The sequence below is a fragment of the Benincasa hispida genome, chromosome 4 (assembly GCF_027475165.1).
Source record: "Benincasa hispida cultivar pf3 chromosome 4, pf3_genome.v1.1, whole genome shotgun sequence".
In the NCBI taxonomy this organism is placed as follows: Eukaryota; Viridiplantae; Streptophyta; class Magnoliopsida; order Cucurbitales; family Cucurbitaceae; genus Benincasa; species Benincasa hispida.
In genome coordinates, this window is record NC_143481.1 from 36,546,897 (window position 1) to 36,618,985 (window position 72,089).

Consider the following 72,089-nt stretch of genomic DNA (forward strand, 5'->3'; position numbering starts at 1 on the left):
GCATAAATTGCCACTCTTATTGCCCATTTAGTAGTCTTAGTGTTGCCCGATCCGTAATAATATCAATGGTTAGAAAGGCGTATGCACTCTTCATGTTATAAGCGGTACAATCATGAACAAGATAAGAGGCAAACGGCTCTAATCGTAAAAAAAAAAAGTTGAGAAAATTTTACCGAACTGTAAACATCCAATAATGAACAAATCGGATGAATATATTATTAGAAAGGCATCCAATTATGAACAAGATAAGAGGCAAACTGCTGTAGTGGTACAATATCTCTCTCTCTCTAATGGCGAGAGAAAGACATTATATGTTACAGTGTACATGATGCTGTTCACAGTGTATGATGGATGAATCGAATATGCTTGGCAACCATCAATGATATAGCGTTTGTATTCGACTTACAAGTATATAATACAAAGACTAACATCTTGACGAAGTGTTAGAAAAGGATTATTAACCTTTGCAGATAACGATGAGTAAGTTCTCCACTTGTAATGGCTCCAACAAACAGACTGGGGTCGAATCCGAGGCTCTTCAATTTTTCCATTGTCGTCGATGAGCGTCTTGAAGAATTACTTATAATAACCATCTTAGTACCACATTCTGCCAACTTCTCCACTGCATCACAATGAAAGTTAAGGAATTATGACTTATTAGTGTTATGCTCAAACTCTGATGTAATGAAGCTATAACAATCAATTAGGGTGAATGGAAACGCACACGCTACAACAGCTCCGGGATAAGGCTGTTTTCCATCGTGCAGAACTCCAAATTGGTCCAAAAACCATGCCTGCGGAGTCATCAGCATATTTATCACAACATCACGAGAATGAACTCGAACAGAGCATTAGAAAATTGAAGCATCTAAGAAACACTCGAATGTGTGGCTAGCGTCGTGGCATTTAAAGATAAGTTAACTACACTAGATTTCCAAGCTTTTGCAGAACCAGAAATTGCGTTTCCATAGAAATTTAGCACTTCAGCTGAGTTATAAAGGGAGAAAAACATTCGATTGAGAAAGTTTTAGAAAATATAGACTTCTCCACCTCGACTTCAACGACTATTGATCCGGTAAAGCGTTAAGTCGAGAAACGCCATGAAAAGAGATGCAATTGAAAGGCCTCTGATTCGATTTGGAAATGGAATGAATAAGAAAATTGAGAAGGAAGAACCAAAATCAAAGACCATCAAATCATGAGTAAGAATTAAGCAAATTACCTTGAAGCGACGCGTCTCGGCTAGCTGTTGAAGGCCATTAAAGCTCTGAAACAGGTGGGACTCTGGCGAAATCACAGACCAACCAGGCGCCATTCTTCTCCTGCCTCCAATCCGACGCAGCGAATTTCGACGATCTAAAGATTCCTTTGTTCTTTGTTCATTGTTCTTTTGCTTCTTATTTCGCCTGAATTTTCAGTGGAAAATTGTACAAAATCACCCAAATGCAAAAAAATTTAACTCTTTCCGTGAGAAATATCACTTTTTATCCGGATGCTTTTTAACATTTTGCTTGCTGTATAAGTATGTTGGAAAAAATGTAAAAAATCATATAAAAATGAGTGATCGTTTAATTAAAACGAATTTATATTGACAAAAATGTGACGAAAACAAAAATTTTATTTGTGCAAAAAAAGATGTGGGATCACTAACATCAGCATACACGATAGCTTACATCAATATATGTGATCGCTTACATTGCATATGCAATCACTTACCACTGGTGAAATATCTTTGAGAGACCGTTGTTCAATGCACTATCTCACCCCACCCTCGAATACTATCGTTACTTCGTACGTCTGTATTTTATGGAGTTACCAAATTAGGACGTCTGTATTTTATGGAGTTACCAAATTAGGATTCATTCAGCTGGATTGGCATCTAATCACAGCATTTGTCGATACTCTTGCAACTATGGGCTTACGAATGATTTCCAACCATGACTCCACAACTTCAACATGTGAATAACGCCCTGTTAGCTGGACGAGCCTACGATTCTCGGTATATTATTTTAATTCAATTTAATTTTTACATGAATGATTTGGTTAATTCAAAATCTAAATTATTAATTTAAAAATATAGGTGGAGAGACAAATTTTGTATGACTAAGACAATCACACATGTAGTCAACAAGCATATATACATGTTTGATTTGCTTCAACCTGATCAGGTACACTGAACTAAATTGATTTTTTTATACAATTTTTCATTGTATTTGTCTTGAATGTTTTGCAATGTAATGTTCTATGTTTCAGATTATTTGGGAGCCTTACAAAGTTGTTATGGACACTTTGCTCAATTTTTGTACTAGTGGTTAAAACATATGGCGGACTAGTCATCTCATGACAGGTAATGAGACAATTCGATTTTCAACAGGATGTCCCATCCCCTTGTAGTACTAAACCCCTACTGCATGACATCGACTTAAACTGGAGATTGGTCCAAAGTTGCACATTTGGTAGTGTGATGGAACTGTTGGGTTTATTGCAATGGGGTTCTATTGGGCAGTTTGATAGGGATGTTACTCAAAACTACATCAACTGATATAATAATATTACAAGGCGCTACGTTACTCGTATGGGAGCAACTGTAGGTCATCTGGTACATAAATAAATATTATCTAATTATTTTTAATTTAAATTTATTTCAAATATTGTCTAATTATTTTATAATTCACAGATCAAACAACAGTAAACTCCGTGATATTGCAAATGATCTGAACCAGGTTCATGCTATATGTAGTGACAACGAGAGCTATATGGAGGAGATACATTATATATATATATACCTATTGTTCCTCAACCAATTCCTGGACGTAGAGAATTGTTCAAGAAGAAGAATATGAGTTTGATGAGGTTGCCCATAATATAGAAGATTTGACCCCTATGATGCAGACGCAAAGCCAAACTGATTATGTTAGTTCGATGACGATGATGTCAATATTTGGTTCAGGATATTATGATTCAGATGTTGGTCCATTGTTTTCATATGTGCATGGATATGATCATGGTCGTGGAGAGCATAATGAATATTTATATTATTAAGCGTCTGCAGAAGTATCGGAGCAATGTCAAAAGGAACCATAGCAACCTCAAATTCGAAATCGACGACACCCGCCTTGTGGAGCACATTGATTTTTTTAATTATTTTTAAATAAATGAGATAATAGTTGTATTAAAATGAATATTTTAGTTTACATTTTATTATTTTTAAATTATGGAAGGAAACATGAATGAGATATTATTTTCTATGATATTTTTTAGAGGTTAAGAAAATGGTGGTCGAAATAATAACAAAGTGAGGTCGAATATAATAAATAATAAAATGAAAAAAGGGAGGTTGAATATTAAAATAATAAAATAAAAGAGAGAGAGAGAGAAAATGAAAAAAAAATAATAAAATGGGAAGAAGTTAAAATGGAAAAGGGAGAAAATGAAAAAAAAAAATTAATAAAATGGATTAAAAAAAACTACAGTATTTTTCTAAATTATCTTTGAACAAACATATTTTTCTAAATAATTTTAAAAAGAACAATATTTTTCTAATTTTACCAAATAGGCCTTCATTTTGGTTCACGATACATAGTATTGGAGTTGGTTTTTTTTTTTATTATTATTTTATTTTATTCTATATTTAAATTGAGTGAAAGTTACATGTGCATGGTTGAATCCCTTTGTTATTACAAGTTATGAAAAACAACTTCAAGGTTGTTAGAAATTAGTTATACAAGTTGTCTTTATATACATTTGTAAATTTCTTGTATATGTAAGAGTGAAAGAAAAATTGAGAGATCAAGATAGTTAACTACTTATCTTGTAATTTCTTGTTGTAACTCCCCAATAAAAAAATCAGCTTCTCCGTGGACGTAGACTTCTTTTTTGGCCGAACCACGTAAAATTCTTGGTGTTCTTCTTCCTTTATACCTCAGCACCCTCATCGTTTAGACAAATACTCGGCAGCACCTTCATCGTCTAGACGAACCTCGGCAGTACTTTCATCGTCTAGACGAATCTTACCTGTCTAGACGAATCTCAGCAATACCTCAATCGTCTAGACGAATCTCACCTTCATCGTCTAAACGAATTCCTGTAGCATCTCCCTCTGGTTTTCCCTCTCTTCTCTCACGGTTTTCTTCTGCAAGAAAGAAAAGAACAAGGTTAGTCGTTGAAGTGTCTGCAATTACCAGAGTGCTTGAAGTGAATCTTGTCCATCAAAGTGTAGGGCGAAAATCTATCTTCACATGGATTATGCTTTTAGCGCACGATTTTATTCAAGTTCAAATTCCATCAGTGGTTTTGGTTTTCATTTCGGGTCAGGCTTTCAACTAAGCCCAAATAATATTTGTTTCAAGACAACAGTGATTTGTTTAGCCCATCAAGCTCTTCAAGCCCAATAAGTGGTATCAGAACCTACAAGAAAACTTCGAGATTAGTTCAGATTCTAAAGAAACAAAATATTGGAGCTTTCAGACAGAGAAATGGCATTAGCAAGATATGATATTGAAAAGTTTGATGGGAAATAAGACTTTGGCTTGTGGAAAGCCAAGATCAAAACCATTTTGGGGCATACAAAGGGCTCATAAGGCCCTTGAAGATCCAGCCAAGCTCCTACTACTGCAACAGAAGAAGAAAAGGAGAACATGGAGCTAATTGCTCATGGCACACTTGTTCTTAGTTTGTCAGACAGTGTTCTAAGACAAGTGATCGACCAAGAAACTGCATTCACAATGTGGAGTAAGCTGAATGAGCTTTATGAGACAAAGAATCTTCTGCCCAACAAACTTTTTCTAAGGGAAAGGTTTTTCACCTTCAAAATGAGTTCTTCAAAATCCTTGACAGAAAACTTAGATGACTTCAAAAGGATTACTACCAAATTCAAGACTCAAGGATAAGAGATTGAGGTAGATAATGAAGCCTTTGTGCTTTTTAACTCACTTCCGGATTCCTATAAGGATGTCAAAACTGCCCTAAAATATGGTAGAGACTCTCTAACTACTGATATTATCATTTCAACCCTTAAAATCAGAGAGATCGAGCTCCTAACCAGCAAGGAAGATAAGCCCAGTGTTAAGGGTTTATTTGTTAAGGGAAAGTATAAACAGAATAATAAGGAAAAGGGAAACAAAGCTCAACATAAGAGGGAAAATAAAAAAACCAAGGTTAGATGTAAATACTGCAAAAAGCTGGGACATCTAATCAAGGGTTGCAGAACATTAAAGTGGAAAAATGAGCAGAAGAACAAGCAACCACAACCTCAACAGAAAGTCCAACAAAATCAATCAGGTGAAGCATTAGTTTGTGAGGATTCTTACTTCTATTCAGATGCCCTATCTACATCAAATTTGAAGGCAGATGAAGAATCTAATAAGAATCTAGATTAGGTTATAGACTCAGGGTGTTCTTTTCACATGACACCCCACAAAGACTGGTTCAACACTTATAGAGAGTTTGATGGAGGCTTTGTTTACATGGGTAATAGTAACTCATGTCCATGGTTGGTATTGGTTCTGTAACACTCAAACTTGAAGATGGATCAGTCAAACTATTGAGAAATGTCAGACATGTGCCTAAGTTGAAGAGAAATATGATTTCACTAGGCATGCTTGGTTTGATTGGTTGTGAATACAGAGGAAAAGAAGGCTATTGTGAAGCTTTGAATAACAGCAAGCCTATTCTCGGAGGGGTCAAGATAAATGGTGTCTATGTTGTTCAAGGAGTTCAGAAAATGCATTCAGGTTTGGTTGTAATTCAGAAGCAGCCTACTGAAGGAGATCTTTGGCACAAAGGACTCTCACACATTAGTACTAAAGGTCTACAAGCTCTTGCTAAGCAAGGAATTCTACCTAAGGGAATTCATCAAAGCCTATCCTTCTATGAACACTGTGTGAGAGGCAAGGCTACGAGGCAGAGTTTTGTAAAGGCTCAGCATACAACCAAGGCCATCCTTGACTATGTGCATTTGGACCTATGAGGTCCCTCATTTTTTCAATCCTTGTGGAGCCAGGTACTTCTTAACCTTTGTGGATGACTACTCTAGAAAATGTTGGATATATTTCCTTAAATCTAAGGACTTAGTATTTGATAAGTTCAAATAATGGAAGATTATGGTTGAAAATTTGTCTAATAGTCAAATTAAGTGTCTGAGAACTAACAATGGGCTTGAGTACTGTGCATAAGATTTTAATGTTTTTTGTAGACAACATGGTATTACTAGACACAAGACTGTTAGCTATATACCTCAACAAAATGAGGTGGCAGAGAGATTGAGTAGAACTATTATGGAAAGAGTAAGAAGACTACTGTCAGATGCAATACTCCCTGATAAATTTTAGGCTAAAGAAGCTTCATATATTGTCTATACCCTAAATAGATGCCCTCATGCATCTCTTAATCTTCTAACTCCTGAAGAAAGGTGGACCAAACAACCTCCTAGCCTAAATAATCTAAGGATGTTTGGTTGCACTGGATTTGTTCATTAGAACAAAGGAAAATTAGCTGCCCGAGCCGTGAAATGTATGTTTTTTGGTTTCACATAAGGAGTGAGGGGATTTAGAATGTGGCACCTTACAAAGAAGAGATGTATTAAAAGTAGAGATGTTGTTTTTAGGGAGGATGAGATGTTTATGCAAATATCTACATCTAATGTTACAACACCTCAAATGAAGAATGATAAAATTGAGGTGGAGCAAGTTCTCAACCCTAGCTCTGATCCTTCAAGCTCATAATCACCTTTTGATAAACTACCTCATCTTGAAGAAGAAGTAGAAGATACTATTTTTTATCTAGAGCAAGAAGAACCATATTTGAGGGGGTACAACCTAGCTAGAGATAGGCAAAGAAGAATTATTGTACCACCTTCAATATATGATGACTACTTAGCTCTAAATGCTTCAGATCTATATAATGAAGCAGAACCCTCAACTTTTGAAGAAGTAGTGAGTTATCTTAAAGCTAAGTTGTGGATAGAAGTAATGAATGAAGAAGTTGATTCGCTAGTCATAAATAACACTTGAGAGTTAACACTTTTGCCCAAAGGTTGCAAACCAATTGCATCCAAATGGGTGTACAAATTGAATGAGGGATTCCCTAATGATCAAGGACCTAAATATAAAGCTAGGTTGGTAGCTAAGGGTTTTACTCAAAGACCAGGTGTTGATTTCAATGAGATATTTTCTCCAGTGGTCAAACAAACTTCTATCAGACTATTATTGTCTATTGTGGTTTAGAACGATCTAGAGTTGGAGCAACTTGATGTTAAAACAATTTTTCTACATGGCTTCCTAAAAGAAGTTATCTACATAAGCCAACCTAAGGGGTATGAGGTCAGAGGGAAAGAAGACCATGTTTGCCTACTTAAAAGGTCTATCGATGGCCTTAAACAGTCCCCTAGGTGCTGGAACAGGAGATTCAGCGACTTTATGCAGAAGAATGACTTTAATAAGAGTTCTTATGATAGTTGTGTTTACATAAACACTGATACCTACACTCATCCTATCTATTTGTTACTCTATGTGGATGACATGCTATTATCAGGAGCAACTATGCAAGAATTAAATAAAGTCAAAGATCTACTCAAGTCATAATTTGAAATGAAAGACATGGGCAATGCAATGAGAATACTAGGCATTGATGTAATAAAAAAACAAAAAATCAAATATTATCAGCATTGATCAGTCACAATATTATCAGAAATTGTTAAGAAATATCATATGACAAAGGCTAAATCAGTCTGTATTCTTATTGTTAATCATTTCAAACTCTCAACAGAGAATTCACCTAAAGAATCTGACATTGAACATCATAAGGTAATGTCAACTATCCCCTATTCCTAAGTTGTGGGAAACCTAATGTATCTAATGGTGTCTACAAGGCCAGATATTACTTATGCTACAAGTCTGGTAAGTAGATATATGGCTAATCCGGGTAAGAGGCACTGGGAGGCAACTAAGTGGATAATGAGGTACCTTAAAGGCACTACAAGTGCTAAACTAATGTATCAACAGCTTCCAGACAGATAACCAAAACTAATTGGGTATGTTGACTCTGACTATGCTGGAGACCTAGACAAAAGAAAATCTCTATTAGGCTATATCTTCCTATATGGAAGGTGTGTTCTAAGCTGAAAGGCTACATTGCAATCAGTAGTAGCCCTTTCTACTACTGAAGCAGAGTTTATTGTTCTTTCAGAAGCAGTAAAAGAGGGTTTATGGCCAAAGGGTCTCCTAAGTGATTTCGGGATTAAACAGAGTACAGTAAAAGTATTTTGTGACAATCAGAGTACCATATATTTATCAAAGCATCCACAGTATCACAACAGAACAAAGCATATAGATGTTAAATATTATTTCATTTGAGAACAGATTGAAGGAAAGCAAATAGAAGTGTTGAAAGTTCATACCTCAGAGAATACCTTCGACATGTTGACAAAGACTGTCACTCAGCTCAAACTTCAGAAATGCCTCGATATTATAGGGTTTGAGCTGACAGACAAAGGTTAAAAGAAGAAGAGATTTAATATGGAGAAGCTGAAGAAACACTTGAAGTTTTCTTTTAAGGTGGAGATTGTTATTACAAGTTATGAAAAACAACTTCAAGGTTGTTATGAAAAACAACTTCAAGGTTGTTATAAATTAGTTATACAAGCTGTCTTTATATACATCTGTAAATTTCTTGTACAAGTAGGAGTGAAAGAAAAATTGAGAGATCAAGATAGCTAACTACTTATCTTATAATTTCTTGTTGTAACTCCCTAGTCAAGAAATCATCAGCTTCTCAGTGGACACAGGCTTCTTTTTTTGCCAAACCACGTAAAATTCTTGGTGTTCTTCTTCCTTTATCTTCTTAATATTCTTATCGTTACCTCAGCACCCTCATCGTTTAGACAAATACTCGGCAGCGCCTTTATCGTCTAGACGAATTCCTGCAATATCTCCCTCTGGTTTTCCCTCTCTTATCTCTTGATTTTCTTCTACAAGAAAGAAAAGAATAGGGTTAGTCATTGAAGTGTCTGCAATTATCTGAGTGCTTGAAGTGAATCTTGTCCATCAAAGTGTAGGGTGAAGATCTATCTTCACGTGGATTGTGCTTTTAGCACACGGTTTTATTCAAGTTCAAAATCCATCTGTGGTTTTGGTTTTCATTTCGAGCCAGGCTTTCAACTAAGCCCAAATAATATTTGTTTCAAGACAGCAATGGTTCTTTTAGCCCATCAAGCTCCTCAAGCCCAACACCCTCATTTTCCATTATTATTTATTCTTTTTAAAAAGCAACTGACATTCCCCAATTATTTCACATTAGCTACCAAAGTTGCATTTTTCAAGAAAGATATTTACTCTTCAATTTTGTTTCATATGTTCCTTGGACATAACACTCAAAATATTTAGATTCACCACTTGTTTGACTGGGTGTACTTATACTAGATTGCGAGATTTTTATTTAACAATTTTCACACATTTGGACATAAAATGTTTTAATTCGATCAATCACATGACATTAAGGTATGTACAATAGTAGAACGAAAAGAAAAAAAGAAAGAGAGAAAAATCCAATGTTAGCCTTAAATTTGTAAGGTTGTATTGTAGTAGAGGGAAAAAAATTGACCACTAAACTTATCACATTGTGTCAATTTGGACCATAAAACTTTTAATTTACTAAAATGGAACCTTGACCATTTTTGGTAACTGTTTGATGTTCAGTTTTTGTTTTTAAAAATTACGTCTATTTCACCCACATCTTTTATAGTGATTTACATATTTCCTTAGTACAATGGTTGAATTTTTAGCCAAATTCAAAAAACAAAAATAACTTTTTGAAAGTTTTTTTTTTTAGTTCTCAAAAGTTGACTTAGTTTTTTAAACCATTAGTGAAAAGTAATAATAAATGATGAAATTTGAAGGTTAAAGTAGTGTCCATAGACATAATGTTAAAAAACAAAATGGTTACTGAACGAGACAAATGTTATATTTTCTTTTTCGATTTTTGCTAAATAACTTTACTAAAATTGAATAATTTTAACTAAAAAAAAATATCTCTTGCATCATTTTTCTCTGACATTTTATCACTATTGGCCTGTTTGGGCCCAAGAGTAGAGTGGGATGGAGTGGGCTACAATAGCCCACTCCTTGTTTGGGGCTCCAACTGAGCCCTAATTATATTATCAGATTATAATCTTAGGGGAACTGTTCCCAACCCCACGATTCATTGTTTGCATCTCCTTTGTTCTCCATCGCATTCCTGTCTCATTTATTGTCCGATCGTTCTCCCTCGATTTCTCTCCGATCGAACGTTATGCTTAGGTTTCGCTCTTTCTCGCCACAGCTTTCACTCTCTCCATATCTCTCCATCTCTCTACCTCTCACTCTATCTCTCTCACTCTCTCCCCATCCATATGTCTCGCTCTTTCCCCCCCTCTCTTCATATTTATTGTTCTCTCTCCCTCCCTCTCGTTCTCTCTTCATATCTCTCCGTATCTCTCGCTCTCTCTCCCTCCATATCTCTAGATATCTCCCCCTCTCCCTTCATAACTCTAGCTTTGTCTCCCTTTCTTTCCATATATCTCACTCTTTCTCCCTTTCTTTCTCTTGCTCTTTCTCGTTTTCTTTAGTTTTGTTGAATTTGGTCAGAGAATAAGTCACAAGCATCATTGGCGGAGAAAAAGAACAGTTGACGCCCTGCAGGTTGGATTTTCAATGCCACAAAGAAGAAAGAAAGAGAAAGATTTTCTTTAGACATTGTCTCGCTAGTCTCACTCTCTCTAGTGCCACTCTCGCTTGTGTCGCTCTCGCCGATTTCACTCTCACTTATCTCGCTCACATTCTCTCTTTCTACTTGTCTTCAATCTCATAACACATCGGGAAAAAAAAAACCCCATAGGTTCACAGTATTTCTAAACCCAGAATGACCCACCCTATCCCCATTATCAATCAGTTTAAGACATAATCGACACAAAATGAAATCATTTTTCAATCAAATTCGATTTGTCGGTGGTAGTGGAAGATTTTACAAGCCCAAATGATTAATTTCAAATTATGGATTTTGCAAGCCGTTACCTTTGAAGAGAAGTTTAGTTTTGGTTTTCAGTAAAAAGATAAAAAGACAAAGAGATAAGAGCATTTACGCAATCTAATATGGCAATGGTGTGAGTAGAGGGTCAATTGACAATTTTTTTAAAAAAATGGGCCATTTGACATTTTTGGCCAAAAAATGGGTCATCCGTATAAATTTCCCTTTTTAGGATTGGATATTAAAAAAATGTAATATAAAAAGTGTTGTTTTTTAAGTGCTGGTAACATGAAAACAAAAATAGTGTTAACATGAAAAAAAATTGAGTCTTGTTAACATGCAAAATGGTTTTTATTTTTTTGAATTTGACTAAGTTTACTTAACAAAATAATATATATTTTTAAAGTATTATAAAAATTATTTTTTTAAAGTATTGTTAACATTTAAAAAAAAAACAGTGTTAACATGACTAAGAAGTATTTTTGGAATCTGACTAAGAAATCGGTATTTTAATTATTTTATGATCTAGTTTTTTTTTTTTAGAACCAGTTCCAATTGTTGAGTACATATGGACCCAACAGAACTAGTTACGATGCTAACAACATTTACAGCTTCACAATGTCAGATACTTTTAACACTAGTCTCGGCCATTTGTCCCACTTCCCTCCCCATTTCATCAAGTGGTCGTAGTTATTACTGAATGACCATAGGAGGATAGAAAATACATCACACGACCGTAGACATCATATTAGACAATTAGCATACTTTCGACTCATTCATCAACCCTAACAGTCGTCAAAGTACAAATAGATAGAAGATGTTTTGCCATTTGATGTCATTTACTTAAGACAACTGGCGAATTAGTTAGAACTGACGATGTTCTTACATATTTTAGCCCAGGACGTTAAGAACTGAATAGTTCAAAGAGAAATTGTCTTACATTTTAATCATGGAATCATGAGTTAGTTATTTTGTCTTACATTTTTTTGTACCTAAAAAAAAAAAAAGAGCTTTATATATGAAACACATGAATTGCATCCGACAATAATGTATTTTTTTTCCCCTTTTTTGGCCACAACCAAGATATCTCCCAAAATGACAAAAAAAATGGTGGTTAGCTTTTAATATAAATTACAATCAAATTGATTTTGTATAAATTGCTGGAACATATAGTCTTAATTATATTTTCAAAATATGATATTTCATATGCAGAATTATTAATATTATAAAGTATGGTAGTAGAAAAAGTTACGCATGGTCTAAAATAATCTACATTCAAATTACAGACGTTATAATTCAGACTATGATAACTCGCACTCCAAACATGGACTACTATAAGATAAAATATAATACTCTGCACCCCAGACACATACTATAATAATGTACACTTCAAATACATACTATAAAAACAGACAGTTTATTATCACTCACAGACGGTAATAATCTACTTTGCGTCCCAAACGCCCCATATATATGTTTTATGCGGTTGAGAAGGATAAAAGTAAATTAGCTTTCCATTGAATTTTGGATTCTTCTAAAATCAGGTATGATTTTAAATTAATTTTTAATATTTAATTTTATTATTTGAAATTAAGATATATTTTTTTATGTTTATTTTGTTATAACCCAATCAAATCTATATCTTCTAAGTTTAAAACAATTGCACCATATTTTTTAAATAAAGCTATTTTCTTAATATTTAAAAATTAAAGACAACGCCTAAATGTCAATAATGCCAGAACAATCTGAACCGTTGATCACGTGTCCTTAGGGTTCATACAAATAGCTGATCCTTCGATCGAAGAACCCCTCTGCTTCGGCCGTCTTCGTGTCTCTCATACTCTGAGTCTACTTCAAGTCTCAGCTCCGGAGATGGTGAGTTTTTGCTCAAATCTTAAGGAATATTCTCTATATTTTCTAGCGTTCTTGCAGTTTTAGCATTCAGTGAAGGCAATGGTACAGATTTTTCCGCACTGTATACATTTTTTTGTTCAATTTCACGAGGATCTGGACATTGCATTTGCTTTTACTTCGGCAATATTACTTACATTCAATTGATTTTTGTTGTTGTGTAATTGAGTTGTTCTCTATAGGATTGTTTAGCGTTTTTGAGAATGATTGAAGCAAGTAACTGCCTTGTTTCGCTTAAGTTTGTTAAAAATGTTCTCGTCAGTATTGTTTCCAGTGATCAGAAAAAATTTAATGCTTATTTTTTTTGCAGGCTTTCGCGAAAGCTCAAAAGACGAAGGCATACTTCAAACGGTACCAGGTTAAATACAAGAGAAGAAGAGGTATTTCCCATTTCTTTTTGTTTATCTTCATAAATCATACTTGAAAAAGTTAATTGTCGGATTCTGATAATACTCTCTCCTTCTGGTAATGTACAGAGGGGAAGACTGATTACCGGGCTAGGATTCGCCTCATTAATCAAGACAAGAACAAGTACAATACTCCCAAGTACCGTTTTGTTATTAGATTTGTATCCTGAAACAGTTAGCTGATTAATGCCAATGGTATTTTGTTTTATTTTCTAGTTGTTTCTTAATGAACTTGCAATGAATGGTTTGGATCTTCCTTGCAATTTTCCCACCATTTTATTTTGATGTCCGGGTCTGTATGCTTGTCTCAACAATAGGAATTTCTGTATGAACACATCATTCACTTAGTGTCATGACCATGATATGCATTGTGACCGCTATGTTCTACCGATTGGTCCATTGATTTATGTTGCAAGCTGTAATAGACAGCCTTGTGATATTCTGTGCTGATTCTATCCATCAAATTTATTAATATAGAATCAGTTATTCCTTTTATGGTTCGTTAAACTTCCTGCAAGTCCTCATTTTTATGTAACCATCTTTGAGTACATTTGATGTACCGCTACTATCTATCATTACATTTTCATGAGCATTTTTATGTTGTGAATGGTGAGCTCTATTTATGCTCACTTGAGAAATGGGAACCTTAACGTTCATCTCTAGAGCAATAAATAGTATCTTCTAGCATTGCTGCTGATATGCTAGAACAAATACTATCTATCATTACATTTTTACAAGCATTTTTTTTGTGTTGTGAATGGTGAGCTATGTTTATGTTCGCTTGAGAAATGGGAACCTTAACGTTTGTATCTAGACCAATAAGGATATTACAGCACAAATAGTATCTTCTAGCATTGCTGGTGACATGGTTCTTGCTGCCGCTTATTCTCATGAGCTGCCTCGTTATGGTCTTGAAGTTGGTCTGACAAATTATGCAGCAGGTACTACTTTTGCATTGTAAGTCTTGCGGGGGCCGAGTTTTTTGATTTCTTACTAACTTCTTATCCCTATCTTCATTTTTCTGGAATGGGTGCATGGAAACCTGTTTAGCATACTGTACTGGACTTCTATTGGCCCGGCGTGTCTTGAAGAAGCTTGAGATGGATGATGAGTACGAGGGTAATCTTGAGGTATTCTATCCTCCCCGTCATCACCTTATAAAGAAGAAAAATAGAATGAAGTTCACCTCTTCTTTGATGGATTACCCCTTCCATTAAAACTCTTAATCACTGAAAGTGTTTGTATAATTAGGTTACCGGAGAGGATTTCTCCGTGGAACCCACAGATAGCCGAAGGCCTTTCAGAGCCCTCCTTGATGTAGGTCTAGTCCGAACAACAACGGGAAATCGTGTTTTTGGTGCCCTCAAGGTATATTTAGTTAGTCCATTTAAGATGAGCTGTAGGATCTGTTTTCTTTCTGCTATTTACAGTATTTTTCTATGGTTTGATGAATGTTTACACGAGTGACTTTATTGATTCTTCTTCAAACCATGGTTGGATATGAAATGAGTGAATTATCTTGTTAAACCAATTATATATTTATGTGACATGTAACGGCCTTACTTGAACAGGATTTGTTCCATGGGTTGTACAACTGTGTCCTTGAGTTCTATTTATGTGACATGTATACGTGTGTGTTTGCATGCTCATATTTCTGTATTTTGTTCTTTCTACCCATTGTTCATCCTTTGAGATTTAATGTCCATTATAATTTAGTTGCTTATTATGGTTTAACTATTATGAGTAGTTTTTAAGTTCATTGCAGTATCTGTTCGCTTTGTAATTTGAAAGATTACAAATTTACAATTGGGATAGTTTATCTAATATTTTCCATATTCTTCATAATGCCAGTGCCTAGTGGCTCTTTGTACCTGAAACCGTTGTATTTTTTGAGACTGAAGCTATGATTTTTTTGTCACACAGGGAGCTTTAGATGGTGGATTGGATGTTCCACATGGTGTCAAGAGGTTTGCTGGTTTTTCAAAGGACAGCAAGGAGCTCGATGCTGATGTTCATCGCAAATACATTTTTGGGGGCCACGTTGCTGCCTATATGCGGGTAAACATTCCAGGATTTAATATTAGAGCAGTCATTAGTATATTCAGCCATGAATAGTCATATTCACTTTTGAGTTGTGTTCCTCAGACGTTGATGGAGGATGAACCAGAGAAGTATCAATCTCAATTCAGTGATTACATCAAGAAAGGGATCGAGCCCGACAACATTGAGGAGTTGTTGAAGAAAGTTCATTCTGCAATCCGTGCAGAACCATTGGCAAAGACGACTGAGATACAACCACCAAAGAAGCACAAAAGGTTAATGTCGAAACTCTTTGTTTCTCATGATTGAACTAGCATTTTAATTTCTGGTTTTGCATCCTTATGCGGTTTTTCTCATAGGTATAACTTGAAGAAGCTCACATATGAAGAAAGGAAGTCGAAGTTGGTCGAGCGTTTGAATGCATTGAATTCTGCTGCTGGAGCTGATGACGAAGAAGATGATGAAGAGTGATTCAACTAGCGTTGCCTGCATTCCCAACACAAACTGTATTTCAACCAATTCTATCAGTACAAACCATTTAGATTATGTGAGAATATCCATAGATTATTTTTTTCTCTGCCTCTGGCAATTTTGCAGCATTTTTAGCGTCTTTATTATCTCCAGTGTTTTTTTTTTAAAAAAAAAACTTTTATTTTTAGTATTCTAGTTTAGGTTTGCATAATTCAAAATTGAGGTTCTGGATATGAAGGTGTTAACTTGGTTTATTTATGCCAATTGCATCTTTTGTTTTCGTATATTTTGGCTGTTCGTTGGATAGAGCTTGTGGTGCCTGACAGTGACTTAATTTTTACAAAATATGGAGGAATTAATTTTATTTCTTTTGCTATTTTTAAAATCGTGGATTGATCATTGATGATCTTATAGTTTCGTTATGTTCATTTATATTGGATTTAAAATATATGTTGGTTTCGAATTTTTGTTTTGTCTTTCTTCCGTTTTAAGGGTTTCATTTTAATTCATGTAAAAGAATTCTAGGGTGTATGGAAAGAATCAGGGTATTTGTTTGTGCAAATTTTATTGTTATTGTTTTTAATTCTACTTTCTCAATTCGAAGCCGTATAATTTCTACTTAACACTGAAAGAAAAAAAATAAAGGAAAGGGAAAAAAAAATGGAAATTGTAACATTAAATTGAATCTTGAAATGATATGAGACATGTTGAAACTAATTTAGGTCATTTAATTGGATGATTCTTTTAGCAATTTTTGTGTTACTGGAACCAAATCGATATTTTTCCCATCCATATAGTACTAGGATTAAAATATAATCTAAAAAATAAAGTTTAAAAATTATGAATTGTTTGAGCTTCTACAAATTCTTTGTCTATTTGGTAGAGAACCTTAATGTATTTTATGTTTTTAGATGTGTAATATTAGATTAAGAAATTAAATTATAATCTAAACAATTTAAAATGTATTTGATACTATATTTATAAATCAAATTAATTGTAGTTACCCGCTATATATTATTTGACAATAAATTATTATTAACTTATTTATGAATATGTTTTATGTTAAAATTTTTGGTAAGTTATTATATTATGAAATTATATAATTTATAACACATTATATAATATATATTGAGTTTATAATGTGATATACTATATTTTTAAATTTTTGTCTTTATTTAAATTTTGTACTATAAAATTTAAAATTCAAAATTGAGATGTAATGAAAACTAAAAATGTTGTTTTAATATTTACACTATTTGAATCACAGATTTCGAACATAATTTTCAGAAAATAAAATTCGAATTGTTTACTAAATACATATTTACCGACCAAAAAACCCTTATCTTTTGTTAATTGAGTGAACTAGAATCTTTAGAGAAGGATAAATCACTCATGCATACAAGGACTAAAGTATAAAATAATAATAATTAAATTAAATTAAAAATCTAAACTTCTACACGTTGTAAAAGTGATCATAGGGTTACATACAGCGAAATTGATTCCCCTTTAGTTATAAGGGTAAGATTACATCAAAATCATTGAATAAAAAAGAACCTCCTACTTAATCTTCACGTTGATTTTTTATTTTTATTTTTTTAAAAATTTTATTTAATATCAACCATCACATTAACTCATTATTCGATTCAAAATAAATTATTTATCTTTGATTTTAAGATTTTAATTTTTACTATTTTTCAATTTTCACGTTAAATGAAAAGATGTTGACTATCATATTAACCAATTCAAAATAAATTATTTATCTTTGATTTTAAGATTTTTATTTTTATTTTTTAAATTTTCATTTTAAATGATCTTTGTCATGTTCATATAAGTCCACTCTTTTTCCATCTTTCAATTCTCAAATCCTCCTCTCCGTCATTCTCCTTTCCTTCTAAAATTTTTCTCTCGATCATTTTCAGGGGTAAGCAATAAACATATTCCAGATCTGATGCAATTTTTTTATCTTTTAAATGCTTTTGTAGTTTTTTTCCCTCTCTTTTCATAATTTTTTTTGTAAGAAACAAATATCTTTTCATATTTACAATACATTTACAAAAAAAATAAAATAAATAATTGTCACATATTTATCTCTATGTTTAATTTTCAGATCATCGACAATAATGGATGCTCATCAAACTTTTCAGGTAAGTGGTTGTCCAAACTCATACATTTGAGACCTGAGAGTGTCAAATTTATTGCAATGCATTTAGAATTTGTTTGAATGAGGGATTTTTGTAGATTTGATGCCCTAAAAGTATTTGATAACGTGCACGTGAAAGTTGGTAATTACTTGAAAATTTGGAATACTATGGTTTCTAGTTATGCTTATAATATTGATGTTAGTGGATTTGCTTATTGTGGTGTTATGTGTTTGTGTTTTTTACGTAATCTTCCTTACTTGGGAAAGCAATGTTTGCTATTTTTTCATTCCTTTTTTCCGTTGATTACACAATCTTTCTGGATTCGATCGGCTAATCTAATCTGAATATTGAGATTTTTTATTTGATTTTTTAAGATTAAATTTTGATATTTTATTTAAATCTTGATATTCATAAGTGGTTATGTTACAAAATCTCTAGATCTTTATACCTTTTATTTCTTTTTATTTTTTTAACAATTTTAAAGTTTCTATTTTGTATCTTCATTGCAGATGTATGTTAGTCTTCATGTTTATGTCATCCCAAAATTTTAACCCCAATGTCTCAAAAGGTATATATGATTAAGTAATTATTCAATAGAAACTAACACGTTCAATCAATTGATTAAAATATTGTTTTCGTGTATTAAATTGGTGTGAAGAGATCAAAGATTTAAAAGGTAATTAATTAGTATTTGAGAAGATAAGTGAATAAAGAAATATACATATAATATAATCGAAAAAATTAGGGAGATAATTGATACAAATAAATTTAATCCTCTTATTTTTAATTTCAATCTTAATTTTAAAGGATACTAACTATTTCTCTTCCACATTTTGAATATAATATAACCTCATAGCTTTTTTAGGTATGCTGTGTTATTCTTTGTCCTCTCAAGTCATATAAAACAAAAAATACTTTGAAGGAAGTTTTATGAGAATTTTAAAAGTAGCAAACAAACATTTTTTCTAATAAGATAAGAAAGAATATTCATCATTTAAAAAAATAAAATAGTTTTTTTTTTCTATAACAAATATTTTACATAAATGTCAAAATTAAAATTTCGTAAATGAAAAAAATGGTTTGATGTTTTACTTTACAAAAGATATAGGTTATGAGAATTAAAATGAAACTATATAATATTTATTTGTCACATGACAAAACCTACTATTTTTCTTAACTAACACTATCTAAAATGAGTTATGGAGGGAAACATTCGATTTCTCCGTTTGCTCTTTTTAATGATTCATCATAGGGTTATATAAGGTAAGTTTATATTAAAATCACTGTTTAAAAAAAAAAAAAACTCCTATTTAATCTTCACATTAAATATTTTTTTAAAGAAGATATGGATCATCACATTAACCAATTCAGTTTAATTCAAGATAAATTATTTATCTTTTATTTTAATATTTTTATTTTTGTTATTTTTTCAATTTTCACGTTAAATGAATATATATATCGGCAACAAAGTAAAAAAAATTTTACTCAAAATAAATTATTTATCCTTGTTTTTAAGATTTTTATTTTTATTATTTTATTAACTTTCACATTAACCGATCCCTTTTTATGTCTATATAAGCTCACCCTTTCTCGATATTTCAATTCTCAAATCTTCTTCTAGATGTATCCAAGAGTAAAGTGATCTAATGCAATTTCTTATTTTTTAAATACCCTTGTAGGTTTTTTTTTCCTCTCTTTTCATAATTATTGTAACATGGATTAGACTACTAATTCTCATATATTGAATATGGTGGAGAAAAGACCACTACTGATTCTTACATAATGAAGAGCATGGAGAAAGGACCTCTATTCATTCTCACATATTGAACATGGTGGAGCAGAAGGCCATTACTCAAGCAAATTAGTGGTTTTTATAAGTTTTTTTTTTTTAATTTTTTTTTTTAATTTTTTAATTTTGTTAATGCAAGTGCACACTTCGAATTTAGCTGAGTGATTGTAATTATTATTATTATTATCTTGCTTTTCTCAATTTTGTTGTAAATACACATGTTTGATTCATATATTTAACGAAATAATAATATTTTAGGGTTTTCATCTTCATAAAAAATAATGATTTTTATTGCAATAAAGTTTGAAGTTAAGAAAATACAATTTGCAAATCTACATATGAAAATAAGATTTTAGTTTTTCTCAAATAGAAAAATAATATTTGGTTTAAAATAAAAAATATATATAAAATAAAGGAGAAATTGCAAAAACCATCTTGAAGTATGATGGTAGTTGCAATTATACCCTCAAACTTACAATAATTGTTGAAATTGGACCTACGAATGATAAAAATTGAACCTTAAACTTATACAAATGTTACCAATAATACAATTATGTAAAATTTAAGATCAGATTTGACCAAATTTTAATATTCATATAAGTTTGAACAATTTTTAAAATCGAAAGTTTAAGGGTATAATTATAATTACCACCATACTTTAGGAGTGGTTTTTGCAATTTGCCCTCAAATAAACTAAGAGAGAATTATATAAATAAAAATAAAAAAGAAAAATCACGGAATTTTAAGTAAATAAAAAACATTGTTTTGATTTAAGGTAAAAATTCAAATTAAGAAAAATAATAAAATCAGAAAATCAAAATAATCTTTTTTTCCCTCGATTTTATTTTATTAATTTGACCTATTACAAAATTTTAATTTAGATTTATTTATTATTATTATATTATAGAATATTATTAAGTTCTATTTTATTTATTGTTTATAACTATTTAAAACATATCGATTTTACTTTAAAATTTTCTCCTACCCAAACACAATTAAATTAAAGATTTTTTTTTTTTAAATATCGTATTATCTAAAAACCTATCAAATTTTCATAAAATAAAAAGCCCATCTTATCTCAAATTCACATTAAAGAATATTTAAAAAAAAAAATAGAAAGATTTTTTTTTAAAAAAAAAATCTCATATTATCTAAAAATCATTTAATTCACATTAAATGATAAAGAAGTTTTCAAAAAAAAAAAAAAATCTCACTTTATCATGTATTCTTAAAAAGAGTTTTTAAAAAAATAAAATTACATTTTATCTAGCATTCTTTAATAATCTCATTATGCATAACATTTTTTTAAAAAAAAAATCAAAAATCAAATTAACTTTTGAATATATTTTTTTCTACAAATAACTAAACGTTCTCACAATTTTCTAAAGTATCTCTTTTTCTTATCTTTTTTCTTTTTTCTTTTATTTTTTTTTTCCTTTTTGCAGCTCCATGCCATTTTTATTTTATTTGAGATATATACACTGATACGATTCCATAGATTTTTGGTCTTTTTTATTTATTATTATTATTTTTTTAAAATATGTCGTTAACGACTTAATTTTCTTCTTTTTCTACCTCTATAGTTAGACCTTTTCTCTCTCTCTTTTCTAATATATATATTTATGGTGGATAAGTCCCATATGTATGTCTATTTTTTACATTTTTCTTGTCACCTTGTTAAACTAATTTTTCTCTTATCATTCACTAAACTTTTTACGAGTGGCGGAGCCTGGAATTCTATATAGGGGACGTAGGCGGATCCACGTAGGGGCTAAGGGGCATATGCCCCCCTCAATTTATCTGCTTTTTGTATTTTTAATATAAATTATAAAGTGATACGTATTAATATATATATATATATATATATACAAGTTCAACTTAAATAACAATATTGGTGCAAGCTTGTTTTTGTGGAGTATTGTCGGTTTAGTAAAGTATAAGGGTTCATATCCTACAGTTTACCAACATTTTATTTTGAATTTTAAATGACTTTCTACCGAGATTTTTTCATCTCTAATGGGCTTTTAAAGCCCAACTTATGTAAATCCTAATAAAAGAAAGTTGGTTAATGTAAACCTTGAACCCTAATTTTTCCTACTTGTGTATGTTTACTACTGAGACCATTATGGTGAGTAGGTTATTGTGAGAATTAATGTTTGAGTGTAGGGAAAAAGGTGAAGAGTTAGAAGAAATGTTTAAGTTTGGAAGCTTGACTCTTGGGTGAAGCTAGAAATTGGCTAAGTGTTGTTAGTATGTAGCCCATGCGTTGGCTTTGTGTTAGGCGTTAAAGTTGAGCCATGGGCGTTGGCCTTACTTATTTGTTGAGGTTAGTTGGGCTTTTAAGGAAGCCAAGTGTGGCCGAGTGAGGAGAAGACATATGTTGGTTGTGCACGTCAAGAGGAGTTGTGTTGAGAGTAAGCAATCCTATGCATGGACAAGGCATGCGGCAACCAAGACTTGTGAGGTTAGTAAGTGTGCGATAGGATCAGGTGTACATGGGCGCTGGGCATTAGAGCGTTGCGTGCGGACGATCGCATAGCTGCTTGCGGGGCTGCACGATGCGCTAGACAATGAGCTAGACGATAAGCGTAAGTCCTAGATGATGAACGAGAGCGTGAACACTAGGCGATGAGCGACAACGAGAGATAGACGATGGGCGCAAAGCTAGAAGATTGAGCGTTGCGTGCGTGCGAACCAGTCTAGGCATTGAGTGCAAGGCACTGGCTACTCAGTGTGCGTTAGAGCTATGCGCTGGAGTATGACTGGGTGTGTGTTGGTCAAGCTTAGCATTCGATGAGTAGAGCTTGCGTTGGTCAGGCTTTGCAAAGCTGAAAGGGCTGAAGTTGTGATGATGATTAAAGCCGAGATGAGGTCAAGACACAAAGCACATGCATTGGAATAAGTTTGCGTGAGAACTATGGTGTGCGTTGAACCTAATTGAAGCATGCATTGATAGTAGGTGAAGTAATTGTTGGAGTTTATGCCCTAAAGTCTCATGTCCTCTCGTTTGTAAACAACTTTGTAAGAATGTTTGTGATGTATAATATATATGATATTTACTTCACTTATTGACTTTGCACATTCAGATGTTTTTTATTTTACCATAAACCAATATACTTAATATCCCTAGTTGTCTTTATGCAACTTAAGCATGTATGTAATGACTATAAGTCGATCATGTCTTAAGTGACAACCAAAATGGTCTGTAGTATATGGATACAGGAGGGAGATCTTATCCCGATAATACTACGGATGCGACCCGCTTTGTGGAATTGTTAAAGTGTTGTGACTTATCACAAATTGTTTGATCCTGATCATTCGTGTAGGGGACACGCGAGCGGGGACGTCCTATACAAAGAGATTGTATAAGACCTGACCTCAAAGTGTTAACATCTCGTCATATAACTCTGTTTATGACTGAGATTTCACTTCACTAGGATGACCATAGGTAACATGACCTCAATCCTGAGTGAGTTGAGAACTCCTGCCATTGAGGGCGGTTAGCTGAGTTAATGGGGCAGCTATGCGAGAGAAGTCCTTCACAAACCGTCTGTAGTAGCCTGCTAACCCCAGGAAACTGCGCACATCACTGACCGTGGTTGGACGAGCCCAACCCGTAATTGCCTCCACTTTTGTAGGATCCACAGAGACACCTTCCTTGGATACCACATGCCCTAGAAAGGACACATGCTTCAACCAAAATTCACATTTAGAAAACTTAGCATATAGCTTATTGGCCTTCAACGTCTCCAAAACTTTCCGCAAATACTCCTCATGCTCGGCCTCTGTCTTGGAATAAATCAAAATATCATCAATAAAAACAATCACGAAGGTGTCGAGGAATTCCTTGAACACTCTATTCATCAGATCTATGAACACTGCTGGTACATTCGTTAGACCGAACATCACTATAAACTCATAATGTACATACCTCGAACGGAAAGCTGTCTTAGGTAAGTCACTGTCTTTTATCCTCAGCTGGTGGTACCCTGACCGGAGGTCAATCTTAGAGAATACCATAGCTCCCTGTAACTGGTCAAACAAATCATCGATCCTGAGAAGGGGATATTTGTTCTTGACGGTCATTTTGTTGAACTCTCTGTAATCAATGCACATACGTAACGATCCATCCTTTTTTTTCACAAAAAAAAAAGGTGCACCCCATGGTGACACGCTAGGGCGAACGAAACCTTTGTCCAACAACTCCTTCAATTGGACTTTCAGTTCCTTCAACTTTGTTGGGGCCATCCTGTACGGAGCCCTTGAAATAGGGGTTGTGCCTGGCTCCAATTCAATGGCAAAATCTCTCTCTTGCTGTGGGAGCAGTCCAGGAAGATCTTTTGGAAACCCATATGGAAAATCCCTCACTACTGGCTCCGAAGTCAAGGTAACTTCATTCTCCCTGGTGTCCACCACACTGGCCATAAAACCCCAGGCTCCTTGGTCGAATAGCCTACTGGCCTTCAATGCGGATATCACCTTGGGTAGGACTATGGTCCTAATCCCTTTAAACTTAAAACTGGCTCCTGTAGGAGGGTTAAAGATGACCTCAAATAAAACAAAAGCATGGTGTCTCAAAATGGGAAGTGTACCTGCCACCACAGTGCCTGACTTCTCGGCCTCACGCCGAGTGGTAGAAAATACCTTTCCTTGCTGTTGTTGGCGGTTTGAGCCCCCATGGAACGAGCCTACGGGCTGGCTTCTGTGCTCAGGTGCATTCTTCCTTTGGCATCTATCTGCTATATGCCCCTTCTGGCCACATCGGAAATAAATCCCAGAGCTGGCTAAACAACGTCCCCAGTGTTGCTTACCGCAAGTGGTGCATAACGGTCTATCCTCTCTGCCATTCCCGGCTTAAGTACTCTGTTGTCCCCACTGATGTAGAGCATGCACTGTGTTCTGACCCCTCTGCTGATGTTCAAGAGTCCTGTACTCAGCCTTCCTTTTCTGACCTACGGAGGTTCCAATCCCGAGTGACCTCGTTTTGGCGGTATGGCCGAGCGGTAATGTATTCCTCTCCCCCCTGGGAGTCAGCATCAATCCTCACAGTGGCTCGCAGCGCCGCAACATATATCTTGAGATCCAAAGCATGCACCATCCCTCTCAGCCCGCTCCTCAGGCCCTGGATAAATCTCTCGGTCCTTGCTGCCTCAGTGGCCATTAGCTCAGGAGTAAAATGAGATAGCTTATCGAACTCTTACTCATATTCCTCCACCGACATAATGCCCTACTTCAAGTTCAATAATTCTTCCTGCTTATTGTATCGGGTGTTGGCCGAAAAGTACTTTTCATAAAAGCGTTCCTTGAACTATTCCCAGGTTGCAAGTTCACCTCCAACATCGATCATCTTTTCTGCCAAACGCCACCATATTGCCGCGTTACCAGTTAGCATGAAGACTGCGCATTGCAGTTTGTGCTCTTCCGGGCACCTCATAAAACAGAATATTATCTCGATAGATGAGAACCACAATTCTGCCTTGATGGGGTCCCCTAACGATCCATCAAAGGGGCGAGGGTCATACTTTCGGAAATCCCTCAGATGTTTGGCCTCAAGAGACAGGCCCTACGTGTTCTTGTCCTGCGAACGGGTTTTTCGTAACGGCTTGGGTGGCACCAGTTCCTCCTGAGCTTGAGTCTGGGCAGGCTATCCTGCCATCGTGCTACGGATCAGTTCCTGCAGTTTCCCCATTAAAGCGGTTGCAACAGCTTCACTAATTCGGGCTTCCATTTCCTTTTCATCCACTTGGGTCACAGGCGGAATTGGCGTCGCCGGAGCAGTTTGACTGCTCCCCTCTCTCTCTGCTTGCATTTCTTCTCTAACTGTTTTCCTTGTTCTACGTTTAGGTGCCATGTCTTGTCATAAATTCGTACGTTAACTAACTATTTCTGGGTCTTTCTCAGGCATCATGCATTTAAAACACTACATCACAGTTCTCACATATACATTGAAACTTTCATTAGTAGAACGTACCTGGCGATGACGAGGAATCCGTTACTGGCCACAGGGACTATCTAGACTTACGTAGTAAGTCAGTCTACAGAACCCAAAACATGGGCTCTAATACCAACTGTAACGACCCGACCCCCTAAAACTTAGGTTAGGCCGTTACTAAAATAAATGTATGCATAGAATTTAAAACGACGCTCAGTTATGTTGAAATAAATGCTAATTAAACAAGAGAAGTTCAAAAGACATTTATTAAATGCAATTGTTAAAACAATAATAGGGTACCCAAAATTTGTAAAGATTAATAAAAGTATATAAAAGAAATAATCCTTAGTAATAAATTTCAAATAGTAAAACTAAATATTAAGGGAAAAATAAAGACTCTAAATTTCATGATGCGGAAGTAAAAAAACTAGTCCCAGTGACACGATCACGAATTCCGCTGCGCCATCGCTGCTACATCTTTACCTTTACCTGAAATCGTCAACATGAGAAAGAATGAGTATGAAATACTCAGTAAGTAACCCCACCACTGGGGTTAGGCTGGGCATCTATGTCCTCTAGATACCCCACTTATGGCACATAAATACATGAAACAGGTAAGAGACTGAGTTCTATCCTACTGTAGTTAAGTATACCCATAAAACTGGTGAATCCCGAAGGAAACACGAAACTGGTGAATCCCGAAGGAAACACAAAACTGGTGAATCCCGAAGGAAACACAAAACTGTTGAGCATTTAACTAAATCAGTGAGGATATTCACACAGTCTCATCATTCAAAAACTCAACACCGTACGAATCTATGACATACAGGAAATCCTTGATACCATGGCTCTACCACATACACATAATCCTCAACAACCTATTCTACAACATTCATGTATACCTTAACATCATAATTCCACAGCATACAAGTATGCCTCAATATCAGCAAATCAGATATCAACATATGAAAACACATACCATCACATACTAACGATTAAGTGCCTAGGTGTATCTTTAAATAAAACAGAAACCGTGCCAGAACAACTTGATTCAGGTCATACTATCAGTTAACATGCTAATATTTACCATAACATAAATTTAACACGCTAGCATACAAATAAAACCTGGCCCGTGGGCAGTTCCAGTGGTAAGATTACTTACCTTAATCGAAAATCCACAGATAAACTCAGACAACCAAACGATGACCGCAGTTTGAAGAAACAACCCTAACATACGAATACAACCATTAAGTTTCAGTCCAAAAATAATTGCGACATCTCAGAGTCAAAACCACAATACCCAAAAGCTTACCCAAGGAACTCGATTAACAACTACTCCAAATCTCCATCCAACAGATTTTAACTCCCAATGAATGACAACTTGGAACCTTAGAGATACAAGGGATAAGTCAAACTTAATTCAGTGATCAAAGTGTGCCCACAAACCAACAATAAGGACTATATCTCTTACCAAAACTTTTGTCGAACGATCTCGAACCCGCTGGACAGCCCCTCCAACAGTTTTCTCGATTCAAATCTAAGGCCAAAAATAAATTGAATAAGTTAACCATCATTCCAAACCTAATGGGGGCCCAAACTTCCACCCAAAACTTTACAAAAGGCTTACCTAAAACTGCCAGATCCGGCGAACCCAAAGATGACAGCAGTGGTGGATGGCGAACAGAGGGCTAGGAAACACTACAGTTGGAGACTGGAGCGGCAGTGGGCGGCAGACGCGCAGATCCGGTGGCTGGGTTCGGACCTGGGTGAAATCGACACGGTGGGCGGGTCAAAGTGGGAGCGACGGTAGCGCACAGATCCAGTGGCTCGTGCGGCAAAGAGAGGGAGTGAGGGAGGCATGGCAGTCGGACGGCTGTGCAGACGGCAAGGAAGGCGTGGTTGGAGAGCTGGGTGACTGGCGACGTATCTGACCGACAGGATATGGCCGGCCGGAACCCTCGAACGGCGACGATTGAATGGCTGAGAGGGAGGGGCAGTGAGGCGGCGTTGGAAGCAGAAAACGGAGGGGGGGCTCGCGTGAGGGAGAAGGCGTGGGGTTCTTTTTATTTAAAAAAAATACTAATAATACTAATACTACTACTACTAATAATAATAAAAGGAAAATAGTATAAATCCAATTAAATTCTTTCCTTAATCCACTTTATATCATTTAATTTCTTTCCTTTTCCAAAGAAAATAAATTCTTGCCATAAATTTCTAAATTGAGTTTGAAAATTGAATAATTTGAATAATTTCCATGCCGACACTTAAATCCTCGTGCTTAAATTTTAAATTCAAAATTCCAAACATGCCCTTCAACTAAGGACAATTACTGAAAAAGAAAAATTACATTATTAATAAATAAATAAAAAGGTGCGGGGTGTTACAATCGGTCTTTAATAGAATGTCTGACAGTTAACGGATGGTGGATATCGGGCCTAAAGAGTTTAGTTAGCTATTCACGTACCGTTGGAGCTTCGAGCCATAGGTCCATAAGGTCCCCTTGGTAGCTTGGATATAAGTTGAGAGTCAATTTTTGGGTCAGTTTGAAATGTTCAAATTGACAAGAGGGAGTTCGATTTTATATATAATCGAACTAGTTAATTATATATGATATAATTAAATTTATGTATGAGATGCATTAATTTGGAGGAATTTGGATATAAATATGATTTATATCTAGTGGAAGAAAAATACTATGATTAATATATGATATTAATTCATAATTTATGAATATGATGTGATGATAGTCATTGTCTATTAATTGGATGGTTAAAGGGGTAATAGGACAACGTCTCTTTTGTTTTCATAACGGATGAGTAAGTTGAAAAATCACTTTGAGACGCTTAAATAGCTCACAGTGTGTTAAGCATGGGATGCGCGAACATTGTGTTGAAGAGTGTCTTCGCTTAGAAAAACCTGTGCCTATACGATAGTGCTGGAACGATCACTTACCTATACGATAGTGTTAGGCGATTGCTTAACGATTACACCCACGCGCGCTATTTACTAAACGATTGTATAGACAATCACTTAGTTTTTTATACATGATCATTTAGATGATCGTTTACCTTTTTCCTACACGATCGTATACTTCATCTAGACGATTAAGCATTTTGTCTATACGATAGACGAGCCTATCTCCCACTTGCTTGATCGTTGTATACGATCTCCCTTCCTCTTTCCCTCTACCAATACGAACAAAGCCCACCCTTTGGATTCTCACTCCAAGAACACTGAGGGCTCTGAGTGGTGGTGTCATCCCCGTTTTCTTCTGTTTGTGTGGAGACTATTCGAGGTAAACGATTGGGTTTTACTGAGCGATTGCATACCGTCTCAGCAAAAACTATATTTGTCGTGAAGAATAAGTCTTCAACTGGTATGATCTCTCGATCTCTTATTTATTGTTCTTTTGAGCATGCCAATAATTTAGCATTATGAATGCATATTAGTATGTTTTAATGTATATGTGGAAATTATGTCATAATGAATTGAAAATATCTGCTTCCATTCGTAGATACTCTTGAATAAGAGTTCCTTCAGTAATCATTCTTAAACCACCGATTAGAGGCACCAACTATCCTAATCTCCGGAATTAAGTCCACTTGAGCTGGAAGTGTCATGCTAAGCATTTATGATAAACGGTGGGAGGCAATATAAAAGAGAGGATGAGCTTAAAAAGGTCAATTTGAACAATTCCTCCGTGCAAATTGAGAGTTCTTGGTGTCGTTGGAAAGCTCTGAGATCTAGTTTCAGAGATAGTGCTTTCGGAAGAAGATCTCACAGGAATAAGGCCGAAGAAGGAAGAAAGTGACAAGAGGTTCAGTTCACGGGTGAATTCGAGCTGTCGATGAAGAATTGAGGCTTCAGGATGCAACACAAAGAGTTTGAAGCTGAAATTTTAAGGTAAGCTTCCTAAGACAATTATAAACAAGTTTGTAGAAGAAAATTTCTTGAGATGAGCTCTATAATCGGAGTTATTAACGAAGTAATTCGAATATAGAATTCTATGAACAAGCAGGCAGCTACTTGGGTTGAGTAAGTTGGTAGCTCACAGTAGGCGCTCGGACAGACTAAGGATGGAGCACCTATATGCGTTTAATTTGCTGTTTGGGCTGAGGAGGCTTGCGTTGAAGACTAGGACACATAGATGCCTTTGTGAATGACCATGTGCAACTGAAGGAACACTTAGAGCAAGTGTTGGTTGCATAGTGGGAATGCATTGGTGAGGTGTGTTGCCCGCATAGCAAGAGCCAAAAACTCAAGGAAATTTCTAAGTACCTGACCTAAGCCAGGTATGCGTTTGAGCGAAGGTCTTCTAAGGGAAGGCTAAACACAAGTTTAATTAAGAGTTATTCTAAAAAAGGAGACCATTGATAGTAGCTAAATATATGTTGTTGTGTCCACAGGGTTGACACCATTGCTAGAAGCATATCAACCTTTAAAGGGTAGCCGTAAAGTTGTGAGTGACTAAGTATTTATAATGTTTTTTAAGAATTCATGATTTTAAGAAAGATTATTCCCATGCTAGTTGTTTTACAAAGTAGTTTTCCACGCAAACTATGAGTTTATGTTTTCAAATGCATGTCATGTATGAAAGTATGTTGTAAAACTATTTATGTGTGTTTAAATGCACAAAGTATGCGTTAGAGCCTTTAAAGACATGTTTCTATGCTTTTAAGTATACATACTTTAAAGAGTAAGTCTTAGTATGACTAATGTTACTTCAAGCTTGATACTGAATGACATAGAGAAGGTATCCGAGTGGCTTGATACTGAAGGACACTGAGAAGGTATCTGAGCAATAATACCTAAGGTATGACGGTACTTAGTTATAACCACGTGCATGTAGGTAGTTTGACATCAGAGATTGAGCAAAATGGTTCTCTCTTGACTAAGGTTTGACATTGGGATTTAACCATAGTATGGTTACTCTTAACTAAGAATCAGTTTAATGTTTTATGATGAAAACAACTTTACATGTTTAATGCTTGGAAAGTTTACATTTCAGTACAAGGGTACTGTAAAAATTTATGTTTCAGTATGATCTCTTTATTGAGACTTAAGCATGATAACTTGTTTTCTTTCTTAAGTCGGGCTAGTAGCTCACTTTGTTTTTCAAATGTTTTCTTTCCCTAGGTAGCGGTCAAATCCTCCGAAGATAACTCTGCATCTGCTCTGCCACTTAAAGTCAGGAGTTCTAATAACCCGTCAGCTAGGTGGTTACTGTAAATATTTGTACACATGTTGTAATTGTTTCATGTAGAGGCTAAGTTTGGGAGGTGGGACTTATGAGACTTGTGTTGTAAACTCTGTAAATGTTTTGTGTTCAATGGTTAATGTTTATTTGGCCTTAGTGATAGCCGTTGTGTTTGAGATTTCATGTTGTTATCAGATTATTTAAAAAGAATTAGTAGGCAGTAAGTGTCATAAAAGGATTGATAATTGCTACAATCATATCTCCTTTTAGGTTAAGAGGTTAATCTAGGAGGGGGTATGACAGTTAAACAATGTGCCATTTAAAATATAATGTGTTTTTCTTTAACAAATAAATAGTCAAACAATACTTTTTCTTTATCGACAACAGAACTGGACAATTTATAAATTTTTTTCTTTTTTTCAAAATTCACTTTTCAATCTCAGCTCTTAAGAACATTCTATTAAAATGGTTTCGTTCATTTTTTTACATAATTTTTATATTCACGTTATGCTTTATATTTTTGTTTGTTTCCCTATTATTTTTACATTCACATTTCTCGTATAGATTTTTAAAATTAATTTCAAAGTTCAAGCTAGAGGAATATTTGTTGTCACTCATTTGGATATACGAGCTCGACAAGTAAGTTTTAAAATATTATTAGACTTTAAGTTTTGATGCTTTTAAATATATATAATAGAATGTAATATTCTTATTATTAATACTTTTGTAGAGTTATTTAAAATTAATATGGAGAGATATTATAAAAGAAAAATAACAATAAAGATTGTAGAGGCATCATCTTCAAAGAAGAAAAATGTTTTGGATTCTGATCAATCTTATACAAGAATAAATCTAGAAGAACTACCTGTAGATCTTGGTCTAAGATATTATGAATGCGATGAATTTAATCAACATTTTTAAAGAAATACTGCAGAAAACAAGAGAATCTGATTGGGATTCGTTGTTGAGTATGATTTATGATTTCTGCCATAGTCATGATATTGAAGTCCTTAAAATGGATTATCTATTTCTAATTTGAGGATGACAAAGGCGAAATTCTCAATCAGTTACAAATTTACATCATTATCGTGTTGAAGTTTTCCATGTCATCATTGATATGTAACTTCAAGAGCTGAATAATCATTTTACTAAAACAAATACAAAACTGCTTCTCTATGTGGCATGTCTAATTCCGAGTTAACTTGCTCAATTTTACTCAAAAGACTTTTCAGTTATGCATATGTGATATTGTAGTAAAAATGCCAAATAAGATAATCTCTATCAATTAGTTTATAAATTACTCACCTTGGCGTTATTTTACCTGTTGCTAGAACTATTGTAAAGAGAACATTTTTTGCGATGCATATTGTAAAGACTTGATTGCGTAATCACATAGGAGGTCAATGAATGAATGACCGAGTTGAAGATGAAGATTGGCTGGGAATTTTCAATGTCCTTTGGACTTCCCCTTTTCTCTTTTTGTATTGTATTTCCAATGATTTCATAATACTACAACCCTATTTCCTTTATACAAGTTTGCCTTAGTTTGTTACAATAGTAATAATACAAAAGAATAAGAATAATACATGTGGCACTACTTGATTGGTGAGTGGTAAAACAAATTCTTAACAAATTGGCGAGTCACCTCCTTCTTCTTCCACCCTTTCTTTACCTTTTCCATTTCTAATTTATTCTCTAACATCCCCCTCAAACTAGAGGGTACTTAAAGTACTCCTAGTTTGGCTCGTAATGTATGGAAGTGTGTGTTGTTGAGTGGCTTTGTGAGACAACCAGCAAGTTGGTCAGTCGATGGTACATAGCGAATATTGATGTGTCCTTTTAGAACATGGTCTTGGATGAAGTGAAGATCAATTTCGATATGTTTTGTTCGAGAATGAAACACCAGATTTGCAGCTAAGGCTCATGCTTCTAGGTTGTCGCACCATATAGTCGGTCTAGTGTTTGACTGTAATCCCATCTCACCTAGTAGTTGTTGAAGCCAGAGGACTTCAGAGGTGGCATGAGCAAATGCTCTATATTTGGATTCGGTGCTCGACCTTGCTACCACTGCTTGCTTCCTCGAGGACCAGGAGACGATGTTATTTCCCACAAAAGTACAGTAGGCTGCCACTGATTTCATGTCATCAAGATTAGAGGCCCAGACAGCATCCAAGTAGGCAGATATATATAGGTTCGGGCTTGGTTGAAAATAGATTCCATTGGGGGTTTTAAAAAAACCCGGTAACCCGACCAACCTGGACTACCCAACCCAAACCGCAAGGGTTGGGTTGGGTTAGATTGGGTTAAAAATGTTAAAAAAAATATTAAATTTGGGTTAGGTCTCGGGTTACCCCATTTCAGGGTTGGGTCAACCCAACCCGACCCGAATATATATATATAATAAAAATTAAAAAAAAAAACAGAACCGATGACCCAACCCGGCCCAACCCGAAAATTTTGGGTTGGGTTGGGTTGGATTGACCCTTCAAAAAAGAACTAATAGGGTTCATTATTAGCCAACCCGAATTTTTGGGTTGGTCCATAAAAATCTTCCAACCCGGCCCAACCCGGACTATGTACACCTTTTGATTCCATAGTATTTTGTTCCACTGATATATCGAAGTATCCGTTTTGCTGCTTGCCAATGGACATCAGTTGAAGTCTGAAGGAACTGACTTAGTTGGTTGACAGCATACGTGATGTCCGGCCGTGTGGGCGTTAAGTACTTAAGGGCTTCTATAGTACTCCGATATATAAACGGTTCAGAGAGGGGTTGTCCACCAGCCTTGGACAGTTTGCTTCCTTGGACTGTTGGCGGGAGCACTGGTTTCACATTAGACATATTAAGCTTATGTAGTAAATCATCGACATATTTCGACTGATTTATCAGCAGACCAGAGTCACAATAGTGTACTTGAATTCCCAGAAAGTATTGAAGTTGGCCGAGGTCTTTTAGTGCAAGATGTATGTCCAGTGTCTGTATGAGTTGTTCTGTGAGTTTAGTGTTGTTACCTGTGACAATGACATCGTCCACATAGACAATGAGATATATTACCGAGCCTTCCTTATAATAGATAAACAGAGAGGTGTTAGATCTTGACTGATAGAATCCCCACTGCTTGAGAACTCAGTTGAGGGCAGTATTCCAGGCTCGTGGTGCTTGTTTCAGACCATAGATTGCTTTGTCCAACTTGCATACGTGATTTGGATATTAAGTGCTGACATACCCTGGTGGTTGACTCATATATACTTCCTTAGTTAGTCTTCTATTTAAGAATGCATTATTGATATCAAGCTGCCTCAGCATCCAACCGTGTGACACAGCAGCACTGATGACTACCCGGATCGTTGAGGACTTCACCACTGGGCTGAATGTTTCAAAGAAGTCGACTCCATGATGTTGATGAAAGCCCTTTGCTACCAGTTGGGCCTTATACCTCTGTATCGTGCCATCCATGTTCCGCTTGAGACGAAATATCCATTTGTTCCCAACAACATTTTGACATGGAGATGGAGGAACTTGTGTCCATGTCTTGTTTCTCATTAGTGCCATGTATTCTTCACCCATCGCCCTTTTCCATTGAGGGGTCACAAGTGTTGCTATAATTCTGGTGGGCTCTATTTAAGACCAATAAGTGGCTTTGCTCGTTATCTAGGCCTTTGGTTTAAAAATGCCAGCTTTTGCTCGGGTGATCATAGGATGAGTTGGAGCAGGTGGGGGGGGGGGGGGAGGGGCGGGTGGTGATGGTAAGCTGTGATGAGCTTGCAGAGGTTCAAGTAGTGTTAAGATATGATATGTGAGGTAGGGTTGGACTGATATGTTCTTCAGAGAAGACTTGAGGCAGGGTCTTCGATGGGTGTTGGTGTGATGCATACTATTGTGAGGATGTCTAGTTTGTGGAGCGTAAGATGTGGTATGGTTGATAAGCTGACTTTGCTTGAGGGAGAGACAGTGACTGAGGCATGGTATTGAGTATTGGTTGAAGACTTGGGATTGGTGACTTTTTGAAGGGAGTAGGTATGGGTGTGGTTGTCGCCTGGACGATCGTGTTGGACGATAGAATGTCCACGATCGATGGACTCACTGCGGTCGTCTTGTTTTTGGCCTGCACAATCGGTCTACACGATGAGGACTGGACGATCGCTTTGTCTTTTGTCTATGCGATCGTTCTATACGATGAGTTCTAAATGATCGTGTTGTCTTTCGGCTGGGCGATCGTTCTAAATGATGAAAATTGAACGATCTTATTGTCTGTCATTTGGGCGATCATTCTGAACGATGGGTGCTGAGCAATCATATCGTTTGGCATCTGAACGATCGTTCTAAACGATGGGAACTGAACGATCGCATTGTCTATTATCTGGGCGATCGTGCTAAATGATGGAGCTCAGCGATCGCACTGTCTGTCGTCTGTACGATCGTTCTCAGCGTTCGTGTAGTCTCATCGATCGTGGTGTCTTTTGTATGGTCTGTCGTCTTAGCGATCGTGCTAAATGATGGTTGTTTAGTGATCATTGGCCCCGTTGTCTGGACGATCGTGGTGCACGATTGATTTGCAAACAAAAACTCCCTTTCATCAAACTTAACATGTCTGCTCGTATAAATCCGGCCTGATGGACTGAGGCATCTGTACCCTTTGTGATGCGAGCTGGGACTAATATACACACATTTCTCCGAGTTTAATTGGAATTTTTTGCTGTGATAAGGCCGTAGGTATGGGTAGCAGGCACACCCGAATGTCCTAAGATTAAGAAAATCAAGGTTAGAACCAAAAAATATGGTAGCGGGTGATTTACCTTGCAAAATTTTGGTAGGCATGCCATTAATGAGATATGCAGCAGTGGAGAACACCTCCCACCAAAAGCATGGATGCCTGTGCAAGAAGCGTAAGCCTTGTTTCTATGATATGTCGATGCTTGCGCTTGGCCCTGCCATTTTGTGCTGAGGTATAAGGACAGGACTTTCAGACTAAAATGCCTTTGGACTCACAGAGATGGTGTATTTTGTCATATTCTCTCCCATTATCTGATTGTAGTTTCTTTATTCCAGAGTTGAATTGGGTTTGTATTAGTTGTATGAAGTGTTGGAATGCTGCCAATGTTTCACTTTTCTGTTTCAGAGGGTATAGCCATACATATTTGTTGTGATCATATAAGAATGATATGTAATATCTGCATCCATCAGTAGATCCAATAGGAACAGGCCCCCATACATCAGTATGTATTAATTCAAACGTGTTAGAATCACGAGATTGAGAGTTAGGGAATGGTAAGATAGATAACTTTCTCAATTGACATGAATGACAAAATTTATTTCCTTCATTTGATTTAACTGACAGTTTACATTCTCTAATCACATAATCTAAAGTTTTTACTGATGGATGTCCTAGTCTCCTATGCCAAACAACTCTTGATTCAACTTCATTGATCCTAACTCCTGATAGAATTAAGGCAGTTGACTTGTTATTTTTGTACAGAGCAGATCCTCGACCCTCTGTAGTTTCTTGTATCACTTCAGCCCCTTGAAGTCTGTATAACCCTCTGTTAAGCTCCCCTTTCAGCAATGTTTTGCCCGTATTCTTGTCCTTAATGACACAACAGTCAGTGTGAAATTCAACAATCACAGCATTATCATGGGTCAACTTTGATATACTAATCAGATTCTTTGCTATGTTAGGCACACATAGGACATCATTCAAGATAAATTCATTCCTTCCATCAGACAAGCAAGATTGACCAGTGTGAGATATGTGTAATTGTTCGCCATTACCTACAGTGACCAGTTCATTACCTCCATATTCAGTTGGATTATTGATGTTGTTGTAGTCTGGAGTGACATGGTTGGTAGCCCCACTGTCAATGTACTAATTAGGATCTGTTACTGTCTCTGATGTGGCCATGAAGGGGTTGGAGGGCTGAGTTGACGTGAACAGGGCAGTAGTATTATTGTTGGGGTCGACTAACCCTTGGTTTCCTCTGCCTTATCTAGTACTTTGTGAGTATTCTTTGTCAAAACGATGATAACATACCAAGGCTAAGTGACCGTACTTCCCACACATTTGACATGTTGGTCTGTTTGAGTTGTTGTTGCAACTTCTTCCTCGACCACGACCACCTCCTTGTCCACTAAAGACCAACAATTGAACTCTTCTTATCATAGATATATTTCTGTATCCATCGGATATAACCAATCATGAATACGATGACCCTTCACAGATGCTCGTAAGTACAGCTGGGCCAAATTACCGTTATGCCCCTGTAGTTACATCTCACTCCTTAAGTACCACTGATTCCTCTAATGAACAATACAATATAGTCCAACTATGTGTGAACACCTCTCGGGCCAAGAAAAGATGTGTGGCGCCACATCATTCAAGCCCCAGAATCAGCCCTTAAGGGAGCCATCTATCTACTTACCTCTGCCTCGGGAATGAGTGAATTCCATCTTGTGTAATTGAGTTCCCAGCTCCCAAATCAGACGAATCCCCAAAATGGTAGGTTTGAATCGACGACCAGGCCACTCGCACCCATACAAATCAAAGGACCTTCTTCAATGGTAGAAGTTCCTAACTCACTCAGGATTGAGATCATGTTACCTATGGTCATCCTAGTGAAGTGAAGTCTCTGTCATGAACGGTGTTATATAGTGAGACGTTAACACTTCGTGGTCAGGTCTTATACAAACTCTTTAGGACGCCCCCGCTCGCATGTCCCCAACACGAATGATCAAGATTAGACCATCTGTGACAAGTCACAACACTTGTGACCATTCCACAAAGCGGGCCGCATCCGTAGCGTTACCAGAATAAGGTTTCCCTCCTATATCCATATACTACAGACCATTTTGGTTATCACTCAATACATGATCCACTTGTATGTCACCACATACATGCTTGAGTCACATACATATAACCAGGGATTTTATGTTTATTAGTTTGTGGTAAAACAAATAAAACAAGTAAATGAGCAAAATACAAGATGTGAAGTAAATATTAAATATTAACAACACAAGCGTTCATACATACTGTTTACAAACTACAGGACACGAGATTTTAGGGCATTAACCCCAACAGTTATTACCTTTGGAGTTGTTCCCCTGTTGTCGACTTCCATTGTATGAAGGATTGAAGTGCGACTTACCATCATTTGGATTCCTGTTGAATGTTACATTGCAGAAGGTTGTTGTGCAAAAGAACTATGTATTTTGATAGAATTTTAATACTCCAGTTGTTTTTCATAAGATAGCTTCAGACTGCATATCTAACCACAAAATACCTGGTTTACATTGGATGGCTACAACAACAGGGTTGTATTATTCATCTAGACCAAGAAGAACTTGTGAGATGAGGGCTTTTGTCGACACAAGGCTGCCTGCTTGTGCAAGATTGTCGGAGTACAACTTCATCAATTTGAGGTACTCACTCGTTTTTTGGCCTCATTTTCTTGTCTGTTGGAATAGCTGTCTTAAGTAATCTTCTTCAGCTCGTGATTAAACTCCGAAAGTTCCTGAATATCTTGCCACAGTTCCTTGGCATTTTCATATCCCATGAGTTGGACCACCACATCTGGTGCCATCGAGTTGTAACGCCATCCCAGCAAGAGTTGGTCGACTGTAAGCCAAGCTTCATATTTCAGGTTGAGTGATCGTTCCTCTGATGAACTTACTCTGTCATCGCTTACCGCTTGAAAACTTGATGTTGCTTCAGAGATGGTTGGGATGAACATCGGTGGGCAGGGTATCTGATCTGAGAGGTGACCTTCGAGCTTGTAGCTTCGGAGGATCGGCGATGCAAGGGTCTTCCACAGCATGAAGTTCCCTCATTCGAGTTTCATGGTGGTGAGTTGATTCAAGAGTTGGTTGAGAAGTGGTGTGGTAAACTTGACAGGTCCGATGGAGGAGTTGTTTCCGGTGAACGCGGTGTCAGCCATTTTTGGCTCTGATACCAAGTTGAAGATGAAAATTGGCTGGGAATTTTCAATGTCCTTTGGACTTCCCCTTTCCTCTTTTTGTATTGTATTTCCAATGATTTCATTAATGCTACAACCCTATTTCCTTTATACAAGTTTGCCCTAGTTTGTTACAATAGTAATAATACAAAAGAATAAGAATAATACATGTGGCACTACTTGATTGGTGACTGGTAAAACAAATTCTTAACAAATTGGTGAGTCACCTCCTTCTTCTTCCACCTTTGCTTTACCTTTTCCATTTCTAATTTCTTCTCTAACAGACTATCTTATAATCTATATTGAAAATGATTTATTTGATAAGTTAGATAGTGAAGTTATCATGGATCATTTCCAAAACATGAAAACTCGTAGGTGACAATTGTAATGTATTAAATTAGTTAATTTATGAAGTTATGAACACTTTTGTTTACATTAATTTATAGATTTTTTTTATTAGATTAGTACATATAGTGCCCCCTATATAGAATTCCTGACTCCACCACTGAGAATTTTAATGCACCATCGATTGAGAATTTGTTCACGACTTTTGGCTCTAGCCAAAATCATTAGTGCATTAAGATTTCCTACCTACTGTATACAACTTTGACATCAATTAAAATATCAAAGGATTCTATTTTTACCTTTTTGGTTATTTATTTATTTTTTTAAAAAATTGATATGCCTCAATCCCATTTCGTAATCGAGGTTGGGCTAAACCAAACTTGGGCCAGCAGGCCCTAAGGCCCAATACATACCACAAACAAAGTTAGCTGACAAATCAAAATGTGGCCCAGGCCCATTATGCCCGTTGGTTTCCTGGAGGACAAGAAACTTGCCTTCAACTTTCCTGTAAACATCCATATTAACCGGCATTTTTTTCCTCTAGTTCGATCATTTCCTTCGTCCTTGTGTTTCTTTCTTTGGTTCCAGTTCGCCTTTCTGTTCTCTTATTGCTCTAGATTCTAATTCAAGGTAAAGTTGAAGTATTTAGATTTCGCTTCTTTTTGTTCTTCGAATTCATTTGCGGATTCACTATACATTGCAGATTGGAATCTTTGTCTTTCATTAGGGTTTTGGTATCCGCCTGTTTTCTTAGTTGAAAATTGCTTGCATTTTGATGAATACACGGATCTGTTTTGATTTCTGATAAAAATTTAGGAGGGGTACTTAGATTTCGATCATATGATTCTATTTTTGATGGTCGAGGAGCTTTGTATAGAGCGTATATTCAGTGAAGTAGAACTTGCTCAGTCATCGGCACTGCTGGGGGTGTTTCTCGGGATTTTTTTGTTTTCTCTAACTTTTGTCTTGGTGTATGGAATATGGATAACTTCTTTGTAAGACGAACCCTGTATTTAAGCTTGATATTTGATCATTAGCAGGATTTGGAATATGAAGCTCGATACCAGTGGTCTTCAAACAACCGCCCCGCTGTTTGGGCCAAAAATGGAGGCTCTGGAAGGGTTTGCAGCTGCTCCATCCTTTGAGATCCCTAATTCCAGTGACGTAATTTGTAAATCATTTCTCATACTGCTTTCTGGGGTGCATAATTCTATGTAGAATTGCGTTTTCTGACTTTGATATCCTCCGTATTTCAGTTTGATGGCTTTCAGAAAGATGCCATTCAAATGGTAAAACCAGCAAAAGGAACAACTACGCTGGCTTTCATTTTTAAGGAAGGAGTCATGGTTGCTGCTGATTCCCGTGCCAGCATGGGAGGCTATATATGTAAACCTTATTACATGTGTTCTTCAAGCAAATTTCAGATTTAGTTTTTAGATGTGGTTTGGTTTGGATATCATGAACTACAAAGTACTATTTTAAGTTTCTCTATCCCTTTTAGCAATTAGAAGTCTGTGACCCTACCCTATAGATAGAATGCTCTGTGCAACATGATGCATTTTACTTGCATTTTCCTGTTTAGCTTTTATGCCTGTTGTCCTCCCTCCCCCTATTCTCCATTGTATTTTAATTTATTATGTTGTTATCTGAGTACCTTTCTTCATTTGGAACCAAATTTTTGTTTTTAATTTTCAGCATCACAATCCGTGAAGAAAATTATTGAAATCAATCCTTACATGCTTGGCACAATGGCTGGAGGTGCTGCAGATTGTCAGTTTTGGCATAGAAACCTTGGTGTCAAGGTAATTGGCCAACGTATAATTACTTTTAAAGTTATCAGTTTTATCAAGAACGAGTTACCTTGTACTATTATTATTGTGATTTTTCCTGTTTCAATTACTCAACTTGCAAATGACCATCTGATATTTATCCTTCTCTATTTAATTAATTGTTCCTTGCCATTATTGATCTTTTGGATTTTTTCTCGTGGTTAGCTGATCATAGTGTTTAACATGATTTAGTGCCGCCGACACGAATTAGCAAATAAGCGCCGGATTTCAGTTGCAGGAGCATCAAAATTACTGGCCAACATTCTGTACTCCTATCGTGGAATGGGTCTCTCTGTCGGGACTATGATTGCTGGATGGGATGAAACAGTAATAACATTTTTATTTTCTTACTTTAACTAATGACAGTCATTTATTTTCACTTTCTTATTTTTATTTTGATCCATAACTTACCTTCTTCTTTGGCGTGTTAGGGTCCCGGTCTATATTACGTAGACAGTGAGGGCGGGAGGCTGAAAGGAACAAGATTTTCTGTTGGATCTGGTTCACCTTATGCGTACGGTGTCTTGGATAATGGGTAAGTGTGATTCTCCGTTATCAGACTGTCTTCAATATTTCTCAATACAGTAATTTTCTCAGGTCCTTCTTATCATATAATAAACAAATGGTGTTTTGTGAACATCGATGATTTGGCATGGTCTTACATTGGAGCTTATAAACAAAAGTAAAAGAGAGGACAAAGAACTCCATGGTGGCCACCTAACTAGGACATTAAATTAAATTTGTAATCGAACAGCTGACATTTGGTAAGAAATATTTTGTTTTACAAGGCAGGAAATGTTAATTGATATAGTGATAGTTGCACCAAGGTAGATAGTGTAAGGGCTTGTTTGGGAATGATTTTGAAATTATTAAAATCAATTTTGTCATGTCATCTTCAAAATCACTCTCATACATTACTTTATTTCTCCTCCACTAAACTAAATAGCGAAGGAATTTGTCACTTCGTATCTGCAATACCACCATGTAAAAAGAAACTCATCACTAAGCCACCAATTAGAATTAAGTCTTGAACTGCATAATTCTTCCCATCTGTGTCATTCTAATTGACCACTTTGCCTTACCCCACAAAGTCGGCATAGACATTTCTTCAATATTCTTTCTTCTTACCGTTTTGCCTCTCATTTTGAAACAATTGCCCATCTTTCCATCTACTTTAATTTATGTGTATTGATTGATGACATTACAAAGCAGATATCGGTATGACTTGTCTGTTGAAGAGGCTGCTGAACTGGCTAGACGAGCTATTTATCATGCAACATTCCGAGATGGAGCCAGTGGTGGAGTTGCTAGCGGTATCCCTCTGTCAATATATCTCCTGTTTGTAATACTTATTTGCGTGCTTGTGCAAATTCTCTGACTCTGTTTTGAATGTCCCATCGATCAGTTTATTACGTGGGACCAAATGGATGGAAAAAGCTATCTGGGGATGATGTAGGAGAACTACATTACAACTACTACCCCGTGACGCCAACTACAGTCGATCAGGAAATGGCTGAAGTAACCGCCGCGTGACGATCCCATTTAGATATGAGCAGGTTGAGACATTCTCTCCCTATGCATTTGTGTTAGGGGGAACTGATTATAAAGAGATGCTCTAGATGATGTGTTCTTTTTAAAGTATGTGTTTACAACTCACAGAACCTTAGAAAGCTCAATTGGATCTAGGTTTGGAAACTTGTGCTGCAAGGAACTTTCTATCATGTTATTCTAGTTATGGTTTGCTTGGAGGACCTTGTCTATGTTTCCTAAATTTTTAAACCATTTCTTCATTGGGACTATCTTGTTTATCATGCTTGTGCTTTCTAGTTTAGTATAATGGTCGTCCACCTATGATCGGAAAGTTGGCTCTAGCCTTTAGTGAGCGACAAATGTTCCTTGAAAGAATGAGTAATCTGCTCATCAATTTCAATCTCTTGCCCCTTTCCATTCATCCTCGTGTTCTTTTTCAACCATCAAAATAATTAGTTATCAAAATAATGCTAATATAAGGTCTCGTTTGATAACTATTCCGATCTTTACTTTTTGTTTTTGAAAATTTAGCTTATAGACATTACTTCGACGTTTAAATTTCTTCTTTTGTTATCTATCTTTTATCAATATTTTAAAAAATCAAGTCAAAATTTTAAAACTAAAAAAAAAAAAAGGAAATAGTTTTTAAAAATTTAAATTTGTTTTTGGAATTTGGATAAGAATTTAATCATTGCACTTGAGATAAGTGTAAATCATTGTGAAAAATAAGAAGGAAGTAGGTTTAATTTTTAAAAATTAAAACTAAAAAACGGAAAATGGGGTCTAAATGTTACTATTTGAAAAATCAAGAATTTATTTACTATTTGTATTGTGTTAATTGGAGTATAGTTTAATGAATAATGTTTGGAAGAGGCATCATTACTGTTTGTATTGTGTTATTATTTGTTGCTTCATTATTGACCCTTTAAAAATAATTACAATCAAAATGGGCATTCAACCCCTTCTCACTGACACGATTTAGAAGTGAGTGAACTAATTAGCGAGACAAAAATCATAATCGTTCTCACGTATCCTTCTCCAAATTTAACTTATTTTGATTTACATTTTTTAACTTTAGTATTATTATTTTTTACTAAAGGCTTACTTTCAAATATTTGTGTTGATTTCAATTATTTAATTTTAAAGAATTACATTCGTTTCCACTAAAAAAATTTCACAGCATAATTATTTTTAATCCACTAATTAAAAAGTTAACCAAAAAAAAAAGGTACTATTTGACAACTCTAAGCTAAAGTTAAAATATTGGAGCATAGAGATCACTAAGTTCTAAACTTGACAGTTAATATGTAATTTTTGCAATTTTAGAAACCAAATACAATTTAAATTCAAAATTTGGAGATAATAGTTACATATTTTGAAACCTAGAGACGAATGAAAACTAGATTTAAAATTTAAGAACTAAAAAGATATTCACCATTGTAAAAATAATAAGAATTATATGGTTAAAATATTATTTTTGTCTGTATACTTCGACGCTTCTTCAATTTAAGTCTATGTATTTTCAATGAATTTTGAATTTTGTCCTTGCTGTTAGTTGATTATTGACATTTTCCTTGATTATTTATTAACAATTTCATTATAAATTTCGATACATAACCATATAGTATATTTTCTTGCATGAAAATGATTATTATTGTTGGTGTTCAAATTTCGTCTATGTTCGTTGTCATCATGCCCCTTGTGAGCTTGATCTTTGAGCATGCTTCTTCTTGGTCTGATCTCGCTTACCGAATTTGCTTGTGTGAGAGAACATTGCATTGGCGTGGTGCCAAGTCTATCATACTCTGATGTCTAAGTTATTACATGGAGCGTATAGTTCAACTAAGCATATAAGAAGTAAGATTGGAGCTCTATTTTAGAGATTACTGACTCTTTGCCTTTGAGGTTGTTGAATGAGATTATTTATAGACCTTGACACTCAACATTACTTACATGTAACGTTGACGATGTTAAGGTTGATTGTGACGCTCGAGGTTGGAAGGTGCCAAATTGAGCACCTTTATATATATATACTTATCGACTCGATTAGTCGGCCAAAACCCTAAGACATTAACTTTTCCTTTCGCAAGGCACGTTCAACAATTATTACAAATCAATTAACTTACTAAGTCTAAGATTTATTGAAAGGAAAGAACTAAACTTCAAATTCTAAATTAAAGAAAAAAAATGATAATCAATTGTTAAAATAATTAAAGAAAAAAATTGACTTCCATTTCTAAATTTGGTTAAATTTAGAATTTTAACAATTGTTAACGAAAATGATAGTTTAACCAAATTATAAATATAAAATAATTAAAAGAAAAAAATTGGCCATCGTTAGGAGGACTCATCCGACGTCTGAACCGCGGAATCATCTATTTTTGACAATCGGAAGCTAATTCTCAGTCAGAAGTTGCTCGCCGCTGCTCAAAACCTCGGCTATTGGGAGGTCAAGAACTTCCTTTCCTCCCCTTCTTTCCTTTTCGAAGGATTCCGATCTGACGATCTCCGGCGACTTGAATTCGACCCGCTCTTTCTTTTCTTAATCTCCATTTCTGCACCTTCGGTAAGTATTCTATGATTTTCTTGGATTGGTGTTTTCGATGTTATCGGGTTTCAACATTTTAGTTGAATTTAGGTTTTTGGATACATGGGTTTGAACTTATTGCTTCTTGGGGTATCGGGAGATTCGGATCTTTGTTGTAGAAAGTTAATGTTTTAACATTGTTATCTATCCCCGATTTGTAAATCGAATTCGAGATTGACTCCTCAATATGTTAATAAATACCAGCCAACTACATTTTATAATAGTTTCTACACAGAGATAGTTTAGTTTAGTTCCGTGGGTGTGCCTAAATCTTATTGGAAACTTCGTAGTGTTTTTTGGCTTTAGTAGAAATTGAAGAGTCAATTTTGTTTACTGTATAATTTTTGAATTATCAGAAGGGTTTTTGTTCATTCGCGATTTTAGTTTTAATCGTGGATAACTATGGATGTCTGCAGATTGAACTTCATTTCGTTCTGTTGCTAACTTGTTTTTAACCTATTTCTAGATTGAATTGAAAGAGAGGATTGTTAGCGTGTATAAATAATACCTGGAACTTTGAACATGGTAAAGGATCCTTGTCTTTGGTGTTTGGACTATGGACATTTTCATAGCTTGGATACATAGAAGAGCTACTAATCACTAACATGGTTGTTCTTGGTTTTCCAGTCGGCTCTGTTCAATTTTCATTCCTTTCTGACAGTAATCCTTCTGGGAATTTGTACCTGTACCTATGTGAAGATGCATTTTCCAGCCATTCTTGAGCAAAGAAATGGGTATTTCCTTCTTTTCTCTTATGCTATATACTGCATTGAGATAAATATAGAAAATCAGGTCTAGCATGTTGTCTAGGTGTTTTTATTTTCCATTTCATGTTGCCACTTTCCTTTCCTTCTCCCTACATGTTTGGAGTTAATTGATGATTGGAAAGACCCCGATTCTTTCCCTTACATCGTATATTAGTATTTGCTATACAATATGTATGGTGTCGATTTATTTTAAATAGATTGGTTATCATGGTGGAGTATTCATCACTGACTCGGTCATTCTTGCTGTGCAAAATCATTAACTCTTATTTTCAGAGTACGTGTACATTATAAATTCCATATTGTTTATAATCGAGTTGCCCACCTGACAGGTTCCGTGGCTTCTTTTGGAAAGCAGCCAGAATAGGTAGGATTCTTGGTTAAATTTGCGTAATTTCTCTTAACCATGAATCTTTTGCTGGACAATTAATGAGATTTATCTTTTCAAATATTAAAGAACTGTAGACATCTGAACACTTCTCTTCTCTTGTCTTTGTTTCTTCCAGCATTCGTTTCTCTTTATGAGCTGCATTTCTGATGTTAACAATTGTGCTCTTATTTGATCGCTTGACTTCCATTTCTCCCGAACTGTATCGTTGGCCAATTAAATATCTTAGAAATCACTCTTTAACAAACAATCAATCATAAGGCTTCTTTGGGAGCTTCAAAACTGTTCTGGCAGAGTTCAATTGTTTCTCAAATGAAGGGTTTGTAATACAAAAGAAGAATTTAGTTTATTTCTTACGGAAAAAAAAAAACAGTATTGTGTTGGCCTTTTAGATTTCTAGTGACCACTGATCAGCTGGCTGTTGTTGTCCATATAAGTATTTATATACACAAAATCACGCAACAGAGGAAATAGAGGAAAGAAATAACAGATGACAATTAGTATGGCATAGATTGTGTTGCCAATTAAATCATGCATTATTAGCTGACAGGATGATGTTCTGGTTTGTGAATCAGGTGAACGTTTGAGTCCTTGGGTAGCTGTGGGATGCTTCTCAATGGGAGTCTCAATAATTTTCTTCTGAGCTATGCCTATACTCCCTTGTGGTTTATTTAGCATGTTGTGCCTTACAGTCTTATTTTAGCAAGAGGGTTTTGAAATTAGAGTTCTGTAGTGACATGTTTGAAAGTTATTTAAATCCATTATAAATACACGAGCATTCCGTTACAAATTGTTTTGTTTGCTATGCAGTCTAAAAAATGTCGAAAAGGAAGATAATTGTTGTGTTACTTTTTCATTCTTATCAGAAAACAAAAGAGTTTATCATTGTTGGTTGGTCACATCATGGACAAACCATATTTGGAAGTATGTTTCACTGAAGTTTCTCTAGTGCCTTATACTTCTACTTAAGACACATACCATCTATGTTCTTTTAGTCAGCAATCTAGATAGTCGATTTTGGCCATTGCTTTATGACAGGAACTTCAAACTGGAGTGCTGTAGTAGACATTTGATTAGGGGTGAAAATGGGTCAGTTTGATCTTTTAGCTGTAAACCGAACCAATTCAGTTTGGTTCCTTTCACTCCTCCCGTTTTATCTGCACTGTTGATGCTAGCAATGCCCAGTTTAAATTATAGGTAGTGAATGAGAGATCAAAATGACTCCAAATCGATCTTTGAGAATGCATTTTCCAGGTGGGTCTTCTCATGAAACGGCTGCTTGTTAAACATTAATTCCATTGTTTTCGCTGGAGCATCTAGCAGGACTAGTTTTGGCCAGTCATTGTCTGAAAAATAGCTTTATCAGGTAAACTCTATATGCAATTATGCACCCTGCTGTTTCGTTTTTAAATCACATATTCATTGAAAGAACTGATTGGAAACCTTTGTTTGATAGTAAATTTTAATAATTGAAAAGGTAAGGTTAAATTATAAAAAATAGACATGAAACTATGTTTCAAAAATACTTCGGATGAAAACAGTTTATCTACATCCTGTCACCAGCCTATTTCCCTTCTCTGCTCTATTTCAATTTATGTATTATGCCCTATCACTTCCCTATTTTTTGTACATCCTTTTACTCCCATTCTTTCATTCTCTAGTTGTTCATAAGTTGTTTGAGGTACTTTTCCAAATTTTAGCCTATATTTATTTCCTTGAAAACATAATCTATCAATGATAATCTGAATAGCGGGCTCTATTTGATTATGTTTACTATTATTTATTGTGTTCTATAATCGTAATGAAATGTGATGTCCACAGTCAAATCCATAATCAACAAATGCAATTTGATAACGTAGCTGATGGTCTGATGGTGATCAATATGATTGCGTTTGAAAATATACCCACTAAGAGATATCGATACCACTATAGATATTGTTTTTGTTACAATAGAAGAATTATGAATTTGTCACAATTACTGTTACCATTATAGATACCGTTATCGATCAACACTAAAGGGTAATAGTAAGAAGACAATGTAAAGTGAACAATCTTAATTGTAATTAAACTGTGTTTGCAAGATGCCTAAGTGAACATGATAAAAAAACAATCAATTACGTTTGCGTGAGGCATATTACGATTTATCTATCAATGAAACTTTATTACGGTTACATTAATTTTAGTTGCAGATTGGTAAACATGACATTAGGTCATACTACTGAGAAAGAGTACATGTCAAATACCACTAAACTAAGCTCGTTTTGGTATATACCGTTTGAAAAAAGAGACGTTGAGAATTTGGGTCATAATTTTGACAAACAATAGTGGAAGAAAAAAGAAAACAAAATATACGCATTACCACATTGGTAGCAATGGAAACGCCATTTATTCTTTTTGCAATTTAAGTTAATTTATTTGTTGTGATGAGCTGAGAAGGTTTTCTATGATTCAAGATGATATTTCTTTATAAGCTTTTTGTATTTGGTGATACATTACTTTGGTAAGTCTTAAAAGTGAGATATTGAATTTTGGATTTTGTGGGATTTTATGCTTTATCTTTAAGTTTTGGCAGGGAGGAATTGACTATACTAATGGTAAAAATAGTTCTTCTTTGAATGATTAAGGATATTAATGTAACTTTTGAAAGTTTAGAATTGAAACGATTATTAATGGTTTCTATCCATATACTAACGTTAAGAGTATTTTTCTTTTTTCTTTTTTTTTTTTTTGTGAAAAGTTTGATAGTTTTGAAACAAAGTATTAATAAATTTTCATACCAAACTATCTTCAACAGTATTTTCGAACTTTATTTTTTCGTTTAAAGTTTAAGGAGACTATTAAAAATCTCGAAAGTTTTCTTAAAAGAAAGAACAAAGTGAATATTTCTAATACTTTATAAAAAAAAATGTAATATGTTTAGTAGAGTTTAATATTATTTTAAAAATGATATACAAAATAGAGGCTAAATACAATATTTTAATCCTTGGGTGTTTCCCCCCTCAATTTAATTTCTTAGCAAAACATGGAAACAAACTAGCATGGATTGCAAGTTCGTGGGCTACAGAATTGCACTAGCGATTGACCAAGAGAAATACCTCAATTTTAGTTCTTTTTTTTTTTTTTAAAAAAAAAAATCAATTTAGTTTCTTTTGTTTTTAATATTTTTCGATTATATTCTTTCGGTAGGTAAAGGTTAGCTTAGTTCCCGTGACATTAAATGGAGTTTGGTTAAAAATTTATGCGGGGAATTAGGCCATTCAAGAGAAGGAATATCAAAATATTTTCATGTTAGATTGGGTTATTCATTTTCTAAATATCTAGTAACTCAAGTATCATGTTAGTTTTATTTCAAAAAAGAAAAAAAAAAGTACCATGTTAGTTTATTTTTAACTAAAATTAATATTGACCAACAAATTACGGATAATTGAAAGAAATTTTTTTTAAGAAAATTACTATAATATAAAAATATTTAAATGTAAAAAAGTAAACTAAAAATTTTCAAACAGTAAGAGATCAAATCAAAACTACCCCCAACCATCAATAACTAAAACATATATTTAACCAAAAATAAACAAAAATGAGTTGATTTCCTCAAATTACATCAATATTCATCTAATTCATTCCAATTGTTGTACTTAAAAAAAAAAGTCTAGGTGGCAATTCACATCTTAATAAAACTTATTGCAAAACCCAATAAATAAAAGCAGTTATGTATGTCAAAAGTAAGGCTCAAAAGTCAAATTATGGCAACATCTCGTTTCTAAAATTATTTTCGGATAATGTGATTCTCCATAGAAAATAAATTGAGGAAAATGAAAAAGAAAAGTAGAGCGATTTTATTTACTTTAGACAAATTCTAAAAGTAAAAACAATTTTTTTTTTTTTTTTTTTTTAAAAAAAGAACTTTTTACTAAAGGAAAAAAAAAAACAAAAAAATCTTAAGTCACACCCTTAGTTATTTTGTAGAAAGTTATTATTATTTCTCCCCTTGTAATATTTGCCATAAACTTCGATTCTTGTTAATTTAATAAATTTGACCAAAAGTACTATGATAACGCGTAACGGCTATTTAGCGAAACAAAGAAACCAATAGAAGGCTTAGTATACAATGCCCTCTATATTACTAAATAAGGATTCTCTTTTTCCCATTATCCTAACACATGCTGCAAATTTCTCTTTTGAGATAAAGAAACTCAATATTGTATAGAGAAAGCAAATGGCTAAAAGCAGAACAAATTGTGAAAGAATTGCCTAAAGGAGGAGAAAGTGATTCTCTATTAGTAGGTGAGCAAATAAAAGGCTTGTGTATTTATTTCTTTCAGTTTTTGGAAAATTTTGTTGGTTGAAAATCCCACCAACAATCTTCATTAAAGGAGTATATTTAAGGAAATCCCCAAATGCAATCTTTCAAAAGAATAACTAAAAGGGATAAGTATATGAATTCACAATTTACCATTGCTTTTATGTACAAATCTAAATCTTTAATGCATCATTCTTAACATGGGATTAGCTTCCAAATACTAATTCCTTCAGCAGAGGCTGGATATCCATACCAACCAATATCTTCCCAAACAGATTCATAAAAAAACCATCATTTTAACTCCGTAACCAACCCGCGATTAGCAGGTTCAACAGACATCTTCGACCAGCCTGGTGATAACAATGTTGTTTTCAACATTTTCCAAGAATAGCAGGGAAGTTGATTGAAAGCAATGTAACCTGAATTAGATGCCTCTAACCCTTTTACTTCATGAGAGAATCTTCTCATGGTTATCTATCATGATTCTTGGCTTGTTTAGAACATCATCAGAGTATTGATGCACCACTAGATCATTAAGATAATAATGATGTTTATGAGTAAATGATTGGAGAAATCATTTATTGTCAGGTAATAAAAATTGAGAATGAATCTAATTTGCTAAACAAATAAGTCAAGTGGATAAGAAGGGTCTGGCATATCCCCAACCATGTGAATTGTTGTCTTTCACCCTAAAAATGAAACTCCATTGTCAAACCTTGATGGTCACACTGCACAAGCACAAGCCAGATGGTTTTATGTCTGAGGTTTTCCATTCTGAACCTGGTGTTGCATTTGGATCGTACAACAAAGTACGGTATTCAGGTTCGTTCTTCAACGAAAAGAGCAGTAGCTTCCCATCCAGTATGCCAAATCGAAATCCAATGCTTGAGCTACCAGTTAATGGAACTGGTACCATCTTCCATGAATTATCCTCTGGATCGAACATAGCTAGCTTCCGTTGGTTCTTCCATTCCATACAGAAGAGTTTCTTACCTACCACAGCATGAGCAGTGACCATTACACAACCATTTTTCATCTCACACCAACTATGCCTCTTGGGATTGTACACGTCCACGAACTTCGAGTTTCCAATTGTGAAGCTTGACCTTCCACCCATGACATACAGCTTACCATCGAATCCACATGCAAAACAGCCTGATCGAGGGCGGCGGAGGCTTTCAATTAGAGTCCACTTGTCAGTTTCGGGGTCATAAACTTCAGCACTCGATAGATTGTCGCCTTCTACCCCATAGCCTCCAACTACATAGACAATGCCATCAACAGCGGCACAAGCAAAATCATATCGAGCTATATTTAAATTGGCCAGTTTGCTCCACCTGCATCCACGGTCAAAGAAGTCACATAACTGACTAGTGAAAACCCAACTCTTACAAAGTCAACTCTATTTCTCTGTAGCAAGCAGAGAAATATAAATATTACAAAGCAATGATAAAATAAGTTCAAATTTTAAATGATCTGTCCGAACCCAAATGATCATAAACATAAATATTCTGGTTTCACATGTGCATGCATAAATTCTATAGTGAATATTCCTCTCATGTAGAATCTAAGATAAATCAGGCAGCCTGAAACCGCTCTCTACAAGAATAACTATGACCTTCTTAACAGTTAACACTAACAAAAACAAGGAGTGCTGAAATTAATAGCAGCTCAAAGTTCAAAATTCAACCAGCTTAAAACTTGAGACCATAAATACATAGTCCAGGACTATTTTGTTAAGGGAAACATAGAAACAGTTACACTCATTACTAGCTTCTTACAAAGAAGAGTCCACAACATAGGGTTCAAAGCACGGAATATGAACCATAGACCGGGTTGATAAACATGACTAAAGGGAAGTAATAAAGCGTAATTACAAATGAGAATCAGAATTATCAATCAAAACAGGTCTAATGTTAATCATAACGAGTATAAAAGCAGCTTTGGAAAACACATATTTCAATAGTCACAGATAACATACCTATTAAGGCAAGAATCATATTGATAAACGTCTGATGAGACAGAATCAGGCCCATCGGCAATTGAATAACCAGCTATGACAAGTAGCTTCCCATTCAGAACAACCACTTCAAAACCAGCCTTCACTGCCCCAGGCATTGGTGGAAGCATTCGGAATTTATGTTCCACACAATCAAACACTTCCCAGTGGCATTCCTTCCTTTCAGCATCCATAGTCAAGAAGTACACCCACTCCTCAACTGCACCAGCTAATTTCCTCTCAGTTATGAATTCCTTGCCTTTAATGAATGACCTCCAATTCTTGCAAACACCAGCCATAGATGGATGGCTAGAACGAGGTACAAGGGCAAGACACAGTTTTGCTACATCATCAGGTAAGCCAGGAAGGAGAGACTCATCATGAAACTGAGAAGTAAATCCAGTATCGTTTTTTGAAAGACTAACTGAATTCTGTTTAACAGTGTTGATGATGCACATGTTTGCTTCTGTGAACCTCTTCTTTCCAGAAATGAATCCAGGCATTATCCAAATAAAGTAACCAATTAAATCATGTACAACAATGACTGTTTTTCAACAGTATTGCATAAATGGTGTAATAACTTCTCTATGACTGACTTCAATTAAAGAAATTCGTGATATCCTTCATTAATTGGGATTCTACAAGACCAAGGCATAAAGGAAGTTGCAGAACGGATCACTTGAGCAGAAAATGGAGAGGACTTCCTGTGTCTTGTCCAGTCTGATTCAAAGTCCATACCAATTTCACGTTTATGTTTACTACGTATGGCAATATGAGTGATGTTCTGCAACTTTATAGAGTTCTCTCTTGCTCTATGCATTGCCAAAATACCTACACATCGTGCATCACAAAGCTTAAAACTAGTGTTGGTGAAATTGGAAGACGATGAGCATATATGCACGGCGTCATAATTGAAGAGGAAAGAAAAACATACCAGTCAATGCCATAGAACTTGCCAAGTTAGCCCCCCATAACTTCCATTGGAAAAAGGGGAACTAAAAGTCTGAAATAAAGAGAATCATAAATGAGATGGAAAAACTATCCCAATATCACACGCTTAATATCAAAAGGAAAATACAAATCCATTAACTATTACTTTAGAGGCGCAGTTCACAAAAGAATTATAGAGCATAAGAAAAAGATTGGACTTCAAAGAACACAAAAAGAAAATAAAACCAAAATCAGTTCATATAATTCATGCATATCTTTCAACAGGGGTAACAAAACGAAACAAAGAAAAATAAAATCACACGCATAAACAAGCAAGTGATGCAAGCATGGACATAAATACAGCAAGTATCCCAACAGCCTCTTCATAACTAAGTAGAAGCCCAAATTCGAAGAACTATGAAGAGAAATACAAGCAACAAATTGTATTCAAAAGTCCTACCCTTCTAAAGGATGCTACAAGGCAAAAGCTCTTCAACCAGATCTGGGTTCAATTAATCTAACCAGACACCGAACTCGAAATTGAACAAAAAGCAAAAAGAACCCCTCAACATTGAAGCATAAGGGAAAACAAGATGAACCAAAAGAAGTTCTCAGAACGAAACCAATTCCAAATAGTTCTCCAAAGACTAAAAAAGGTCTAATACTCGTTAGCAGACGAAGAAATCAAAGGCCATAAATAGCAAAATCCAGAGGAAGCAAAAGAATGGGAATCCGGAATATAGCTAAACAGCCACAACACAACAACACATAAATGCAAAGAATTTCAGAAGCTGCATGAGTAAAAAACAAAAACCCGCCTGCTAAAAATTGGAAAAAACAAAAACCCATCTCTTAAAAATTGAAATGAAGAAGAAACACATAAATTAGAGCAGTGAAGTGAAGCGTAAAAAGGGGCAGATAGATCTGAAGGAAGAAGGAAACAGAAACCCAATGGAGAGAAAAATTAAAAGAGAAGAAGAATACCTAAAGACACAGAGTTGGTGAGAGAAATGAATAAGATTATGAAGTTGGAGTTGTTTAGGGTGAGAATGAAAATGAAGAAGAAGGGATTATATAGAAAGCGAAGAATAGGGAATGGAGAAAAAGGATAAAACTGACAGGAGCAGAACACGTCAGAGATTTTCCCCGCATCTGCGGCTTCTGCTTGATGATAATTGTCGTCTTTGTGTTCTCCTAATTAAGGATTTACCTACATTTTACCGTTTTCTATTCTCATTTTCTTTCTAATTTTATCCTCAATTTTTTTAATAGCTCATTTATCCACTCCCATGACTATTTTAATTTTTCAAAATGAAGTTTATAAATGACAATGGTATTTCTTTTTTGTCATGATTTCTTATTCCTTCTCTACCCATGTTTTTAGAAATTAAGTAGAGTTTTTAAAACTTAAAAAAAAAAAAAAATCTAAAAAACTATCTTTGGTTTTAAGATTTTGATTTTGAAATTTACTTATTTTCTTAAGAAAATGAAAAATCTAAAGGCTTAGCAAGAGATATACTAAATATTAAAAGCGGAAAATTAAATCTAAAACCATTAGGTGTTTTCTTTGACTTTTCTTAACTTTAGTAATAAAGAAAAAAGACTTAAATTAGTAGGAGAATTATAGGGTAGAAAAGAAATTAGAACTTTTATCTATCTTCATTCGTGCTTTATCCCTTATTTATGAGCTTCTTTAGCTCGACTTTTCCATATCCTTATTCTTCTTTGAAATAGGGATATTTTCAATCCACTATCGAAGAAACCTTTCCTTGGGTTTGGCCTTGGTGGGCGAGCAACACATGGTTTGTCCTCCTTTCTCTCTTGTCATTCCTTTTTAACTCTAAAATCAGTATTTTGTATGTTGGAGGTCTATTTTGCTCTTTCGTCCAATTTAGGCTATTATACTCTCTTTTTAATTTTCAAAACTACTTAGATTTTTTTAAATAGGAGTAGAAAGTGGATTTACAAAACAAAGAAACTTATGGATGTTAAACAATAAAATAGTGTTTATAAACTTTATTTTCATACACAGATAACCAAAATCTAAAAGGTTATCATCAAATGGGATTTAAAGTAGTTTAATTCAAATTCTATACCGGTCATATTTGAAGTAAAATCAGACATTAACATCATCTATAATTCCAAACCATTTTATTTCGAATAAAGGTTATTTGATTATTTTTAATACAAGTTTAATAGAGAAGTCACCGATCAGCATTTCAAAGTCATTGTTTGATCTCTTATCTCTAAAAACTTATTTGATTATCTAAAATATATCAAGATTTAAAATTATTTAAAAGTCTTGAAAAAAAATTATGCCAGCTATTTAAATTTATTTAATCATTAGAAACTGATATTTGTTTCTTTAACGTTTAAAATACGTTTAAAATTTGACGTCTCAATTCTAATCCTTCTTTAATTAAAAATATAGTTTTTGTATGAACTATTAAATTTTCTTTCTAAAATATTTAAAAAATATGATTGTTTTCAAATATAGAAAAATGAGTAAATTTATTCATAAATATAATAAAATTACTTTCTACCATAATAAACAATGATATTTTGCTATATTTGAAAATAATATCAAAATTTTTTTATTTAAAATAATTATCTTAAAATTTATTATTTTGTTCAAATTTAATGATATATACACTATAACAAATTTAAAATGGACCAAATTTTAAATATTTTAGAATGATAACAAAGATTTTATTAAAATCTAAACATATTTATTTATGATTTGACTATGGATTTTTTTTTTAAAAAAAATTACTTCCCTATGAAAATTATTTTAGAAAAGAAAATAAAAATTTATATGGAAAGGAGGAAAATCATGGTGTCTGGTCGGTTCTTTTCTTCCGACAATGATATTTGTGTATTCCAATTTGCTATTCACTATTATTCACAAAATCAATAATCATTTTTGGGAGTATTAATATTTTGGACAAAGAAGTATTTGAAAATCATTGAAATGTTTTTAAAATTAAAGATAATAATTCTAAAAATAGATTTTGTCCAAAGTTAATTTTTTTGGTGGAAGATAATTGAGGTGAAATAACATAAAATAGATGCTCCCTTTATTTATATGACAAGAATTTCGACTTTAAAAGTATTTAGATTTGGAGTCTATCCAAGTTCACCAAAGTTTCATATTGTCTATCTATTTTTAAAAACCAATAGAATAGAACAATTATTCCTTTAATATACTTATGTACAAGTCTGTAGTTTAGATAAAAATCACGTGACAAATCAATTACACAAAATGAGACATGAAGATATATAATTAAGTTTCAAAAGAAATAAATATTCAATTCCGTTTAATTTATTTCATATAGTTTATATAATATATAAATTAGAAACTTTGTCTCTAATGAAAATATTTTACTCCACCACAAATAACATAAATGAATAACGTATAATAAATGAAGAATTTATATTACATATTTTAAACATGTTTGACCCGAATTCTAAGGTATAGTAGTTTTTAACTCTATTCCTTATTAAGATGAGTTCGTAGATCCATGACTAAAAAATTCAATCTCATGACTTATTAATTAATAACCCTTTTAACTATGAACTCCATAACCAAACAAAACAATGTTCACTACTTACCTCAAGCACCCTTTCATATCTCTCACAAAACATCACAATTCTACTACTATAACAATAGTCAATAAATGATTTTTTTACGAAAACATAGGTATAATTTTTTTTTTTTTAATTAGTTGTAACGAGTGAAAGTAAAAGGACTCAAATATCTTATTTATTGATCGATGACTTGCATTTATATCCTAAACAATTGAGTCGATGACATATATTTTAAAGACAATAATAGATTTTCTTCTAGGTAAATAAAAAAAAAAACAAAACAGTTCATTTCATATATATGTATTACATGTGTATATAAAATAGGTGCCGGACAAATAACTTTTTTTTTTCTTCATATTTTAGTCATGTTCGAGCTGAGATTGGCCAAAATATAATATTAAACCTTAAAAAAATTAATTATTTGGAAAGTAAATAATTAGGTTATGACATAAAGGAATACACTTTCAAGAATTCTTAAGTGGAAATAGAGGGGGCCAATGTTCTTAATTGTCCACACGACTATCATAGGCTGATATTTTGTTCTCAATAATTAGAGGGTAAAATTACGAAGCTGCCCCTAACTCAACGTCAACAAATCTCATTCATAATGGGAAAAAGTCAAAAATAATAATAATAAAAAAAATATACAAAAATGGAAAAGAAAATAACATTGGGAGAAAGGGACAACCTCTTTATGTAAGGTCAATTTTGGTAATAATACTTAATTAGATAATTATAATCAAACTTCATTTATGGATTCAACAATTTACACCTCCAATCTTTGACTTTCTTCCTTAAGATATACTAATAATACCGAAGTAATGTTCATTAATTTATTCGACTTCTTAATTTTTTTTTTTAAAAAAAACCTTGCAAATATTTAGTTAAGCTAATTATTTAATTGCATTTAATTTATTTTGATAATTAAGTTTAAACTTTTAACTTCCTTCTTTAAAGTGCAAGTAATTCCAACAACAGTTTTTTTTTTTAATTTTGTTTTCTAGTTCTAGAAGCGTTTTAAAAAATAAAGTAAAATTTTGAAAAATAACGAAATGTTTTTCTTAAAAATATATTTTATTTCTTGAAGACTAAAATTTCAAATGTTTTTATTAAAAAAAGGTGAAAATCATAGTAAATAATTTAGAAGGAAACAATAATAAATCTTAAAAATAGAAAACTAAAAAAGACATTATTATAAACTCAATTGAGTCAAGTGTCTCATTGTTAAGTTTTGGATGTTTTTTAACTCCTGAATTTTGTAGTCAGCTTCAAGGATTTTCTGGTTGAGTTTAAAACATTTTTATTGCAACAATTCTAGTACGTCAATTATGGCAACTTTAGTTTTTATACATTTTGATTGGTAAACTTTCCATTTTTGCTTATTATAATTTTTATACTTTTGAAACGTCTATTTTGATTTATGTAATTTAAAAAAGTCTTTTCTATTTCATTTTTTCAATTACAATTTTAGCACAAAACTATGCTTAATAATTTTAGTTTATTAAAACGTAGTCAGAATATTGTAGTAAAGAGTATTCGATAGATATAGAAAATCTTTCCGAAAACCCATAGACTAAAATGAATAAAAGTTGAAAGTACAATGATTAAAATAGATCATTTAAAATAGTATTTAAACCTTCCATTATTAAATTTTATTGCATCGATTCCATCCTTATTGCATTTGATTGTCAAATAAGATATCATATCGTTAGTTAAATTATAAGTTCAGTCCATGAACTTTGAGACTTTTATCTATTTGGTACTTGAACTTTCAAAATTGTATAATAAGTTCTTGAACTTTCATCTAATAGATTCAACTTTCAATTTTGTTTCTATTTAGTCATTGAAACTATTTGTATCTAACAAGTCTATGGCGAATTCGAAATGTTTAAAATTAAATTGAAGCATTAGATATAAATTTAAAATGTTATGCTAAAAGATTTTTTAAAAAAAATTAAAGGACTAAATTTGGGTAAAAACAAATGTAATAGAATGCACAAATTCTATCTTCTAGAGTGGGCAGAAGGAATCTCAATGCATGTCTTATCCCTCATCAACCAAAATATCTGTCACCAACCATCTCTTTTTCCTCCAACAACAAGAGGCTTTTATACCAATGATCCAACTTAAAAATACTAAAGAACTCGAAACTTTTTCTAGTGATAGTAATTGATCATCCATTGCCATATATGCAAATCCCTAATATGATTTGAATATGCATTGCAAAATCATTTGTGATCGTAGGTGCCTAACCACCGTGAAATAACAGTAGAGTTACGTCACAATTTGAATTTATCATCACAACTGGTTTAAATTAAATAAAAACTCAAAAGTGTATTTCCAATAATTTCAAGGTAATTGCACACCCATGATCGTGAATGGCCACAAATGATTTAAAAAATCACGATGCAAATTCAAATTGCCTTAGGGATCCACATATTTCATGATGGGTGATCGCAATTGCGAGAAATTTCAAGCTGTTTAGTGCTATGTGACGAAAGCAGAATGTTAGTTTTCATTGGTTTCTAGAATCAGGTCATTCCATATTTAGGATATGTGACATAAGCAGGTTAGTTTTCATTGATTGCTAGAATCGGGTAATTCCATATTTAGGATTGGGTCATCCGTGAAAAAAACTCAAAGAATAACTATACCTTATGTTTCACTATATTTGATGTATTTGTAGATGAGAAGTTCGATATTGATTATTAGAGATTAATCTTTCATAAATACACATAAAATATATTAATCTTAATTTGGATATGAATACCAACAAGTCAATAACAAGATCAATATGTTTAGTTTGGAGGTAAAAGCAACTTAATTTCATTTTAATAATTATTAAAAATTTTATTTACATTAATATCTATCGATATCATTTTTTTTTATCAATAGACTAATACATCAGTAAACTGAAATTTAGATACAATATCAACATCAATCTTTTAATGTATAGTTTTAACGCACAAGTAATCCCAATTGACAAGTTCCATAAGATTAAAGAAATTTTTATTGACATGTCATCCTTTTAATTAATATTTTTATATATCCGTGGATCGACAGCTACGTAGGAATCATAAAAATTAATGAAATATTGAAAAAAGAAAAAATATTTTAGATGACACAACTACTAAAAATATTTACGTAAAATATCACGGTTTATTTATGATAGACCACGATAGACAGATTTGTATCCATATATATCATGATAGACATAGATAATAGTCTATTACTGTTTATCATACAGATAGATTGTGATATCTTGCTATTGTTTATAAATATTTCAGTTCATTTTGCTATATTTGAAAATCGTGGTTATAAAATTAAAAAAAAATTAAAATGTCACATGAATATAATATAGATAGATAATCAGCCTTTTCCATTTACATTATAAACGTTTAATAAGATAGAGCAACGTGGCCAATAATTCCCACACAAGAGCCGATTTGGAAGCACCTGAAAAGGACAAAGTGATTTTTTAACCAAAAAAAAAAAAATCATTCAGGGGAATTACTACAAACACTTTGTGTGCATGCTGATTTAGCTTGTTAATCTCCTCAGCTAATTGATTCGTGCGGATTGCATTGCTTTTGTTGGCATTTTCGATTCGAAATGACAGGAACAAGCGATTTTAGCAATGCTCTTTACGAATATTGTTCTCAGAGGATTTTTCACAAACATATGGTGGCCATTATAAATAAAAGAACAAACACAAGACGTTGTAACTTGTGGAAGCCATTAACGCACTCGTCTTAGAACAACAACAACAAAAACAAAAACAACAATCAATCAAACTCTACCTGTAGCTAAATTCCTATGGTTGGCTGCAATTCCGTGAACCTTGGACCTCGGATTTTTTTTTTAAAAAAAAAAAAAAAAAAATTATTGAGCCGAAGAATTATGAGTGGAAGGGAAAAAGAAGGGATCAAATTTTGTTCACAGTCAGAAGAAAACGGGAATGAGAATGACGGAAATGGAGGTCAGATTCGATGGCGATCGGTGCTGGTGAGTGGAGTGGTGGTCGTGAAAGGAAAAGAGCGACGGTCAAATCAAAATTGGAGGAAGGGTTAGGTGGGGGGCCGAGTTGAAATTGACGGCGTATGGGCTGAATTGTATAATGACGAAGGTGGAGGGCCCCATTCGAACGAACAAATTGCAGCGACCACCATTGATGGAGCTCGCTAGGGCTTTTTCCAAGGCCCATTCCTCTGATAGGAGCAATAGCATTTGCTTCACCCCATTCCTCTTCGACATTCAATAAAATACTGTCATATGGTATTTTTATATTTTAAAAAATAAAATTTTCATCTACTCATTACTTAGATAAATATCTAGCTTTTCAATATTGGAGACGAGACACGTCACTTTGTTTAAAATGTTAATGTCGAGATTTTAATTTATCTATATGTATTTAAATTAATAAAAAACATTTGAAAAATATCAATTTATATCTTTAAATTTTTATAAGTGTATCAATTTATAAAAAAAACCTTTACATAAGTATTGATAAGAATGTTTATATGTTAACCTATTGACAAAAATTTAATACATGCTCCTATAATCTTATTTTGTTTAAATCCTGTTTTTCTCATACTTTGGTGGAAATCAATTTTTGAACTTTTTAGGTTGGGTTAATTCAGATCTTAATTTTTCAATTTCATCAATTTGGACCATAAACTTAAATAAATGTTAACGATTTTACAATCAATTTAATTTTCATTAATTCATCCACTAATTTAGAAAATAGTGTAAAAATCTTCATAAACTCACTATCGGAAATGAAATAAGGCTTTGTACAAAATAAGTTTGACCAATGTGCAAGTTAACTATCGAATAACTTTGTCAATATTCATACATTTCAATAACATAGCTATAATGTCTTTGTTTAGAATTTTATCGATTTTATATTGTACAGATGTGTTTTATAATTCATTGAACACAACAAAGAATTGAAAAAAAATTCTTTGTTGGAGTGAGAACTTATTAAAGGGTTATTGCATCGCTTTAAAAAAAAAAATCAAGGTAAAGATTTTAATCTAATTTTTTATTAAATTTAATGAAATTAAAATTTTAAGATTAAAATTAATACAACATATTCTGGGGTTAAATTAAATTTATTTGTGAGACAATATTTAAATAAATTTAAATTAAAATATTATTCTGTTTCGTATACTTCTGAGCCTTATTTTATTTTAGTCTTTGTATTTTTAAATGTTTAAATTTAGTCATCGTACTTTCAATAAAATTTAAAAGTAGTCTTTATTATTAGTTTTAAGTGCATTCTTTATGTCTGTTTAATTATACTCATGTTGGTATTTTAAGTTTTTTATATCAAAATTGATTTAAATAATACTCAATTTTTTTTTGGTAAGACAAGACATTATATATTGAATACGTTTCCAAATTTATAAAGGAAAGACTAAAAAATAATTTAATCTCCTTAATTTGGAGAAATTTAAAATTTAGTCCATATAATTTGAAAGTTTTAATTATCTCTATAGTTTAATACAACTCTCGTAAATAGTCCCTAAAATAGGGATATTTTATAGAAGTTATAGAGATTATTTATGAATTTTTATCCAATTATAAAGATGAAATTCTAGCTTCTAAAATTACATTGACTTTCTAGACTATAAGGGAAAAAAATTAATGCAAACATGAATTTTATTTTCTATACAATTTAAGATAATTGTTTTAAATGGTAAAACTGCAGAAAAATATTTTCAAGTATAACAAAATGTTATTGTCTATCAGTGATAGACCGTGATGGATATTTTCTAGTAGACGATAGACTGCGATAGATATTTATCAAACGCTGATAGATGTCAGATAGTGATATTTTGTTATATTTGTTAACAAGTCGATTTGTTTTCCTTTATTTAAAAACACTCCTACAATTTATTGAGTAAGCAAAATAGATTAAAAAAAATGAGAAAAAGAAAAACAAACAAAAAGACCAAAACTTCACACACTAAACGAAGCTCCTAGACAATCTTTCCAGACCACTTGCACAAGCAATAAGATTTCATGTTAAAATGAAAATTTGAGATTGAATGAATATTACATCCAAAGACAATAGGAAAATTTGAAACCTACCTATTAAAAGAAAATTTCCAAAGCTACTTCAGTGATTTAATTACTATTCTCAAACTTTTAAAGGTGATTAATTCCTTAAGTACTTCAAATATGTATATATATATATATATGTATGTATATGTGTACGTGTGTAGTAAGTATGTAGGTATATTTGTATGTACATGTGTATGTATAACTTATTATGAAGCAAAAGTACATATACATACACATATACAAAAACAAATTACATATACATTAAATATCTGAGCCCAACGAATTCACGTTGTCTCTTTTAAGACAAATTTACTCATCTCAGTGCCTGAGTTTAGAGAGTAATTGCCTCTCAGGATGGAACAGATCACCTTTCTTATGGATGTAGCACTTCATCTACAAGATCAACGATCTAAACTTTGTGGATATACCAACTTCTTAAATTCTGATAATGGAGAGCTTTAAAGTAAGAAAATGCTATGGAAAATTATTCTTAAATCAAATTGAAGAAATGACATATTTATAGACTAATTCATGGTCATTCAAATAATCGTGTCATTTTTTCAATTTGGTTATTTATGAAAGGATACAACCATTTATCAAAGAACATAACTTATGGAAGTGAAAAGATATAACCCTACCTGAAGAGTTACATACTATTTATTCCAACAATCCCCCCATAAATGGTAAGTGGACAAATTAAGATAAAAGATACAAGAAAATGTTCGGTAATGAAGAACTTGCATCGAGATAAGTAGTAAACACTTTGAACTTTCCCTAGTGAACATCAATCGAGTTTACTTAGCTAATCAGTGGACTTGATGCCTTGAACTGACAGTCGTTCTAGAGTAAACTAAGACAATTGAAGTCACAGTTTCTCATTATAACAAAGTTTGTTCTCATAATTGTGTTCATTTTGGTCTTGAATACCGCCTGGTTTCATGAGTATTTTAGAGAATTCGCCATAAAATTCTCATAGAAGCGGCCCCTTACACTTACATAGGTGATTCCTATAAATAACACGTATATGCTTTTTTCATAAATAATTATTCAACAACTTATAAAAATCATTAAAAGCATAGTGCTTACCTTAAACCACACCAACACTATCTCATCATCCTTAAAATGGGTAAGAAGAAAATATATTTCATCACTAGAAAGTAATTGTCTAATTGTGTTATGGCTTCGTCATATACGTCGAGACATATTATCATTTACTAAAGAGGGTATAGGATGTATTCACACTTTAGGAATACTAATTTTGTAGTCAACTCAAACATATCCCGGTCTCTTTTTAAATTGTTTTCCAATGTTCTAAACTTGGATTGTCAATTTAGGAATAACCAATATGATCAAATACCCCCACACTAATACCATTTCCATAACCTACCCACTGAGGTTTTGTGGCATCTTTGCAATTGATTTATTTGTTTCTTAGCAAACACTTATAATGGCATCAATGTGTATTATACATTTTTCTTTTACCACTTTTGGATATGAAAATTGAGAATCATAATAACCATCTGCAAATTAGGAACTAAATCCATATCACCTAATGTCAAACTTTAGGAGAATCAATAAGTTAGCAAACTAAACAATATTCACTTTATTAAAGATAGAGTGTTTGAGTATTACATTCTCATATAAACATAAAGCTTACTAAGTTCACAATAATTACTAAATCAAAGATAATCTTTCGATTGATATCCCATTTTATTGCAATTAAAGCACTTGTTATTGAACTTTCTTGTGTTTTGTTGCCTTTGATTTGAACTCCTACCAGAAAATGTTCTTTTTTTGTTACTTTATGGTCTACTCTCAACAATATTTGCTTTGGGGTCTATAAAATTGTCTAGAGAACATTTTTCTGCAATTTTATTGTTCTTCTCAATTCCAAGACGAACCACAAGTTCTTCAAGCTTTATTTCCTTGCATTTATGTTTGAGATAGTTTTTGAAATCTCTCCATGAGTGTGGCAATTTTTCAATTATTGCTACTACCTGAATTCGCTCAAAAACATATTTTCATAATGTAAATCATGAAAAATTACTTGGAATTCTTGAACCTAACTTATCATTGTTTTTTAATCCACCATTTTATAATCTAAAAACTTGCCAACTATGAATTTCTTCAAACCGGCAACTTCTATTCTATACTTTTTCTCTAGTGAATTCCACAGATTTTTTGTTGAATCAACACGGCTATATACATTGTAAAGTGTGTTGTCCAGTCCATTTAGAATATAAATCTTGCATAGGTATTCAGCATGTTTCCATGCATCATAAGCAAGTAGGAGCATCCTCTTTGAGAAATTTTGTCAAGTTCAGAGTGGTGAGATAAAACAACAGCTTTTGTTGCCAACGTTTGAAATCAACACTGCCAAATTTTTCAAGTTTCTCTCCATGGACAACTCCATTAACGAGAATAGAATTAAGATTATTTGAAGTCATATCGTCAAAAATAAATAAAACAGAATAAATTATAAAAACAATTTAAAAAAAAAAAGCCAACAAAAGCGTATTTCTCACCCCACATTTTAATTACAATACCTTTCAAAAAATATTTTCAACCGTTTTATCATGAGAATAATTTTCCAGTGAAATATATATATATATACATACTAGAAGCAATATTCTAGTGCAGAAAAAAAAAAAAAAAAAAAAAAAAAAAAAAAAAGGGGAAAGGAAAAACAAAATAATAACAAATTTCATAAATATTCAGTAAAGAGAGAATTTTTATTGTTGATCCTGTGCCTTAAAAACCATCACCCAAAGAAATATATGGACAAAATCACATTGATTGTACACGCCATAAGCAAAGGAAACCAAATATATAACATTATATATATTATAAACAGAATATTTGGTTTTTGAATTAAAAAAAAAAAAAAAAAAATTGTAGTTTGAAGATGCATACAAAAGAAAATCAAAATCGTGTTATAAAACATATAAACAGAATAACAAAAAATTGAACAAAACAAAATGAGATATACATAGAATCAAAATGAAATTCCACTATTTCACTAAATGAAGGCAATCAACGAAAACACATAAATCAGAAAGAAAATTGTCGAAGTGAATGTTATAGGGTAAAAGATTCACAAAATTCTTAATTATTTTTCTGATGTGAAAAGTAAAATTACAAATAATAACAAAAAATGAAATTAAAATATAAATTTGAATCAGGCTAAATTTTTTAAATACATAACCGAATCCATTAAAACCAACAAAATCTCACGCTCCAAATTTGAGGGAGAAAAAATTGAACCCATGGATATCACGAAATATTTACAAATTGCACATTGAAACTTCACTCAATTGAAAATCAGAAAATTAATGAATTTTAGTAGACATAAAATCTAGATGCACTAAATTTGTCTTAAGATTGTTATGAGGCAAAAGCACATATACAAATTACATGTACCTTAAAAGATCTGAGTCCAATGAATTCATATTTCTCCTTTAAGACAAATTTACTCGCCCTAATGCTTGAGTTTAGAGAGTAATTGCCTCCCAAGATAGAAAGATCGCTTTCTTAAATTTTATGGATATACCGAACTTCTTAAATTCTAAAGATAGAGAGAACTTTAAAGTAAAAAAATGCTATGGAAAATTGTTCTTAAATTAAATTGAAGAAATGATATATTTATAGACTAATTTAGTAAATAGTCGTGTCCTTTCTTCAATTTAGTTATTCATGAAAGGATGCAACCATTTTTCAAAAAACATAACTTATGAAAGTGAAAAGATGTAACCCTACTTAAATACTATTCCAACTCACTAAAATTTAGAATTGTGGGATACATGGATTGCAAATTAACCCTCATTTTTTCTTTTTCTTTTTTTTTTTTTTTTTTTAAAAAAAACTCTATAAATTCTTTAAAATCCATAATGCTAATCATTATATTTTTTTTCCTTTTTTTTAAATCAATATATTAAAAATGTTATCTCAATTGAGAAGAGTAATATTTAAGTACATGCATCCAGGCATCACCTATCTTTATGCATTCTATCCTCATCATACACATAAAAAAATAATTAAAATATTTTTTAAAAATAATAAAAAAAATTGCCACATGTCAAATTATAGTTAAACAGTTGATGGACTGCACAAAAATATATGGTCTAGATGCACATAAGTATTTTTCATTTGAGAAAATACGAGATTAACATAAAGAAATTAAAGTAAAATTATAACAATCTTATAGTTTGAATATAATATTCTGATATGGTGCACTTCAAAATTAAATAACTCTTCGAGTTTAAGAATTATTCCAACAAAATAACTCCACTCCTTACTTGGCTCACAAAGATTTCAATGAAATGATTTTGTAAATTTAAGAAAGTGATTAATGCTATAGAAAGTTAAAATATGTAATTATTATTAGATTTAAAGTTTAGAACCTTTTTTTTTTCCATTTTTCATTGAAAAATATATAAAATATTGCTTGATGTTTTAGTTACTTTAAAATGGGGATAGGGAGAGAATGAGATTGCAGCTTGGAGGAGTAATTATTGGATAAGGAAAATTTCCAATAAAAGAAATTAAGTGAATTTTAAAAAAAAATATATATATATATATATAGCTTTACCTATGGACCGTCGGTTTTGAGTCTTTTGCCTCCAACGATCTAGAAACCATTTTGTTTTTTAAAATTAAGCTTATTGACATTACTTTCACCCCAAATTTCTCAATTTGCTATCTATTTTTTTACAAATGGTTTAAAAAATCGAATCAAATTTTGAGAACTAAAAAAAGTAATTTTCAAAAAGTTGTTTTTGTTTTTTGAATTTTGTTAAGAATTCAACCGTTGTACTTAAAAAAGATGCAAATCATTATAAGAAATATAGATGAAAAGTACATAATTTTCAAAAACAAAATGGTTACCAAACGGGGTCTTAATGATATGTGTAATTCATTAACAAATGAATGAATATCATTCCAAGTCTAAGGGATACGACTATTTTGAATTTTAATTTATAAAGTTGCTTTCAATCTTGTTATTTATTATGTTACATCCTTTTCCTTTTTGGTGTCACTTAAAAGATAACTAACCAAAGAATTTGAACATTATTTAATTAAAAAGAAGGTAGAGGTACCTCGAGTCTCCAATTTCTTCACATTTTATTAAACTCAAAAGAAAGAATCAATTAAGTTGACTCACGAGATATCTATGTAGTTTTAGATAAGTTGACGATTTGGATCCACCTCAATCTTTTGAATTGCAAATTTGTTAAAACAAAAAATTAAATTAAATTTTGTTAGGTGATGTATTGACATGGCCAACACATATGTTATAGCATTTTGTTAGTTCGAGAGAGAAGTTTGAATCTTTAACCTCTTGGTCAAAGACATATATATGTCCTAACCAATTGATTAATACCGTGATGCAATAATGAAACGACAATAAAAACAAAGAAAATGTAGCTGAAATGTAAAAGAATGGATATCTCATTTTAAAAAAGATTTTAAGCTTGCAAATTCTTGTTTCTTCATTGTTTTTCTTTCAAAAAGCAGTATGAAAACCAATTGGGTAGTTCTTTTTAAGTAAAAAGAATAAAAGACAAAATAATAATAAAATAAAATCAAGATAAGGGTAAATCTGAGTGATGTTAGCTTCAATGACCTAATGAGGATAAAAGCTAAGCCTCAAGCTAAACTTAATTTCAATAGTTATGTCGTACATATGAAGCAAGTTGATGAGCTGTCATATTACCATTTACAGGGTGTGAAATAAAAACTATAAATGATACCTTACTAACATACAACTGTAAGCATGTAACTTTGACAAAATATATGAATATTTGTTTTTCTTGAATGTCACATCACAAATATAAGGGTAAAAGTATTCTAACATACAACCTTTTAGGAGATGATTGAAGCAAAAATTAGAATTATGAATTCCTATAAAAAATTGATAAGATATAAAATTGATTTTTTTAATCTCGATGCCACGAACTTCTGCCAAAGCACAACTTAAAAAATTGACACTATGTTACGAACTAAAGAAAAGATAAAAGAAATGAATCTACAAATTATTTGTTGTTATTTAATTGGCAATTGATATATGATATTGGGAAGTGTTTGGTTGAAGGAAAAAAAATGTGGTATGAATATTTTAAATGGATCAGAAGATAATGGGTTCAACATTAGTCAATGGCTTGCCTTTTAATTTTCATATCTAAAACGTGATCTTTATCTGCAAGTTCACATGCTTTAATTTTATCTTCTTTTTTTTTTAAAGCAATTTATCAGTTTCTCTTATATTCCTTATCTTTTATCATGTGTGCATTTTCAAAATTTCCCCCATATTTACATTCAAAAAATAAAAAGGAGTAAGTATTATTTATAGTTCTCTCTCTTTTTTTTTTCTTTTTTTTTTAATAAAGACTTCTAATGTTCACCATAATTCTAGGTTAAAATATTAGTTTATGTATTTTAGATTTTGTTTCATATCAAAAATTGTATTTTCTTTAGTGTATTTACTTTCAATAGATCTTAAAATCAGTGTTCCTAGTTAGTTTTTTAGCTATTTTTTCTCAAATAATTTAAGGTATGTTTGGATTGACTTAGAAAAAAGTGTTGTTTCAAAAAACTATTTTTATTTAAACACTTTTGATATATATATATAAATCGATTAAATTAGAATCGAAAAGGTATTTTGAGTGGTTGTCAAATACTGCAGTTTCTTCCAAAATGATTTATTTTTTGAATTGAACATTTGAAAAAGTATTCCAAACATATTCTTAGTCTTTTAGGAAAATCCTCTTTACAAGTTGTGCAAAATTGATTCTTTAGTGATAAATTTTTAGCAACGCGTGCAATTTTTGTCACCCAAAATTCGTTTTTAGCAATTTTTTTATTTTTAAAATACGAATCTTATAATAGTGTCACTAAAATAATTAACAACATATCAATCAACGCCACTAAAAATTAAACGTATAAAATATCAACAACTAGGTGAATATATGTATATTTTGTTCACGTAATGTTTTTTTTTTATATGAAAATTGTTATTATTATTTAACTAATTTCAACCAAATAAATTTTGAAGGACTAAATTTAAGATAGGTTGAAAATATAGTGACTTAATCAGCTTAAGATTTATTTAATGTAGTAAGACTAAAATCAGATTTTAACAAATGGAACCAAATTCAAATATGGACCCAAGTGATACTTTAACAATATTATTTTCAATAAAAATTTGTAATAATCCATCATTGTAATTGTTTTCTATAAATAAGATTTTTTTTCCAACAATCATCCAATTTTTCTTATATGGTCTACATCCTATATTAGTATATGAACTTTTATAGTTGTTTAAATCATTAATTTTGATTTATAAACTTTTAAGATGCTAATTTTCATCATTCAACTTTCAAATTTGTTTCATTTTTATTCATGTTTTTAAAAGTCTACGAGCCCTTTAATTTTTTTTTAAAAAAAGGTAATTATTTGAGTTTTTAATTTTATTTTGATGATAACAAATTAATGACATAACTTTTAGCATATGTACTAGTATATTAATATGAGCATAATTTCAAGTTAAGTAGACTAGAGATTAGCATTGAGTTAGAGAAAATTAAATGAAAAGATAACATAATAACGACCAAAATAGTTATTTTAAAAAGGTTTGTAAACTAGAATAGACAAAATGAAAATTTAGAAATCAAAATAGACCATACATCAAAGTTTTGGCCTCTGAGATCAAAATAAATATTTTGAAAATCTAAGAACAAAAATTAAACAACTAAATATGATCTTATCACAACACACAAAATTGTTAATATTTATTAACTCAAATGTAGGGTAACATGAAATAAATCATCACTTGTATGCTATATACTATATTTTATAAACTAAACATAAATTATAAAAACTCAAGTTATAATAATGAACTCATCCCTTTGTGTAATACAATCATATATTATAGTCTAGAAGTCAATTTCATCATTCTAAATTTTATATACCTATGTTCATTAAAAAAAGAAAGTATAAATAATACAAAAAAATTACAAAGAACATTTTAAATGCAAACCCATAAATTTATATAATATCCTTAGTTATTTAAAAAAAAAAAAAAAGATATTTATGAATTAAATTGACCTCTAGAATAAGAAAAGCCCCTAGTTTTGGAAAAGGGTGTGGGTTAAAATCCCAAAAAGTGGCTCCACGAGTTCCGAGAAGGTATATATTTCTTGTTTTTGGAATGGTCAAAACTCAAAAAAGTGTAAACGGTGATAAGGCTGAACATTTAAACCTCACTCCAATGTGCCGTTTCTTTTTTTCTTTTTTAAACAACCCATCACCAACCAACATCGCCTTATCTCTTCATGCTATTATTTTTCGATTTTAATTTATTTTTTTATTTTTTAAATAGACGTGTGGGTTGAAAGATCCGAACTTTCATTTTTTTTTAATCGAAAATATATATTTAAATTATAAAATCAATTTTATTATTTTTAATTAAAATCATTTTATTTTTAATCATTCAACATAAATTCCCATATGGTGATATGAAAATTTCATTTAAAAATCTATAATTAAATATTAAATTAATTTTTCGTGATTAAAGATAGGTTCGGGAGTGATTTTGAGATGATCAAAATCATTTTTTCGGTCATCAAAATAAATTTTCCTTAAAATGATGGTGTTTGGCATGAGCTAAAATTGATTTTAGAAAAATTCTAAAATCATTTCAAATTGATTTTGAAGGAATTAGTTGATAGGTGAATTTTGTTAGGTGATTGACCAAGAATAAGTCCCGAAATGGCTATCTAGTTCATTTTTTATTAAAATATTGTTGATTAACTATTTGTGAAATCATTTTTTTTTTCAAAATTTAAATATTAGAACAAAAAATGACAAAACATTGTTTGTCATTAAATTGTTAATAAAACAAACAATTATATATATATATATATATA

The 72,089-nt window shown here is 33.0% G+C and overlaps 5 protein-coding genes and 1 pseudogene across 8 annotated transcripts in view; 3 read left to right on the top strand and 3 right to left on the bottom strand.

The window, feature by feature from the left end:
• Positions 1 to 1,490, bottom strand: part of LOC120076555 (Haloacid dehalogenase-like hydrolase (HAD) superfamily protein) — a 4,181-nt gene extending 2,691 nt beyond the window's left edge. For both annotated transcript variants that reach the window (XM_039030421.2, XM_039030420.2), the window contains exons 1-3: positions 1,223 to 1,490; positions 725 to 794; positions 463 to 622 (exon numbers count right to left, since the gene is read on the bottom strand). In XM_039030421.2, the coding sequence (XP_038886349.1) occupies positions 463 to 622; positions 725 to 794; positions 1,223 to 1,315 (323 nt within the window). In that variant the 5' untranslated portion in view covers positions 1,316 to 1,490. The remainder of the gene's footprint in view (positions 1 to 462; positions 623 to 724; positions 795 to 1,222) is intronic.
• An 11,233-nt stretch (positions 1,491 to 12,723) lies between these two features.
• LOC120074960 (large ribosomal subunit protein uL18-like) lies at positions 12,724 to 16,111 on the top strand. Its single transcript, XM_039028073.2, has 9 exons — positions 12,724 to 12,873; positions 13,220 to 13,289; positions 13,386 to 13,477; positions 14,131 to 14,257; positions 14,367 to 14,446; positions 14,568 to 14,684; positions 15,240 to 15,374; positions 15,462 to 15,631; positions 15,716 to 16,111. The coding sequence occupies exons 1-9, from the start codon at positions 12,871 to 12,873 to the stop codon at positions 15,825 to 15,827; spliced, it is 906 nt and encodes a 301-aa protein (XP_038884001.1). The 5' UTR covers positions 12,724 to 12,870; the 3' UTR covers positions 15,828 to 16,111.
• Positions 16,112 to 39,626: 23,515 nt separating this feature from the next.
• Positions 39,627 to 42,758, top strand: LOC120074930 (N-terminal nucleophile aminohydrolases (Ntn hydrolases) superfamily protein). Of its 2 annotated transcripts, none has more exons than XM_039028033.2 (8): positions 39,627 to 39,811; positions 40,222 to 40,345; positions 40,438 to 40,567; positions 40,877 to 40,983; positions 41,203 to 41,337; positions 41,442 to 41,545; positions 42,223 to 42,323; positions 42,416 to 42,758. In XM_039028033.2, the coding sequence occupies exons 2-8, from the start codon at positions 40,232 to 40,234 to the stop codon at positions 42,541 to 42,543; spliced, it is 819 nt and encodes a 272-aa protein (XP_038883961.1). In that variant the 5' UTR covers positions 39,627 to 39,811; positions 40,222 to 40,231; the 3' UTR covers positions 42,544 to 42,758. The 2 variants fall into 2 exon arrangements, with proteins under 2 accessions (XP_038883961.1, XP_038883962.1); XM_039028034.2 differs by having other exon boundaries at positions 39,680 to 39,811; positions 40,222 to 40,352.
• A 2,085-nt stretch (positions 42,759 to 44,843) lies between these two features.
• On the top strand, positions 44,844 to 47,069 carry LOC120075250 (kish-A-like protein). Its single transcript, XM_039028469.2, has 5 exons — positions 44,844 to 45,106; positions 45,594 to 45,652; positions 45,755 to 45,861; positions 46,224 to 46,258; positions 46,855 to 47,069. Exons 2-5 carry the CDS (start codon positions 45,650 to 45,652, stop codon positions 46,920 to 46,922), a joined length of 213 nt encoding a protein of 70 aa, XP_038884397.1. The 5' UTR covers positions 44,844 to 45,106; positions 45,594 to 45,649; the 3' UTR covers positions 46,923 to 47,069.
• Positions 47,070 to 50,564: 3,495 nt separating this feature from the next.
• Positions 50,565 to 53,409, bottom strand: LOC120075603 (Galactose oxidase/kelch repeat superfamily protein). The gene is made up of 2 exons (XM_039029150.2): positions 52,561 to 53,409; positions 50,565 to 51,916 (listed from the first exon to the last, which is right to left on the bottom strand). Exons 1-2 carry the CDS (start codon positions 53,079 to 53,081, stop codon positions 51,289 to 51,291), a joined length of 1,149 nt encoding a protein of 382 aa, XP_038885078.1. The 5' UTR covers positions 53,082 to 53,409; the 3' UTR covers positions 50,565 to 51,288.
• On the bottom strand, positions 52,963 to 54,660 carry LOC150036673 (uncharacterized; annotated as a pseudogene). The gene is made up of 4 exons (XR_016529327.1): positions 54,628 to 54,660; positions 53,826 to 53,972; positions 53,513 to 53,579; positions 52,963 to 53,409 (listed from the first exon to the last, which is right to left on the bottom strand). The product of XR_016529327.1 is annotated as an uncharacterized LOC150036673 (transcript).
• Between the last annotated feature and the right edge of the window lie 17,429 nt (positions 54,661 to 72,089).

Bases quoted from the DNA above. Each gene is read 5' to 3' on its own strand.
- LOC120074960 (XM_039028073.2), top strand. The intron at 13,290-13,385 runs GTATTTCCCATT...GGTAATGTACAG, and splicing joins TAAATACAAGAGAAGAAGAG to AGGGGAAGACTGATTACCGG. The intron at 14,685-15,239 runs GTATATTTAGTT...TTTGTCACACAG, and splicing joins GTGTTTTTGGTGCCCTCAAG to GGAGCTTTAGATGGTGGATT.
- LOC120074930 (XM_039028033.2), top strand. From the start codon at position 40,232: ATGAAGCTCGATACCAGTGGTCTTCAAACAACCGCCCCGCTGTTTGGG. The intron at 40,568-40,876 runs GTAAACCTTATT...TTTAATTTTCAG, and splicing joins CAGCATGGGAGGCTATATAT to CATCACAATCCGTGAAGAAA. The intron at 40,984-41,202 runs GTAATTGGCCAA...AACATGATTTAG, and splicing joins ATAGAAACCTTGGTGTCAAG to TGCCGCCGACACGAATTAGC.
- LOC120075250 (XM_039028469.2), top strand. The intron at 45,862-46,223 runs GTATTTCCTTCT...CCCACCTGACAG, and splicing joins ATTCTTGAGCAAAGAAATGG to GTTCCGTGGCTTCTTTTGGA. The intron at 46,259-46,854 runs GTAGGATTCTTG...TTTGTGAATCAG, and splicing joins TTGGAAAGCAGCCAGAATAG to GTGAACGTTTGAGTCCTTGG.
- LOC120075603 (XM_039029150.2), bottom strand. From the start codon at position 53,081: ATGCCTGGATTCATTTCTGGAAAGAAGAGGTTCACAGAAGCAAACATG. The intron at 51,917-52,560 runs GTATGTTATCTG...CCGTGGATGCAG, and splicing joins TATGATTCTTGCCTTAATAG to GTGGAGCAAACTGGCCAATT.